This window comes from Saccostrea echinata, unplaced genomic scaffold (genome assembly GCF_033153115.1).
Source record: "Saccostrea echinata isolate AGI-Se365-2 ecotype Australia unplaced genomic scaffold, CSIRO_AGI_Sech_v1 ptg000055l, whole genome shotgun sequence".
NCBI lineage: Eukaryota > Metazoa > Mollusca > Bivalvia > Ostreida > Ostreidae > Saccostrea > Saccostrea echinata.
In genome coordinates, this window is record NW_026889804.1 from 307,979 (window position 1) to 380,067 (window position 72,089).

Below are 72,089 nucleotides of genomic sequence, written 5' to 3' on the forward strand. Positions count from 1 at the left end.
GGGACCTTGACCTGAGACATACATAAATCATATACAAAAATTAAAAACAAAACGACAACATAAGAACAGCCCATTATTGCACTTGACTTAAAACTTCATGCAGGACATTTTATATGTTAAATGAAAATGAAGAGTCTACATGAATATGTGGAGCAGCTGATTAACGAACATGACACTCACTCACATAGTAGATTATGCATAATAAAGAATAGTCTATTGTTGAGCAGCCTATTAATGAACCCAACATGACACTTGCACAGTAGATTATGCAAACATTTTTTGAAAAGAAATAGTCTGCAGTAGCCTATTACCACATCTGACATACATGTAACACTCACATAGTACATTATATATGAAAAATTAAAAAAAAATCTACAAGTGGAGCAGTCTATTACCACACCAGCCATAATATTCACAGAGTAGATTATACATGAACAAGAGGCCCATGGGCCACATTGCTCACCTGAGCACAATTGCTAGGCAAAAGCATAAATCAGTTCAGTATTGAAAAGATTAAGGGGGGGGGGGGGGGCTTGAATTTTAAACTACCTGATGATGCTTCCACGACAATATAACAAATGGCTCTGTTTTTACATGAGAAATTTTTTTTTAAAAAATTGCCACATATTCCTTTGTAAAAATTTGATCCCCCATTGTGGCTCCTCCCTATTCCAGGGGTCATCATTTGAACAAACTTGAATCTACACTACCTGCCCTTGTGAAAATAGACCAGGATATCCCAAGATTTCTTGAGATTTTCTCAAGATCTCTTGGTTAAAAATCCCAGGAAGTCTCAGGATTATCCTGGTTCCTAACCTCAGGAATTGTCAGGATGGTATTGGAACAAGGATTTCTCAGGATTTCACAGGACATCCTGGTAAAGCAAAATATCCTGAGATATCTTGAGAATTCCTGGGACCACAATTATCCTGACCTCAGGAATATTTCACTTGTTTCATGGCAGTACAAAAATCCTGAGATGTCTTGAGATTTCCTGGGATCACAATCCTGTCATCATCCTAGCCTCAGGAATTTGACTTTGAAGTGTAAAAATTCTGAGATATCTTGAGATATTCCCGAGATCAACAATCCCCTTACTATCCTGAACTCTGGAATTTTGTCACTTCTTTCAAAAACAGATTCAAGTTCTCAAAATACATTTTAAATATCGACAATGTCCCTCTGTACACAAAAAAAAGAGTTATTATTTAGGCAAATTATTCTTTAATCAATTTTTTTTTCTTTGGAACTTTAAAAGTCTTTCATGATGTAAAGGTGGTAACATTGACCCCAGGGATGCATTCTGTTATTAGACCCAACATCTACTTGTGTTAAAACACAACTTTACCTTCATTTAATGTTCTCTTTTCCTCGACAAGGCCCCTTTTTTGGTGAAAACACCAATAAACTGGAAGTCATCAGCTTCTCTTTACTGAAAAATATAAATGACAGGTAGTTGACATATTTCTTCTTTTTAAACAAAAAGACTAGTCAGCTTCTTCTTTAAAAGTGAATGAGAATGAAATTGTTAATAGGTTCTATCAGCATTTTTTTTCGAGTTTCTTAAAAATATCTTTTAAATTTGAACCATTAAAAAATATCAATAAAAATATACCAAGTTTATTCCATGGGCAAGAGGTCTTCTCATCATCGCATCTTCCAAAATGTTACTGCTTTTGCTATTTGTTTCTGTGGGGGAAAGATAGATCATAGAGTTTACCTATAATATTATCTGTTGCTCCTGAGTCCAAGTACAATATTATTACAAATTATGCATGCACTAACCAGGTCTGGTACAATCACTAGATTTAGCTACATAGCTTGAATTACCTACATAGCTTTATTTACCTACCTGAAGTAGCTTTATTTAGCTACTAAATCAAACTTATTTCATAAACTAGCATTTTTCCCAGAAAGTGCAGAAAATTGCACTTTGATGCAGTGATAATTTTCAACTTTTAACTCATCTGAAAACAATTCGTGAAAAATTCACTCTTGAAAATGTGTCTTTTTCTGCTCAATTGCAATCAAAGTTCTAAAAGTTTTAGGGCTTTAATTTGTGACCTAACCGTTACTTCTTGATTGAAATAACAAAGAAAACCAGTTCTTGTTAACATGAGCACAATGTGAAGTAATCATACTTATCCATGCCTCATTGCACACAACGTGGTGTATAGTTACTCAAACAATGGAAATACATCTTTTCCTTAAAAGTGTTCAAACGCAGCAATCTTAAAAGATGCTTTTTAAATAATAACTAAAATAAATATAAGTTATAAGACATTTACTTGCAATTTTTTGTCTTTTTAAAATAAAAAGCAAAATTGTGAAAAGTTGCCTTGAAATAGCTAAATAAATCTACCCGAGGTAGGTAAATAAAGCTACGGTAGGTAATTTTAGCTATGTAGCTAAATGTACTGGACCTGCTAACAGGCACTGGAAGTTAAGGACCCTCTCTACACTCCACCCTTATTTCAGGGTACTTTTGTGTAGTTAGACTGACCCATCATTTGATATAGAAATAGAATAAATTTTAACCTGCAGAGTATGACATAATTTAAAATAAATCCAAGTATTCTAAACAACATATTAGACCAAGATAGATTAGTTGAAAACTTTATTTGCATGTATTTTCAGCATTTGAGAAAGCAAAAGTGAATTTTATTTATAATTACTTCATTATCTTTGTAGATTTTTCCTGGGTAAAAAAGGGCATGCTCCCTATATTAAAAATGAATTAGTTAATTTCAAAACATCCTGCTTTACGCTATATAATTTTCTCAAAGTCCAAAAAAAAAAAAAACATTTTTCATCAGTGTATAGACGGTCCTTAATGTAAATATTGAGTATGTGCATGTATAAAAAATTTACATTAACTTCCAGTGCCCGTGCATGCACTTAATAATGCATATCATCACACCCTGCTTATTTAGCACATTTGTTTTATAAATGCCAAACTTCTGAAAGTGTTCAATTGGCAATTAACTCAAAATTTAAAAGAATACAATTTTCTTGTGAAATATTCGATATGATCATATTTGAACCACAATACCTATTATATTAAAGTTTAAATAAGTTTGAACTTACAACCAACGTCATGAAATATGAATATTCCCAGCTTCATTCCCTGAATCATTGTCCCTTTTGTGGGTATAAACATTCCAGGTTTTTTTCTCCAGGGATGCATTACTTCCTCACTGTCTGTTGTCTTCACTTTTTCATTACTTCAGCTTGGCATTCTTCAACAGCACACTTCATTTTCTATAGTTTGGTGTCTATTCAAAGTACAGTATCTCAAGCAAATCCAAATAAAATCTTGACCTCATCCAATTTGAAAAACGCGGATTATTGAAATGGGTCACGCTTTGTCATTGAACCGCTTGATTTCCCACACCATACACACTTTAAGATGAGTGCACAGTTGACCAGATAACGTTTGGTAACTTGTACGCGTTTTGATTCCATACGGGATTTAGGTACTTTTCGTTTTTAGTAGAAGAGTGCAGCTATAGCCTAAATGTTGTACTTATATTACTGTAACAGTATTGTACAAATTAATTTACGGTAAAAAAAACTTCTGAACTTGAAGTTTTTAATTATTTTGTTGTAATAAATAATTATTTTACATTATGGTGCCAATGTTTATATTTATGCAGCAAAACGTCTATTTGTCTGTTTATATCGCTGTATCTATATATAAACGTTATTATTTACATAGCTAAGACTTTGATTTTATTCCCACATTCAAAATAGGTCCAACAAAACAGCAATTTCAATGGTAACAAGTCCTCAGATGTTATTATTGAGGGATAAACCATAATATACACTGGCGGATTTAGAAGGGGGACCAGGGCGCCCGGATCCCCCTTTTGTGTCCAAAATAAATATACAAGATTTAATAAATAATTTTTTTTTGGTGTGGCTGTGGGCCCCTACCCCAACTCCAAACTGGTCAGCCCCCCCCCCCTTTTAAAATTTCTGGATCCGCCACTGATATAGTTTTAGGCCTATTTGTTTTATTGAATGGGCCTAGTGTATGCGCAAACTTAATAATGGGAATTGTGCTGATTATAATCCCCTAGTACCTCAAGTGCACTATTCAGTATTCATCAACACATTGAAAAAATATCATATATTGTGAATGTCTCATATATTATTATATGTTGAGTCTTGACTTCAGGGTATTCTAGGACTTAAAATTTAACAGTCCTCAGCTCAAGATATCCCAGGACTTATTTGATTCAGTTGGTTTTAGTTCAGAAAATGTCAAGAGTCCTGAGATTTCCTTATGTCAGGACTTGATCTCTTGTAAAAGTCCCGAAAAATCCTGGGAAAATCTTGTTCTGGTGAAGAGTTAACATGAAGTCCTGATATTTCCTGACAAAATCCTGTGCCTGATGTCAGGATATCTCAGAATTTGACAATTGTCAGGAGCAAAAATTTTGGATAGCAGGGCATGTCAGGATATCTCAGGAAAATCCCAGGATATCCTTACTTCTCCTGACCCTCCAGGATTTATTTCTGCAAGGGTGAGGATGCTTCCATATAAATATGACTCATCATGGCTTTGCTATTCTTGAGAAGAAAATTTTTGAAGATTTTACCTATATATTTCTATGTAAAACTTTGATTCTCCAATTGGGTCCCTCCCTACCCCCGGGGGTCATGATTTGAACATACTTGAATCTACACTACCTGAGGATGCTTCCATATAAATATGACTTATCATGGGTTTGCTATTCTTGAGAAGAAGATTTTTCCTATATGTTTCTATGTATAACTTTGATTCTCCATTGTGGCCCCGCCCTACCCCGGGGGTCATGATTTGAACAAACTTGAATCTACACTACCTGAGGATGTTTCCACATGAGATTCATCTTTCCTGGCCCTGTGGTTCTTGAGAAGATTTTTTAAAGTTGCTATTCATTTCACTAATTCTTAATTATCTCCTCTTGAAAGAGGGCGTGGCCCTTCATTTGATAAACCTGAACCCCCTTCACCAAAGGATACTTTGTGGCAAGTTTGGTTGAAATTGGTCCAGTGGTTCTTGAGATCAAGTCGAAAATGTGAAAAGTTTACAGACAGACAGAGAGACGGACGCCGGACAAAATGTGATCAGAAAAGCTCACTCGAGCCTTCAGCTCAGGTAAGCTAATAAAAGTCTATATGTGGAGTGTCTGTTACCACTTCAGATGTAACACTCAAACAAGAGATAATATGAAATTGACAAGAAAAGTAGTATATGTTAGTTCAGTTTCATCAAGTATTCTTGTCCTGCTTTTTTCATGTTTTTGGAAGAGATGGAAAGTCATTCTTTAGTAGAGCTGCAGTAGTTGAATCATTATCAGCATGAATGGTCTGGACCTCACATTCATATACACCTTACTTGTTAAAATTATCTGAAATATAAAATTTAACATTACTATCTGGAGTCCACATCAAAATATATTCCCCAAAATGTCTATATCCTACATATAGAATTTCAGTGAACATGTGCTATATATACATGTATAACTTGCAGAAGTTTACACCCCATAAATTGCCAATTTTCTACACTTATCAAATTTGGCATGACAAAATTCAAATGATGACTTTACCAGTATCACTTTTATACTAACAGCAAGACCCCTTGGTCTGCTATCCAGCATCAAAACTACATTCCAGCTGGTCCGGTTTAGTATTCTTCGTCTCTATCCATCCAACAAGATTCCTTGGCCTGGTTCCACAATAGAGGCCGACATCTATTTTTCTTCAATGTGGTGACACCATGTGGTGTTAAAGGTACTGAGAAAATTTACTACATGGGATGGTCCCATACCAGAATGTACCATCAAGTTAGCTGAAAAAAAAAAAATAGATCAAATAAATATATACAGGCATAAACAAAATTTAATTATGGTTGATTGGAAAATAAGTTTTTAACCGGAAAATCTTACACAGAAACTGGACTTATCAAGAGAAATGCCCATGCTGCCTGACCAATATTCTAACTATACAGCAGTAGTAAAATAAAGGATTGAATTTTATCAGACCAGCAAACAACATGCAAACAGTTTCAATATGTACCACCTTGTCAAACTTTTTTCCAGTGAAGAAAAACAAATCTGTCCCCAATCATCTTGGAAATAAAAATAAAAAATCTGTCCTTCACTGAAATGTTAATAAATAATCTGACACCCATAAAATCCCCCCTCCCCAAATCAAATGGCAGTTCCTTACATGCATTGAGTTTACTAAGGAGAAGTTTTATATTCATGCTGAATTACAATTATGACATAAGTTTGAAATGGAATATACATCATGTTAATATTTATTTGACTTACCAAGAGCTACTTTTGAGTTGATATCAAAGGCCTCTCTATCGTATTCCTTTCCCGTGGAAAAGGTGTTGGTAAATCCACAAACAGTACAGTTCCATCAGTCACCATCATTTAGGCCCAATGTATTGATACAATAAAGTACCGAGTCAACGTTTTTGAAGTTGTAAAAAATGCAAATGAATGCCTTCATCTTGTGGCTGTAAGCATAAAAACTGGACTGCCAAGTTCTTCAGCTCAACAACTCTTCGTCCTTCGTTCCATTTTGATGTCATTATATGATCTACATCAGCCGTGTCGTCTGCTTGGAATAGGGCCATCAGGGGTGTAAGTCGTTTGCGACATGTGTATATACGAAAATTCCATTTCATAAAAGAAGATTTATAATTGTTGTCCTGTTTGTTGACATGTTATATCTCTCATTCACTCTTATTAACTTGATCTACCTTTACTGCTGAGCTTTCCTGTAACTATTCCTGTAGTAAATATTCCCGTGAACTTTTCTCGGAGCACATTGTTTACAACTGCAGTCGGCCATATTGAAATAAGCGCATTTCCGTAATAAGCGGACCGAAAAATTCTTAATTTAGAATTCACATGTAATGTCACGTGATCGCTATCCATAGCTACGTTAAGTCATGGTTACAACTATTAAGAAATTTTACATGGTTTATAGCCAATGTTTGCGGGCTGGAAGAAAACAGTTCTTTTAGTCATAAATCAATGACATCAACAGAGTTAAAATGGTAGGTTTTTTGAACCAAATATCTTCTTGTTCATACCAATTATTATCAGTTGCCCGAAGACATAGCCATGCGTGATGCCAATCTGAGGAAGCAATTATTCACTTGACAAACCTGCAAGCCTCATGAGTCTTTTAACACTGATTGGTGATTGTATATTTGTTAAAAAGACCTGGTGAAATGCTTTTGGGTTTGGCATTAATGATTGAACGAAACAATCCATTAACATAGAAATGATAATAATCTAAAATTTGGATCCCTTTCCAAAACAAATTGAAATATTTCCACCAAATTTCCCGAGGTAGGCTGAATGACTGATCTCTATCATCACACTCAACAGGAATGTTGTAATAAGGAGGCGTGTCTTTATGCAACTCTTTGACAGGACTGATATAGATGTTAAGCATGTGCTCGTTCAGCTTGTTATCAGGATTAGCACAGATAGGAGTTGCTTCCTCGCCAAGTTTGTCAACTAGACCGCTGCTGTTTAGAGGTTTGTCTTCTGCCAACACGTCAACAGAAATGTTACAGTTTGGATGCAGCCTTTCCATATGGAAGCATTGACAATGTTGAAAGTATTGGGAATCTTTCAACATGTTCAAATCCACAATGTAGCAATGTGAATGTGATGGGACTTATTAACAATACTCAGAGAAGTAAACGTACAGTACCAACCAAACCCAACCTGACACAAAGCAGTCCCAGAGCAGTCCCGGGGACTGCTTTCTGGGACTGCTCTGGGACTGCTAAAGCAGTCCCAGAGCAGTCCCACAGCGGTCCCAGAGCAGTCCCAGCGGTCCCAGAAAGCAGTCCCAGCAGTCCCAGTGGGCGGGGTTAATCAATTTAATGGGCGGAGCTTACTCAGAAATGAGATTACCAATAAACAATGTAACTATAAAAGGCAGTTGAAATTGATGATGCATTTCTTTCTGAGCAGTGTCAACAAATGTTTACAATTCTCATGCGACAGTTATTTCTGAACTGTTGAAAAATAACACTAGGAGTATAGAAACAAATAATATTGAACAAAGAAGACGTTCACACCTACTAATAACCTGAATATTTAAAATCAGTTATGTGGTATATTAATTTTTCACCCAAATAAATCAATTTCTTAATTTACTGTGATTGATATTGGTTTCCATATTTATCTATTTTTTTAATAGAAATTAAACTTGAGTTATTTATTTTCTATCAGAACTAGCTTTAAATAAATCTTATAGAATAAGGCCGATTCCCGTACTATACTCTGAATGCATTTTTCTTAAGTACTGGAGCTTTTGAAAAATTCTTTGTTAAATTTTGCTGAGTATTATATTTCAGTTATGATTATTTTCACTGACTTGCCAATTTTATTATGATCGTTAGATTCTCTATGTAACAGAAAACAATAACACTCTTATTATATAAACGTTCGAGTGTATATCTGTAAATCACACGAATGGAACCCTCAGATTATGTTCAAAACAAATTAATCCCGAAATAAATTTATACACATTTATTGAAACAAAGATTTTTTGCAGTGCATAGATTAAAATTAGTGTCATTGTTGACCAGCGTGTTCAGTGATGTGTAACACTGATACCCAAAATAACATGCATTGACTTTCTGCTAATCATGCCCAAAGGCGATTGAAACCTCAGGTGTTGACACCATTTTATACATCTGTATTGCTTTTTATTATTTGGCCAGGAAAACACAAACAAAACAAATAAGAAATAAGTCACAATTTCCAATATTTTCAAGTGTTTATTTTTTAAAAAAATAAATTTACTCTTTTAATAAGTTGTTTATAAATCAAGAACAAATTCATAAATAAATCCCCCAATAATTGTTCACATTGTTTAAATGACTACAGAATGGTGGAATAATTTTACTTCATTGTCATTTAAAAAAATATTAGGTTTTATTTGAGGGCGGTTAAAAAATAGCCTGCTCTTTTTTAGCATGGTTTTAGCCTTTTCAATTTTAAAAAAAAATCCAGTACAGTATGTCCCTCTGAATATCTTACTGTAATGACAAGTTTGTTTGTTTTCTAAATAGTGCTAATGCAAAAATTGCGTACATAATTTGACAGCATTAATTAATTAAATAGGCCTAATTTAAAAAAAAAAAAAACACCTGTATTGAAGTTTTAATTAGCATTAATTAATTAAATAGGCCTAGATATTTTTTTTTCAGACACCTGTATTAAAGTTTAATTTAAGGAATAAAAGTCATCTCCTGACTTCCCTTTTTAACTACTTTCTTCCCTTTTTAACTACTTTCATTTTTTTAAATTAATTCTAGACTACAATTGTGTAAATTTACAGCCCCTGAAGACATTTAGTAATTACATGTAAATCTATCTCTACTTATTAAAAAAAATTCTAAGAAATCCTTGGGGTTTTTTTTAATTCTTTATCTTAAACACCTCTCTGCTGAAAGTAAACTAAACAACAACAGGGAGCCTGCAAATTCAGAATACACAAGGGGCGGAGCTATCCTTTTTCATGCATGAGTGAACAAAGCAGTCCCAGAAAGCAGTCCCAGGGACTACTGGGTCTGCTTTTTAGGGCAGTCCCAGAGCAGTCCCACAGCGGTCCCAGAGCAGTCCCAAAGCAGTCCCTGGGACTGCTTTCTGGGACTGCTTAGGTATCAGGTTGGGTCTGGTTGGTACTGTAGTCATGAACATCGGTCATTTAATAAACCTATTATACACGATGATTCTTTTGATTCTCTACTACCGTATGTAAATAAACAGTTAGGTCTCTATGACATTCGCACCAAACTTTTACTCTGTCCTTTTGAAAGTTCTATATGGTCTGTTTGAAAAGGTCATGGAAAGTCCATACTGGATTCTTCGAAACCAAAATACAGACTTGGAAATGTGATTATGGATATTGCAAACCATAGGCTTCTTAAACAGCCACATTTTACGGAAGATAATACGATATCTCTTTACCTGTAAATATTTTGTTATACCCGCACTTTCTAAAGAAAGTTCGGGTATATTGTTGTTACTCATGTCTGTCCGTCCATCTGTCCGTCCGTCCGTCTGTCACACTCTTCTTTCTCAAACTCCTCTTACATTTTACACAGTAGCCTGATCATCTTTTGGGAGATGGTTGGTGGTGTCATGTAGATGAGCAGTAAGGTTTCGGAATTTTCATTTTCACCCTGGGGGTCAAATGGGGGTCGAAAAATGACGTTTTTTATGCAAAAAGCCCCTGGTTCCCTGAACTCCTCTTACATTTTACACAGTAGCCTTATCATCTTTTGGTAGGTGGTTAGTGGTGTCCTGTAGATGTGCAGTAAGGTTTCGGAAATTTCATTTTCACCCTGGGGGTCAAATGGGGGTCGAAAAATGACATTCTTTATGCAAAAAGCCCCTGGTTCCCTGAATTCCTCTTAGATTTTACACAGTAGCCTTATCATCTTTTGGGAGATGGTTAGTGGTGTCCTGTAGATGTGCAGTAAGGTTTCGGAAATTTCATTTTCACCCTGGGGGTCAAATGGGGGTCGAAAAATGACATTCTTTATGCAAAAAGCCCCTGGTTCCCTGAATTCCTCTTAGATTTTACACAGTAGCCTAATCATCTTTTGGGAGATGGTTAGTGGTGTCCTGTAGATGTGCAGTAAGGTTTCGGAAATTTCATTTTCACCCTGGGGGTCAAATGAGGGTCGAAAAATAGTCCTTTTTTATATAAAAAGACCCAGCTTCCCAGAACTCCTCCAGCATTTTACACAACAGCCTAATCATCTTTTGGATTGATTATGATTGATTATTATTGTTTAATGCCTAGGCGGCAATATTTTAGCCATATTTCGGCAATCATTTTAAGTGTATATTCCCATTTATGAACTTTGACACAAATCTAAGAAAAGTGAGGTCAAGGTTAAAGGAAAGGTCAAGGTAAAAAAATATTGATGCAGTTGAATAGCTCTCATTAGTATGTATCAGCATATGAAGTTTGATTTAAATATCTTGAATGATTTTATAAAAATTGAACTAAATACTAATTTAGGAAAAGTGAGGTCAAGGTCAAAGGAAAGGTCAAGGTCAAAAAAATGTTGATTCAGTTGAATAGCTTACATCAGTATGTATCAACATATGAAGTTTTATTACACTTTCTTGATTGGTATCTTTAAAATTGAGCTAAATTCTAATTTAAGAAAAGTGAGATCAAGGTCAAAGGAAAGGTCAAGGTCAAATAATGTTGATGCAGTTGAATAACTTAGATCAGTACGTATTAATGTGAGAAGTTTAATTACACTATCTTGAATGGTATCTTTAAAACTGAGCTAAACACATTTAAGAAAAGTGAGGTCAAGGTCAAAGGAAAGGTCAAGGTCAAAAAATGTTGATGCAGTTACATAGCTCTCATCCATATCTATCAGCATATGAAGTTTGATAAAAATATATATGATAGTTTCTTTGAAACTGAACTTTAAACAGAGCTAAACGCAAAGCTTGACGGAAAGACAGACGGAAGGATGAAAGGACGGAAGACGGACATGACAAACACTATATGCAGTTATGCACCAGCCATATTCATGGCAGGGCACAAAAACAAGGTAAAAAATTTTGTTTGCATGCACCCTTTCTCAATACCACCTCTCCATGTTCCAAGATTGAAGTTTTAATGTCAAAAGGTTCTTAAGTTATGGTTTGGTGGTGTTATTCTCAATTTGACCTTGAATGAAGAATGGAGTCAAAGTCAAAATTTTAGTTCAGTGCATCTTTTGTAAATGTCTTTTTTCTATGTTACAAATTTGAAATCCTAATGTCAAAGGGTTCTCAGGTTACAGCCTGGACTATATTTTTATGTAGATATTGACCTTGACCTTATTGTAAGGTCAAGGTAAAAAAAAAAGTTTGGTGGCCTCAACCCCAATTCCATACCACCTCTCCATGTTTCAAGTTTGAAGTCTTAATGTCAAAGGGTTGTCTAGTTAAGGCTCGGACAAAATTTGATTGAAGAAGAAAACTGACAAAAACAATATGTAGACTTAAGTATAGTCTACTTTGTTGCATCAAACCTGTAGGAGGAGTAGTTTTGAAAGAATAAATTTGTTTCTACATTATGTAATGAAACTTTCACAGAAGATTCAACTTTTCTTGCCTAGTGGTTCTTGAGAAGGAATTTTTTTCTTATGCAGTAGAGCATCCTTATAGTGAAACAAGTCTATAATGAATAGACACTTACAGCAAAGCGATTTTCATTCCCTGTGACTTTAAAATGTATTGTAAACTTAATGGATATAAGCAATTACACTTATAACAAAGCAATATCGTCCGTCCCAGGCACTTTGTTATAAGCGTGTTTTACTGTACATTCCCATGTTTACAAAACTTTGATTCCCTATTGTGGCCGCACCCTTATGGAAGGGAATTACCGCCAAAAGTCAATTTATCTTGCTTTTATTCTTATTCTGCCTACTTCTTTATTCTTTGTTATTATTGTAACTATATGTCACTTTATTGTTTTCATATTCATCTTTATTACATTTCATTTTGAACTTTTTTCATTCTTCATTTTGTCCTTACTTCTATGTTGCTTTATTCTTGTAAATTCGTTCTTCTTTCTTTCAAATTGATACAGTTTCTTTAATAAATAATTATGATTATCTCTATTACAAATGTAAATTCAGTCACGCAAACCATGAAGCACACTCAACGAAGACGAATACAAGTAGTGTGAATTTAATGCGGCATTATAACGCTAGGTGGCAGGGTGTTCGCGGCGAGTGTTGGTAAAACTAGGTACGCAAACCCGGGCCAGAGTTATTCGAGATTTTTCAATTTTCTGCCTTAATACTTTATCAATCGAACCCAAATTTTCAAATGATGTATGTTATAGGTTCAGGAATGTACCCGGTGTCGTTCCTCCTAACGGCTGGCTAGATGGTAAGACTTCCCCCGGAGGACTAGCTATATAGTGAGACAGCTCCAGGGGAAGTCTCACTGCATAACCAGTCTTCCGTGGGGAAGTCTCACTATATAGTCAGTCTTCCCCCTTCATAGCGAAACTTTCCCCTTTAATTTAGTTTCCGAATATTTTTTTAATTGTAAAACAATGTTTATATACTAACGTTTTCAGTGTTTGGATGAAAGTTCTCCGTCCTATATGAATGAATGAATAAATAAATATATGAATAAATAATTAAAACATTTTAATAGTGATTTTTATAATTGAAACATTAATTTAACCATGCAGGTAAACATAAGCAAACTGCACGTTTCTACGGGTAATGGCCTCTTTACTGTTAAATTAATTGTGTCTAAATTTTCTTTTGATAAGAATCGTCTCGGAACAATACAATAATCTGTGCACTGTGAACAGTGCACGATAAATTTTTAATGCACACTTTAATATCGATTCATTTGAAACTATATACATCTTTTTTTATATATACAAGATCATTACCTAAATATGCAATATATACATCGTCGATGTAAATAAAATCCAAACCAAACACGGAAGGGGAAGTCTCACTATGGTCGTTTAGGGCGGAAGGCTCACTATATAGTCATAGCCCCCCTCCCGGAAGGGAAGTCTCACTATATAGCCAGGCTTCCGGTGGAAGACTCACTATGGAGGAAGTCTCACTATATGACACCGGTAGCAAGGGGAGGGGGGGGGGGGGCTGGCCACCAAACATTTTTCTTGTCATAACTTTTTACTACTTAAATTGTTCAATGAAAGTCTGGTTGCCCCCCCCCCCCTTTGTTGCAGTATAGTCAAATAAGGGTCATGTACGTAGTGATGTATGAGTAAAATTTGGTTCTGAAAGAAGTTGGACCCCCTTACCTCCCAAATGAAATTTTCGAGTTTCAAGAATTTTCTTCTTCTTTGGGTTTTTTTTTCATTGTTTGTTTGTTTGTCTTTTTTTTTTTTTTTTTTTTTTTTTTTTTTTTTTTGCTTGTCATGTTTTAGGTAAGACTTTTTTTTCTCTGGCTGCCCCTTTCAAAAACAATGCTACGTCTCTAAGTTTTATCTGTTTCGCTGTAAAAATTGCCAATATTTATATTCATGTATTTCTATTTTGAAAATCTCAATATTCTAGATTATTTTTTGCGATTTTTGATTTCCAGTTTGCTAAGATGGGTAGGCAATATCAAGCCGACATTTTTTCCAAAAGAGACATTGACAAAATATTTTTTTGAGTTATTCTGATGTCAAACACTGTGTGCTTACTAGAGATATTTATTTCTTTATTGAAAAGTGCTATTTCTATACAAAAAATTGATACATATTTTCATAAAAACCGGGGGAAGTTTCTAGTCTGCCCCGGTCTAAGCCTGGTTCCGGCCACGCCTACCTATGACGTTCCGCACTACTTTGCAGAGCATTATGGGTTGGCCGAAACAAGATTAGCCCTGGTCCCCAGAATCACGCGACTGCGCATGAACAGTTATTATCCTGAAATAAAGAAATGCCAGTTCAGTGGAAGAAAATATGCTATAGGGGTCCTGAAAAACAACTCAAGTTATAAGGGTATACTAGTATTTATCAAAATATTTAATTTTTTTTATATCAATAAAACTGAAATTCAATCATCCGACAAATAACTTGAATAGAGTTATATTTTTCAGATGACTGAAAATACACAATTATTTTGGAGTTTTCATCATTTATCCGGTTTTAATTACCCATATTTTCTTAAAACTTGTTATTAACAGCAACAAAAGCACCTTTGAAAGAAGAAATGCTTATAAATAATTAAAATATAATGTTTAAAATCAGAATAATTTATAAATTTATAAGCTTTTTGTCAAAAAACACGAAAAATGTCAGTTTGATACTGCCTTCCCATTATCTTCGAGAGAATCTATAAAAAAAAAAAAAAAAAAAAAAAAAAAAAAAAAAAAAAAAAAAAAAAAATTGAGCATTTCGGGGCAATTTTACCGCGTATACAAATAAACCTATAACTAACAGAACTTGAAAATTTGGGTTCGATTGATAAAGTATTAAGGCAGAAATTTGGAAAATCTCGATTAACCTCGGCCCGTGTTTGTGTACATAATTTTACCAACACTCTCCGCGAACACCCTGCCACCTAGCGTTATAATGCCGCATTAAATTCACACAACTTGTATTCGTCTTCGTTGAATGTGCTTCATGGTTTGCGTGACTGAATTTACACTTGTAATAAAGATAATCATAATTATTTACTAAAGAAACTGTATCAATTTGAAAGAAAGAAGAACGAATTTACAAGAATAAAGCAACATAGAAATAAGGACAAATTAAAGAATGAAAAAAATTCAAAATGAAATGTAATAAAGATGAATATGAAAACAATAAAGTGACATATAGTTACAATAATAACAAAGAATAAAGAAGTAGGCAGAATATGAATAAAAGCAAGATAAATAGACTTTTGGCGGTAATTCCCTTCCATACACCCTACCCCTGAAGGTCATGATTTGGACAAAGTTGAATCTACACTAAGTAATGAAGTTTCACATAATTTTAAACTTTTCTGGCCCAGTGGTTCTTCAGAAGAAGATATTTGAAATAACATTATCTCCCCTTAAAAGAGGGTTTGGCCCTTCATTTGAACAATTGTTTTACACAAGAAAGAATATTTTGCATGAGAAATAAAACTCTTTGTGTTTCTAAATATTTCATCACACCTCTAGTGTGTTTCTTCTTATTTTAACTAAGATAATGATGATTTCATTATGACTTCAATTTCGTACAGGCCTTTGTATGATAATTCTACCCTGAGGGGTATGTTTACCTGTCTTAAACAAGTCAGGTGATTGTTTACAGTGTTCAAGCATAATTGATCAAGTTCATTTCTGCCTACTGAAAATACTGATCTTGAGCAAATTAATAGGAGTTCCAAGTGAAATTTGTAACAAACCACATTAAAAGACTTCTGGCTGTGTCCTTTTGTAATTATAGATATAGATCAAAGACAAGACAGTGAGTAAACTTATTTTTTTTCTGGGAGGGATAACATTCTTGCTGCAGTGTTGCAACCACTATTGAAATAACGTTCACTATTGAAATAATTTTTTCAATAGTGGTTGAGAGTGCCTTTCAAAATCAAACACAGGTTGTAACCACTATTGAAACAACGTTCACTATTGAAATAATTATTTCAATAGTGGTTGAGAATGCATTTCAAAACTAAACTCAGGTTGTAACCATTATTGAAATAACGTTCACTATTGAAATAATTATTTCAATAGTGGGTGAACGTGCATTTCAAAACCAAACACAGATTGCAACCACTATTGAAATAACGTTCACTATTGAAACAATGATTTCAATAGAGGTTTTGAATGCATTTCAAAACCTAAACCAGGCTGCAACCACTATTGAAATAATGTTCACTATTGAAATAAAGATTTCAATAGTGATTGAAATAAAGATTATAGTGATTGAAATAAAGATTTCAGTAATGATTGAAATAATTATTTTAATAGTTGCTGGCAATGATTTCAGTACCAAAACCACATTGCAAGCCTTACTGAAATAACCCCACTTTTGAAAAAAAAAAAATATAAGCCAGGATAAATTGTTCATTACGTTGTCCAACATAATATATTATATGTATTGAGTTTAATATATTAATTTATGTATTCCTTTCTTTTCTATAAATTACCATTAATACACGGACATTTTTGGTTTAACTGACGTACCTTAAATTCAAACAAAGCATGCAAATGTTATATGCAATCTTCCGCTGAATCTGGCCGACTCGGCGAAAACAAACAGACAATCAATCAATACATGCAGGTTTTAAGTAATTTTGGTAAATATTGTTCATCTTTGCCACTGATTTTGAAGGAAAGGATCATAAACACACATAATTGAAGAATTTAGAATATCTACATTAAAAAGAAGAAGACTGACATCTATGTGCACAAACTTTCTGATGAAAATATGGCTATTATGATAAAAAGAATATGCAATAGAGGTAAATTCTCGCATATATTCATGGGCTTGTCTACACTACAAATATGGATAGTAAATCCAATGCCTACTCCTCAAGACATTAAAAAGCAAAACTTAAAGGGAAATTAATATAAGCATTACATTTTTTACAATAGTGGGTGTTATTTTAACAGTGATCACACAAATAAAACTGCTATTAAAATAATGACTACTGTTGAAATCATTATTTCATTAGTGATCGTTATTTCAATAGTGGTTGCATTAATACTACCGATATTGAAATATGTACTATTGAAATATTTTTTTTTCAATAGTCACTATTTCAATAGTGGTTGCTACAATGTACCCACTATTGAAATAATGATCACTACTGAAATAATTATTTTAATAGTTGATATTATTTCAACAGCGGTCTTATACGTGTAACCACTATTGAAATAACAACCTCTTATGTTATAACGCTTATACTTAGTTTTCCCGAATAGTTGATTTTAATGTATATATAAGCGAGAATTTACTCCTATTCTATATCCTATTGATTAAAGTAACCTTATTTTCATCAGAAAATTTGTACACATAGATGTCACATAGATTTCTTCTTTCTTTTTTTAAGTGTAGATATTCTAATTTCTAAAACTTTCTGTTTTTATAAACTTTTACTTTCCGCAATTAATAGCAATGATGAACCTTAAATAACAAAATTATTTAAGAATTACTAGATCACTTAAATCACAGATATCCGTATATCATTAGTATTTCTAGACAGAAATTAAAACTTAAAATTACAAATCATATTTTAAACTCAATAAATTAATTCATTATGTTGGGAAACATAATGAAGAATTTATCTTTATATTTTTTTTCAAGAGCAGGATTATTTCAATAAGGCTTGCAATGTGGTTTGGGTATTGAAATCATTGTCAGCAACTATTGAAATCATTATTTCAATCACAATTGAAATCTTTATTTCAATCACTTTTGAAATCATTGTTTCAATAGTGAACGTTATTTCAACAGTGGTTGCAACCTATGTTTGGTTTTGAAATGAACGTTCACCCACTATTGAAATAATTACCGGTATTTCAATTTAAAGTTATTTCAATAATGGTAACAACCTGAGTTTGGTTTTGAAATGAACTATCAACCACTATTGAAATAATTATTTCAATAGTGAACGTTATTTCAATAGTGGTTATAACCTGTGTTTGGTTTTGAAATGCACTCTCAACCACTATTGAAATAATTATTTCAATAGTGAACGTTATTTCAATAGTGGTTGCAACACTGCAGTATGAATTAGTGTAAAATCCTAAAAAGTCATCAATTAAAAAAAATGTCTTGTAATTCCACTTTAATTTTGACTCCAGTAGATGTTAGAGAGAGAAAGATTACTCCAGGTATATAGCCCCATGCAAAATATATATATATCTGTGATAGCAAATTCTCAGGAGACAATTTTTGAAAAGCAATTTTCCTTCATGCATTGTTTTCAGAAAACTCAAAGGTGAAAGTTTAAAATTTATACCCATGTCAACATAGTGCAACTTTTATCTATATTGATAAAAATGTACATTAAAGAAAGTATGATTAAATAGCTAAATTAAAGTGTTTTGAATAGCAAAACCAAGCTATACCAGTATAGCTAATTCAATTACAGAGCTAAATCAATTTTAGGAGATTGTGCAAGACCTGTTTTTATTCTTAGTCATTCTTAAAATATTTATATCCCCATTCCTGATTCAAGGGAGAGCTAGGCATATGACCAAAAAAGTCCATGATCTATTGATTTAATAAAGTCACATGTATGTTGTGGGAAAATCAGTAAATAATGATGACAAGTGGGAAACGACCGGATTAATATTCACAAATTTTAGGAGTTTTCAACATTTAAGACCTTGCAGACATAACTCCTTCCCCTTTTCCCCCTTCCCAGCCCCATGCTTGTTTATTTATACAAATTATTTATAACTTGTTTTGGTATAAAATAAATTGTGAATAATACAAAAATGTACACATACACAAAGTATAATGATGGGTCTCTGAATGATTTTCATTTTCTAATTCTTGGAGGATGGACTGACCCTAGGGGGTCCTGAATAAAATGTCAAGCAGATTATCACTAACACGCTTTTGACCCAGGTCATATTGTGATAATTTCCAGTTTCAGGATGAGGATGACTTCAAGGGGTCATAACCTTTATACCATTTAATGAATAATGACTCGAGGGAGAATATTATATATGGTTAAGGGGAGAGTTCTCAACCATTTTCAAGATACAATGTATATGATCATTTGAAGTTTTAGGGGTTGGGAATGACCTCTGGGGGGTCATGATCCCATATATCCTATTTAGTGTGTTATAATACAAAGATGACTTAGGGGCTTTTGCTCTAATAACAGCTTTTTTTTTTTTGTTTCCGGTTCCAAAGATCGAGTGGAATGACCCCAGGGACTTGCCTCATTGTATAATTTGTATAACTGTGGCATTCCAATGATCTTTGACCCTTTTCCACCTATAGGCCCCTAACCATTTTCATTTCCGATCATTTTACCCCGTTCTAGTCGCCCGTGTGGCGCAGTGGTTAGAACGTCTGCTCTAAAGTCGTGGAGTAAGGAGTTGATCCTTGAGTCGCGGGTTCGAATCCACTGTGGGACGTGGAGACCAGTTCTTCGGATGAGACTGTATAAACCGAGGTCCCTAGTTGATGGCACAAAAAAGATCCCTCAATGTTCAATGGCCCTAAGTGTCGACCATAGGTGATGGCCACAGGCACTTGTTTCGGTAATAAATTTTTAACCCATAGTATAATAATAACACAAGGTATCCAACTCCGAATTACACGGAGTACCCCCCTCCCCCAGAACCGCACTCATTTACACTTTCAGAGGAAATACACTGACAAACTGTTTATACCTATGTTTTCTCATCTTCGCTAGCCAAAGGTTTCTGATACGCTACTCTTCTCATAAACCCTTGGCATACGGTGCTGACAAAAGACGGGATTGCTTTCGTCACGTGATCATGATTCTAAACAGGTACGCACAGATTGCGTCATCGACAAAAATAAAAAGCGTATTAAATAAATAATGTTTTTTTAGAATAATTAACAAGAAGGTATTGAGTTATGTTGATTTGTTATTTAAACATGTTAAAATGCAAATCTACATCTTCAGTATTGATTCTTAATCACTTATTTTGCACGTAGCTTAAGATATTGGATGACACCATATAGCTATTCATAGAATGGCATGTTATCTTACGGATCGTTGTTTACTTGCGTTTTTCATTCCCGATATTCAAGGGTCAAGATATATCCCGAACGCAAATATCGTCATTTACAAAAAACAACTGCTGATTGGTCGAACGATGTCGATCAACTCCAATCACAACTTGAGAAAAAATTCCCAACTTTTTTTAACACTGTATGCCAAGGGCTTATGAGGAGAGTAGCGTATCAGAAACCCTTGGCTAGCGAAGATGATGTTTTCTACGATAATTTATCTACACAACCATATATGGCATGCTTGTCTTTATTTTCCTTAGTCTCCGTAAACAGCGTCAAAACTCTGCTCGCCGAGTGGAAAAGTCAAATTCAACCATGAAATGGTATGTGCTAATCCCGCACAGAGATTTTGATTGGCTAAAAATCTGTTTCTTAAATTACATCGGATAAACATCGTAATGTTTTCAGGGAAAATCAGACGTAAACAAGTTCTATTTACTCATGCAATATTTAAACACTGGAATTGTATTTTTTAACCCACTCATTTTTTAATTTTGTTCTCTGTGCGGGATTAGCACATACCATTTCATGGTTGAATTCGACTTTTCCACTCGGCGAGCAGAGTTTTGACGCTGTTTACGGAGACTAAAGAAAATAAAGACAAGCATGCAATATATGGTTGTGTAGATAAATTATCGTAGAAAACATAGGTATAAACATTTTGTCAGTGTATTTCCTCTGAAAGTGTAAATGAGTGCGGTTCTGGGGGAGGGGGGGGGGGGGGGTACTCCGTGTAATTCGGAGTTAGATACCTTGTGTTATTATTATACTATGGGTTAAAAATTTATTACCGAAACAAGTGCCTGTGGAGATGGCGTCTCTATATTAGCGAAAAATTCTCGAGAAGGACGTTAAACAACAAACAAACCCCGTTCTATACTAAACGTTTAAAATAATATATTCATAATGTACTTACCGCCTGTTATAGGTACTGTTAACTTGATAGAATAATAAATCCATTTAAAACACACACTAAATATTAATAATCCCAGTGGTAATGATGTACATACACCGTGTGCAAAACAATAATGATAACGGTAAAAGCAGTGCTTGCAGTGTGGCGTAATTCCACGCAAGAGGTCTAGAAATTTTCCAAAAAAGTGTACATTTGTAAAATTTATAATATAATTACATACATTTTTTTTTCATAAGTTTGTGTTAAATCTATTCGAAGTATGACAGGAAAACGGGTGAATCGTGGATGGGGGTTGATTTTCGACAAAGTTGATTGGGTCAAGATTTGGAAAGGGGTTCTCCGAGTCCTGCCCAAATACTGATAAAAATTTGCACAAGTTTTAATTTTCGCATCTATTTTTGTTTAAGTTCATCAAAAAAGCTATGCACTAAATTAATAATATTTGTTGTTTTGACAATAAATTCAAGAAGTTCCAATTATGGGTAGAAAATTAACCACCCCCGTTTATTACACAAATCTTTAAAAAATTCTCTCTTTATCAGAATTTACATTATTACATGGCCTGGCCGTAGGAACCGGGGGGGGGGCACGGGGGGGGGGCGTGCCCCCCCAATAATTTTGCCGATATACAGAATACTATAGAAAACATAGCTACTACATGCTTGTGCCCCCTCATTAATAACGTCTGATGACTTTTTTTTTTATTTAATTATTTTTTTGCTTGTCAAGGAATTTTGGAGTCGATAGTGCCCCCTCAACTGAAAATGTATGATTGTGCCCCCTCAAAGTGAAATTGCTTCCTACGGGCCTGTATTAGGTAATATCAGACTGGTAATGAAATATTTACATGCGCGGATCTAGAGGGGAGGGGGTTCCGGAACGTATATACGAAATCTATATACGAAAGCAACTAAAAGTGTCCTTGGATCCCCCCTCCCAGAAAACACGGACCCCTGTTAAGTTGGTACGATAAGTTATACATATGAAGCTTAAAAAGTGAGCAGCCAAACCCCCCTCTCCCCCCCCCCCCCCCACATCCGTCACTTGACAAGCCAAAAATTTTTTTTTTTCAAAACTCAAAATACTCAAATATCCTATTTCGTGGGGTGGGGCTGGGGTGGGTTCCAACTTCTTTCAGTACCCCAATTTATATGTACACTACTACATTACCTTTATTTGACTATAATGCAACAAAAGTGGGGAGGGGGGGTGGGGGAAAACAACCCTTTCAAGAACATTTTAAATAGTAAAAAAAGGGGGGCGGGAGATAACTCTTCAGAATGTGAAATTCGTCTATTGTGGCATTCGATGATCTTTGATCCCTTCTAAACTTTAAGCGAACCATTTGGATTTCGGTTTATTTTACCCCAATCTACATATTATTTGTATACTTAAACTTGTACTTACCGACTATCATAGGTCCTGTCAACTTCATGAAATATAATCCAATTAAAACACAAAATGAATTAATTCCTACTGATATACATGTAATGATTGCACCATCTAAAAATAATAATGGTAAAACTAGTACTAGTAGGGTGATGCAAGCCCAATGTGATGTAGAAATTTTCAAAAAGGTGTTCACGTACATGTACAGTACAAGAACAAATTTTAAATTATCATAACAAGCGATGTTTAAACATAACTTTGCCATCTAGGCCTATTTCCAAAAACAGGCAAATTGTGTGTGTGTGTGTGTGTGTGTGTGGGGGGGTGATAAAATTGATTGGGTTTGGCTTTTCAAGAAGGTTTTTCCCTAATCAAATACTAAAGAAAAGTTTCAACATTTTGATAAATTCATTCAAAACGCTTTATACTAAAGTAGTATTATTTGTTGTTGAGAAAATAAATTTAAAAAGTTCAATTATGGGCCAAAAATTAATATTCCCCCTTTTATCAAAACCTATTTTACATCATTTATTAAATTCTGTTATTTCAGACTGGTAATGCATTAAGTAGAGGCAATACCTATAAGAGGCTCATAGGTCACATGGTCACCTGAGCATTTTATGCTCGATTTTACGAAACATGTACTGTGTAAATTGTAGAATTATTTTGACTTTTTCCTTGGTAAGCCCAATATGAAGGAGTGTGCATTTAGAGGCAAACACATTAGTGCGGGTATTACTGTCTCATGACAGCATCTAGTTAAAATATGTAGAACAAATGTTGTCCAGAATTACAAATTCTTTCAAACGATATCTAGAAATGGGGCTGCACAGAGGGGCTGAAATTGTACACTTAATATCTAAAAAAAATATTGAAAATTTATAATATGTCAAAGAAACAAAGTTGTTCAAAATGACATGTAGCAGCTAATGAGGTCGTTAAAAGATGTCAAATGACGTCACTTCTCAGATATTGTAAGGAAGGAAATGGGAAATACGATTAGATAACGTTTCTAATATGTATAACTTTTAAAAAATCTCTTGAACAAAGTAAATGTAAACTTTTAGGAAAGGTTATATAGATATCCATAATGGATAGCTTTATGCCGTACTCAGGACCAGTTACATCGCACATATAGCTGTGTGTCACGTGACTGGTATAAAAATAGAATTGTTAAGCTGAATGTTGAAAATGATGCTAGTGCAAGGGCATGCGCAGGTTTTGGTCAAAATAATTGATACACATTGAAAGTGGTTTACATTGTCTAAGTGTAAAGTGCTTGGAGCTAGTTTGTGCTGTTTCAGAAGTACTCGTAATTTTGCCGGAAATGCGTACAATAGCTTAATATTCCCACTTCGCTGACGTCACTTCTGACACAAGATATGCTTCTCCGTACTCAACGGTATTGTTATCAAATGGTGATATTTTGCTTGCTTTAATAAATAATTAACAAAATAAATGTATGCAAGTTGTTATTTACGCATCATTATGTGGTAAAGTTGATTTTTGTCACTTCTCACTTTTTTAGTGAAGTCACAATGATACTTACCATTCGGTGCATCACAGACAAGATTTCTTTTACGGAAATTATTTAATTAGTTCCCGACATTTTGGATCACCCTCGTACTAACCTTCATTAATCGTTCCTACAGGTAGTGTTACTTAAAATCCGACGGAAGACCTACTCGCTGCTTTGCAACCAGCTTTTCCCTAGTTCTTTTTCTTTTTTTCGTACCGATATTGTGTAGAGGATTTCTCTAAAACCTCTCGATAGAATTTCATGAAATTTTCAGGATAGATAGTTAATTTAAAGGGCTTCATGCGCTTTTTTTTTTTTTTTTTTTTAATTTTTTTTTTCAACTTCACTTCCGGTCATGAATTACGTCCGATTTCCTGTTTTTAAAATGTAATTTTGTCCGGGTGTTTTTTTTTTTAAATAGTTTAATATTAAGTCATGAAACTTTCAGGGATGATAGATCACGACTTGGTTATATAACATCTGGGTCTCATTTGTTTTGCCGTCACTTCCGCGGTCCACCAGAATTAGATATAAAATATGCAATTTTTTTTTTATTTCTAAATCATTACAGTACCGACCGGACACAACCTAACACCAGAGCGAACCCAAAGCGCACCCCAGGTTCGCTTCCTGGGTTCGCTCGGGGTCCGCTGCGGGTTCGCTTTCAGAAAATTTGGGACCGCTCTGGGTGCGCTTCGGGTTCGCTCTGCGTTCGCTCGGGGTCAGCTCTGGGTCCGCTAGAGCGAACCCGGCGTTCGCTTTCCGGTTTCGCTTTACGCACTCATGCATGAAGCGGACCCCGCTTTAATCTTGCCGCCAGTAAGCCCCGCCCCTTGTATATTCCAAATACAGTAGTGAAATCGATCATTACTGTTTTTATGGCGATCGAAACATGTACATGTAAGTGACAATATGGAGAACGTTGATAAATTTTCAAGAATTTCACCGTACATTCGACGAAGAATTATCACTTTTATTTTTCTTAATTTACAAGCTAAGTATATCTCGAAAGAAAAAGAAGAAAAAGGGGTGTTAAATTTATATTCGATGTATCGGATGGAGTGAAATCCGATACATACATATACATACTGAAGCGGCATGTTAATAAACAAAATTCTAAATGTTTAAAAATAAATAAAAACAAGAAAGAAAACAAACAAAACAAGAATTCAATACCTGTAAACTCGCTCTCTCTCTCTCTCTCGTAAAGCTATTTTACTGATTTTCAGCATTCAGGTGACAGCAAATTACATGAACATGTACTCTTCATGCAACGTACCAAAGAACTGTGACGTTTCCAAATTTTTTTTTATATCCATATAAAGTATTTCGAAAATTACATGTAGTACATGTAAGAGGTTCGTGAACATGTAAACCTGTATAATTATATATATCGACGCAAAGGAAAGTGATAAGCATTTTTGCGGGTTTTTTTTATTGACTTGCAAGTAGTTACAAAAATTCAAAAACATACAATGTAAGGTCTACATGTAGGATAATAAAAATTGACAAAATAAACTTTCCCTATATACATGTATTTAAATCAAGCTATTTATTAAATTTTGGTAAAAGATTAATTATATATATATATATATATATATATATATATATATATATATATATATATATATATATATATATATATATATATATATATATATATATATATATCATAGTAGTTAAAAAAAGAGAGATTTTTTTCTCCAATTTACGTATTGACATAATGCACATTTATACTGTACAATGTACATTTAATTTTTTTTTCATGATCAATTATTTAGATCGATAATTTCGATGTTGATCTGGATAAATTAAAACGTGCATGTAAATTGAAATAATAAATAAAAAATAATTAAATTAAAGCACGTACATGTTCTTATACTGTATCTTGAGATAATAACATTCTATAATTTATCGAAGACCAGTTTTTTTTAAGTCTTTTTTTTAGTAACAATTGTTATAACCATTATTATCTTCTTTTTTCTATTATGAAATAAAGTACTTATTGTCTGATAAATTTACGCAATGAATATTTGAAATTAATGGATTTTAAAAATATAAAGAAAATAAATATGTAACTAAACATGTAACATGCTACCTGGACAAAAAAAAAATAAATAATGTATTAATAGATTTTAAAAATAAAAAATAATGAAAATAGATGTGTAAATATTGCATGTTGTCTGGAGAATTAAAATATATAAATGTAAAATCATGTTTAAAAATCATATTAATAATATTTTTACATTGTACATTCACACGCTTTGCTTGTACGATGTTTAGATTACAAACTGGCATGTTGACTGGTCGATGCGCTGATGGTCAACGCATTTTATCACTTATCTTGATTGACAGACCTGTTCGGCATGTTGATTGGTCGACGGGCTGATGAGTTAATCGCTAATCCTGATTGACAGCTCTGTTACGCAACACCGAACGCGTGTTCGCTTTCTGGGACCGCTACTGAATGTGGGGTTCGCTTTCAGCGTTCGCTCTGGGTCCGCTCTGGGTTCGCTGCGGGTTCGCTACGGGTGCGCTCCGGGTTCGTTCGGGGTCAGCACTAGCGGACCCCAAGCGAACCCAGAGAGCGAACCCGGGGTGCGCTCTGGGTCCGCTTTCTGTTAGGTTGTGTCTGGTCGGTACTGTACGTGTATTATACAGTCTACCAAAGTGTTTTAAGTCCTACAATTTCCAGCGGAAGTTGGTTTTTCAAACTGGAAGTTGTAAAAAAAAAGAGTATTTTGCATCGAAATGTTCAGGAATGATTCCTACACGCTCAATGTGGAATTTAAGATCATCTGGGCCCGGTTTTTCAAAAGGTGGTTAAATTTAACACAGTGGTTAGGTTAACAATGTGTTAAATCCTAATCAAGTGATTAGCTAACGCAGTGGTTAAATTGTGTTGATCAAAAGCAATTTAACGCAATGGTTAACTAACACTGTGTTAACTGAGTTAATCACTTGGTAATCACTTGGTTACCCATAATGCACTTCTACTTCCTATGTAAACATGGAGAGCACTGACTTCTGCTCTAAACCTAAGCGGGCTAGAAGCCAGAATTTCAGCATTATGGAGATTAGCACAATTCATAATGAAGTAAAACAAAATCCTATATTGGAAAGTAAACACTCCAACACTGTTACTAATCAGAAAAAGCAAGCGGTGTGGAAAAACATAACCGAAAAAGTCAATGCCGTGGGAACAGCTCACAGGACTGTTACTGAGGTGAAAGACAAATGGAGAAATATGTGTCGGGATGCTAAACAGAAGTTTGCTGAACACCACAGGGAGTCACAAAGGACTGGAGGAGGTCCACCACCTAACCCCCTCTCCCAGACAGTCTCAGACATTGTGGATCTTTACAAGGACTCCAGTTCCTTTGTAGGAATTCCTGGAGGAATTGAAACTTCTATCTGTGATAAAACAGGTGTAATATTATGACTTATATTATAAAATGTGTTTAGAAATAAAACAAGTTGTAAACTAGGCCCCTACCCAGTTCTATCTCATACCCCTACCTTGCAACTCACAATATTTTTAAAAACAATCTGTTTCTACACAGAGATTAAATATTAGGTCCAATAAATATTTTTCATGCAAAAAATCACTTTAATTCACACGTTTAGTTTTATTCTTTCAATATTTCTACCACATTATCATTTCTATGTGAAATAAAAAATGTCGTCTGCTTACAATAACAGTTAGACATTCGTGAGAGCTGAATATAGTAACTTGAAAGATCGTTCTTTATTATAATGTTGTTTCTTATGCTGTAAACCCTAAGAGTATTTATTGAAAAAAAGAATGTCTGTTTGATAAAAATCCAGCCATACATGTTTACATAAGGCTATATTAAGAACAGCCTTGACCCCTTCCGTACTTTTCAAACAAGAACCTGTTTTCGCATATGTTTAGTGCAGATAATGTCCTTCCGAATCGTAAACTAATAAAAAATTAAATAAGGATCAGTATTCAATGTAAAAACGTATTCTACAAGCTACACTTTACCTTCACGCCTCATTTTTAAAAGCTATTTTTTTAACAGCATGGTCAGAAGCGATTCCCGGGTTTTCCCCATGATGACGGAGCGTTTGATTGTGGCAAATAGAGTAGTAAATAAACATTAACATTATATTAGTCCAGTCAGCTTTCTAAAATAAATTTATAATATATAACGTTCGTCTAGTTATACGTAAACTATACTAAAGCATATCATAACTTGTTCGCGGGCTTTTTCTTTCGTAAAACGGAAAAGAGTGGTTTTGAGGATTCCATAAAGGGGATTCCCTTAAAGTATGAACTAAACGCACATTTAGATAACTTGTTCGTAAAATCATTTACCTATACATGTACAACAGGAAGGCAGACCAAAAGTTGATAACCGATAAGTTAAAAAACATAAATGAAGGGAAAAATGGATTACATATAATATATATGTATATATTTTAAAAAAAAATTATACACATTAATATAAAGCACTTCTGTGTAACCCCCCCCCCCCCTTCTCCAATATTAAATTTTCGAATTGATTTAATTTCTTTAACGCTTTTCTTTTCTTTTTTCCCAATCATATTCTAGTCTTTTATCAAATTATATGAAGAGAAAAGTTTGTATCATACACCTGTCTTAAATACCTTTTTTATGATAACTTAAAATATAGTTATATATATATATACAATGTAATTTTGTATTATCAAGTTTTATGTTATCTAGACATGGAAAATTCCACTTAACGTTCTTTTAAATTTTAAATAGATCTGACAAATGAGAGTCAGTTACAATCTCCTAAAACTGGATTGAATCCACCATGTGTTATTGAAGTAGAAGTCCCTGCAGTTTTCAGCAGCTGTACCAACAGTAATCCAGGTATGTGAAAAGAATTAAAAAAAAAAAAACAACTAATTTCAGAAATAATTTGTCATTCACTCATTTTAAGCAGATTATCATTTGTCTCGACTATATGCTATCTTTTAACACCATCATAATTATATTGCAATATTTTCTTAGCATCATCTGTCACCAGCTGCTCTCAAGTACCAAGATCGGGCAGCTGCTCTCAAGTACCAAGATCAGGGAGCCCAGCCATTGGCAGCAGCAATGCAAGTATGTGATATAACAAATATAAGTATTATTGTTTAATGGCATTCTGTCATCAACATGCAGGTGAATATTTTTTTACATTATCTTTCTGAATATATGTACTCATAGTAATTTTTACATTGTGATTTTTTTTTTTATAAAAAGCACTGCCAGAGATGAGTGACACTGTTCTTGAAGATAATAGAAGCACAAATAAGTCAAAGAAAGAGAAGTAAGCTGTTAGAATCAAAATTTATCCACTAATGTTTATTTATCATAATTGTTATTTGTTTACAACTGATTTCTTTTGAATTTTCAAAGGTACTGAGTATTGTCTTGAAACAATTAACATATGTGTACATGTTTAAACATTACATAAATGGACAAAAATATTAATTAATGGATTAAATTACAAAAAAAGAACAGAGCAAATATATGTAGACAATATCACAGTAGACATATAATCAATCACTAATTACTAATCACTAATGATCATTAATTATTATGAACAAAATCTTTTTAAAGGGCAACAACTCCACATTTTCTCTTCTAAATTCATTTAATGTACAATTTGAATTGTTGAATATATGCAAATCTGACATGCAATCACACTGAAAATTTCATTTCAAACATTCATGTATTTGTGTAATTTTAGATAATAACCATTTTTTAAGTTAAGTATATTTATCCAAAATATCAAAGAATTTTTTTTAAAACAAGATGAAGTGATCGAGCTGGAATATTAATTAAGATACATGTAAATATCAAAATTCTATCAACAAACATTTATGTCATTGACAACATGATTAGCAAAAAATCTGCCCATTCACTGTCGATCTGCACAAACAAATGACTCTCTCTCTCTCTTTGAATTTAAACGAACACTCCTGTAATATTTCATGTATTGTAGATGATGTTTTAATTTTATCAATTCTATAAAATATGAACTAAAAATGCACAATTTGAAAAGAAAATGAGACCAAAAGTTATTTATGATAATGGTCAGGAATTTTTAACAAAAAATGTGTATGTGATTTTAGGACCAAGCCTCAGAAAAAAAGTGCAGAGGATGTATATACTCTGCAGTGTGCTGTCCTTGAAAAAGAACTAGAAAAAAATAATCTACAGATTGAATTGCTTCAAATTCTGATAAAGAAAGCAAAGAAAGAGGATGAGGAGCTGCCACTTACATCAATGTTTTCTTTGTTATCATAAACTATGACATGTATATATAGTCTAGTCAATGAATCAAATATATGGGTCCATCATCATAAAAGTAAATGTCAAACCCTGTACTTTTTGTTATTTTGGAAATAAAAGCATTTCTATAGATAACATTAATACATAATTAAAAAAAAAAGTTCTTAGATTAAGATTAAGTATGCATGGATCATTACATTTAATTCATAAATATTTTAATCACAAGTTAATGATTGAAAAGAGTTTTGTCCCTTTCCTGTAGTAATTTTCTAATTGCCCCCCCCCCCCCCACCCCTCCCTTCACAAAATTAAGGGGACATTAAATCTCATATATCTGTTGGTCTGTCTGTCACAAAAACTTTAACCTTGGTCATAACTTTTGAATGAAAAGAGATAGAGCTTTCATATTTCACATGTTTATTACCTGTGACAAGACCTTTCCAAATTTACTTTGATTTATGACCTGTGACCTTGATCTTGAAGTTTGACCTACTTTTCAAAAAAAATTATCTTTGCTAAGTATTACTTTTGATTGAGAAAAGATAGGGCTTTCATATTTAACATGTTTATTACCTGTGACAAGACCTTTCCAAGCATGCCATGATTTTTGACCTTGACATCTATGACCTAATTTTCAAAAATTTTAACTTTGGTGATAAATTTTTATGATAGGGCATTTATATTTGACAAGTGCATTACCTGTTTCATTTAGTACATTTGACGTGCATTACCTGTTTCAAGACCTCTCCGATTGTATACTCTACTTTCTGATATATTTTGTGTAAGAACAGAAATTGTGTTGCAAGTAGTTATGTAACATGATAAATTGACTAGTATATGATGAAGCATCCATATTTTGTGACATGTAACCTTTGTGGCCTATGGACCTCTTGCTAAGGGGGTACATTAAGGATGTGATGAAACTTCTTTTTCTTTGTGAAGATTTGACCTCAGGGTGAGTTATTTAACCAATGGGGCACTTTTGAAATGTTGATGATCTATTTCATTGTTTTAATAGTTTAGCTGTTAAAAGTCTATTACACTGTATTGTGAGAATTATACATTGTTAATACTTTTATTTACTGTACAATTGTTGATTAAATTATAAAATATCATTATATGACATGTATGTTTTCTTTATCATAGCAATGCCTACATTGTAAGAGCAGGTAAATTGTTAAACAGTCTATGCTCTTGAGAAATAGTGTCGTGTAACGTAATCTCTAATACCCCTTCCATCTTGTTGTCCTTGGTAGGGAGGCTGGGGAGGCTGAATATCCTCTTGATCTGGCTCCTCCTCATCTTCTGGCTCACCAAGAGTAAGCGAGATGTTGTGCAAAACTGCACATGCAATTACAATTTTACAAACTCTGTGTGGTTTCATGCGTACCTGAAAATAATGCAATGAATAAATGTAATATGTATTATGGAGAGTCTCTTTTTTATTGAAAGTAATGTTTAACTGATCTGTTCTGAAAATTAATCTAAAGAAGATAAGGTTTAATATTTTACATGTGAATTGCCCATGAAAAACACTTTGATTTTTGGTGACCTTCATGACCAGTTTATCTTTGAAGTTTTACCTACTTCTTAAAAAAAATAAACTTTACTGATAACTTTTACAATAACAATTTGCCAATTGGCCCAATAATTAGAATCTTATAGCAAGGGGACCACAATTCTCTGAATTTGCTTGTTTTTCAGAAAAAGAAGGGGGGGGGGTGAAGGGAAGTTATAAAACTTGATAAATAAATTTAAAACTCTAAGAATTCTTTTTTAAGCATGCAGATTAAATTAATATTATTGTATACCTCTGAGTGTAATACATGAAACTTTCTTTTGAGGCGTCCAAAAGCTCTTTCAATTTGGCTGCGCGTTCGTCCATGGGCTCTGTTGAACCTCTCCTGTGCCTCATTCTGGGGGTTGAGGTAAGGGGTCAATAAAAAAGGGCGGCAGGCATAGCCACTATCTCCAAGGAGAATACCATGATCAAATCCTCCTTTATCTTCATCTTCCATGTAAGTCCTTATCTGTTTTTTTTTTAATTCAATTGAATATTTAATGCACAATGGAATTAAAATTAAAGAAAAAAAAATACCCTCTTGACCTAATTTAATCTGTTCATTAAATTCTCTATTAACCACATTAATCTTATTTTATTAAGCATGTTAAGAGTAAATAAATGCATGCATCTGACATGCAAGCATCACTTAAAACAGTTCAATAAGTAATACTTAGAAAACTTGCAAACCCTGTATAACAGCAGTTGATCATCAAAAATAACCCATACCAAACCATTCTCACAATTTGCTCATGAGCAGCTCACGTGAGGCCTAACCAGATTTCCTCACATGAGTTGCTCATGCGAGTCTCATGTGCAATTTAACATGCAAATTAGGTGAAATGCTCACATGAGCAAGATTCTGCACATGAGCATTTTTTGCTAATGTGAGGAATCATTTTGCTCACCTAGAATATTGCTCACATGAGGCTCATTAGTCTCATGAGACTCATTAGTCTCATGTGCAACAATTGCTCACTTGAACAAACAACAATAGAATAAAATTTAGGTTACAAATATAATATATACATGTAAAATATGATTCGTCAATAATATTGAACATTTTAAATATTCTTGAGCAACATGTAAATACATGCATAAATGTTCAGTGAACTTCATTTTTCAAACTTAAAATGAAATTAAAATTAAATTAAATGAACAACTAGTATATACTACATTGAACACATTTCTCTGTATTAATCTTAATTATACATGTATAATTAATTAATTATGTACAATACACATTATTGTATAAATTATCAAAAAGTTAGATTTCCAGTAGATTTACACTAGAACATCCACTGTAAATGTCCAGTCAACAGTTTTGGACTGCACTAGATGGATTAAAGTTGTCTCTGATATGTCAGACTATGTAGATTTTTTTCCAATTCCTGAATGCATGGCAATCATACTTGGGTATGAAATAAATATTCCAGTAGTCATAAGAATCATAATCATTTTCATCCTTTTCCTTGCATTTCCTTTAAATGAGTGCCAACTTCTCAACTCCATCTATATGTAAGGGGCTGGGGTTAATCTGCAGATCCTTCGATCAGCAACTTTTATCTGCAAAAAATTTGAATTTATAGTTATTATATTTTTCATGGTTCAATTGGTCATGAAAGGCCAGTCAATAAAAAAATCATATGCATCAATATTAAGCAACTTATTTTAATATAGATAAATTATAGATTACAGCACTGAGCTGTTATGTACACTTTGACCTAATCTAGCTTACCATATTTATAGTTCTTAAAAGAATCTATAGAGAATTTGCAATACATTAAGGATTTTATGTTTGATCCTATATTCAGAACTATAATTATATAAACATCTATTACATTATGCAATAATGTAAATTCATGTTCATATATTAAACTGTGATTACTGATAACATACTGCATTTCTATCTAAATTATAAGTATTAATTAATAATTAACAAAAAACATACTATGTTTTATAATTAGTAATCTGAAATGAGAGGGGGATTGTTAAGCCCATGCATGCACTTACCTTTTTCTCAGCATACTTTAGTACATGTACCAGCAAATCTTTGAAATTTTCCTAAATATATATCACTGTTCTTTTTCATTGTGGCTGCATGGTTATTCGTAATTGATCTTTAATACTTCCTCATCTCATGGACATAAGATACATTTGTAACTTTTAAAATGTTGACATCAAGTTCAATATGGTGATGACAAGTATTTCCCAAAGTATATTTCACTTCTTTACTGTAAATCTACCGGTATATACTTTCATGTCCCTCACAAACATTTTGGATTGAAATTTTGAACTGGTCTGAAAGCGCGCACAAATCCTGACTGGCTCCCCTAATTGGATACTGCCCTAGTTTTAAGCAGCTGTGGGGGACACAACAGGTTGTTTAGGTGGAGGAAAGCATTTGCAAATTGATGGGATGAAGATTAGAAGCTCAAGAAATTCAGAAATTCCTGCCTGGCCCCCAGTTATTTGTGATGCTGTCATCAGGTAGCATTAATAGTTAAGAATGCGGGTGGTTACGTTCCGACTACTTGTTCGACCCGCGGGGTTTCGACACGAATCCCTGTTCGACCCGAGTGGTTTCGTTCCAAAGCAATTAATTAACAATTAATTGCTTCCGAACGAAATTAATTAACACTTTCAACAGTTTTACATTTTATTTTTTCGTCTACATTTTTTTTATATCGACCACGTATAATGTTTAGACAGTGCATATGTAATCACGGTACTTTTGATGAAGTATTTGATTAATTTTTATGGAAAACTGTTCAAATATAATTCATTACTAAATCAAATTCATCAACATCCATGCTCCGCGATAGTAGAAAAAAATGTTAGGAAACCTTCTCACTGCATGTTGACTACACATTATACGGAAACAACTACCTATTGACACCAGGGACCTATATACTAACGTTAGTATATAGGTCCCTGTTGACACGTACATCTCTGAAGCCATACAACATACAGCTACCGAATATCCATTTGTTTACCGCACAGTGTATACCCCTGTACTCAGGTATTCACATGTAGGGATATACATTAGAGTAGGTCGAAACCACTTGGGTCGTAACCACACGGGTCGAACACGGAATCGGAACGTAACCACCCGACACCAATAGTTAACACATGGGCAATTGTAATGAAGGCTTGTAAAAGCTTGGACCACATAGACTGACAAAGTATTGTATTTCCTCACGTGAGCATTTGAAATGCTCACATGAGGAAATGAGACTTGTAATTCTTTGGCGGTTCTACCTGTAATACTGAATTTTGACTATGTCCAATTTCCTAACCTCTTGCTCACGTGAGAAAACTGAACTTAGAAAAATTACTACCAATGCTATATCTTTATATAAGGCTGTTCATACGTGAGCAAATGATTAGACTTTTGCTCATGAGCATCCAAGTGAGCATAATTTTGCACATGTGCATTTTGGTTAGTATTTTCCTCCCTAACAGAGACTAACAATCTGCACATGAGCAAAATCCAATTCTACCTAATTTGCATACAAGTCTTACTAGATTCTCATGTGAGTCTCATGAGCTGCTCATGAGCATTTGTTAGAATGTTTGGTACGGGAAATGCATATGACAAATTAAAATATGCTTCAATCATCTTTGTTTACTATTCTTATTTACCTGGGATGTTCTAAAGATGTGAGCATCATGCACGGATCCAGGCCATGAAGCATTCACATTGGTAAATCTTCCTGTAACAGATATGATGTTTTCTTTAATTTAAAAAACATACATATGCATTCACTATATATGAATGCATAGAATATTGTACAAAAAAAAAAACTGCCAACTGCTCACTGCTTACTGCCAACTGCCACACATATTTGAATAAATTTTCATATTTCTATTGATATGTATATCTATTGGTGGACCAATCCTGTAAAAAAAAATCCTGGATCCGCGCCTGGTTTTATGAAAATTCATAAAATATCAATATAAATATGAAAATTTATTCAAATATGTGTGGCAGTTGGCAGTAAGCAGTGAGCAGTTGGCAGTAAGCAGTGAGCAGTTGGCAGTAAGCAGTTGGCAGTAAGCAGTTGGCTGTCGTATATGGAATTCCATAGGTTTGAGCATGGTAATCATTACATTTTTTTCATAAAATCATTTAAATCAGGACTTCCACTTTTAATTCATTACATACGTGAACTATAATAATATTTTTTGATAATATAATTTGAGATGTAAGATACAGATACAATTGTGAATTTCTTTTTTAACAATTGTTAAATGGATTCATCTGTAATTATACACATTGCTCTATCACTTTAGCACTTTCTTTTTTTTTCAGTTCATTTAAAATTTAAAACTAAATTACATGAAATATAGTAACATTTTTTTGTATTCAATTCCTTTTATGTAAAAAAAAATATATATATATTTTCCATGAAAATAAATAGAAATATAATATTACACACTAACTATATCACTTAATTGAAAAGGTGCATGTACTATAAAACTTGGAGTAAAGTTATTCTGTTGTTTAGTGTTTATGAAGTTGTAACTTGAACTTAACTTGTCTTTTAAACAGCTGTTAAAGCACCTAGACGTAAAATTTTCTATTAGATCCACCCCTTCATTTTCACGAAGGGACATAAATCTTTCTCATCATAATATCATTGATAAAAAATGTCACAAATAGTGATCAAAATATTTATCAATCAATTTTATCTATTTTTTGTAGGTTTTACTCATGAAACTAACAATATCTGTCACAAAAATTAAGAATTATGTTTTAGAACACTGAAAACGTTTAATATTTTAAATGATGCAAGGAGTACAAGGTCAAGGCCTCTCGTTATTATTTACCTTCGTGATCGCAGACAGCTTGGATGTTGAGACTATGATACCCTTTCCTGTTGACATAGGCGTTCTCGTCAGTGGAGGGTGCTACAATTTTGACATGTGTGCCGTCTATACAACCTATGACATTGGGAAATCTGGCTTGTTGATAAAATGCAGTCTTTATCGTTGCCCTTGCACTCTGAGTAACTGGCCATTTGATAAATTGCCCTGCCTTGTCAGCAATTGCATTGGTGACATCTTTAACAGCCTTAGATACTGTACTCTTCTCAAATCCTACAGAGTATGTTAAAGGTAAGAAAGTGGAAGCGTTGATAAAGTCACCGAAACATTAAATTTTCCTTAGCTAGTCAGTGTTAGTGCCCGATTTACAGGAAAGTAGCATGAGTAGGCAAATTAGATATACTTGACGAACGAAGATGAAAACCACACAAAGATTGCAAGTTTTGTGTTCATTTATCATAATTTTAGAATTATTTAATATACTTGCCTATTGTGTCACCAATAACTTGCAGAAAACTGCCACTAGCATAAAAGCGTAGGGCCATTAGAATCTGTTGCTCGACAGACAGGGCATGGCTTCGTTTTGTGGCCCTTTCTAAGTCTTCTGACAACAACTCTACTATAAATGCAATCCCCCGTCGGCTAAAACGGTACCGTTTATGCAATTCCTCATCTGACCAGCCTTGTAAGGGGTCAGCAGCAGCTCTAAAGCATCTTTTTTTCCTCTGAGGTGGCTGAAGTGCCAGTCTAACGGCCATTTTGAATCACAGTGTTAGTATTTTAACCACTGTGTTAAATTTTAACACAGGTACTAAGGGTGGATTAAAGTTAACGCATTGTTAACACATGGTTAAACGTTAACAAACTTTTGAAAAACACTTAACCATGTGGTCAAATTTAACGCACCAGTTAACAACAGGTTAACACCAGGTTAGAGTTAACCACCTTTTGAAAAACCGGGCCCTGGAGTACTTCCTGTAATACCGGAAGTGAACGAAAAGAATCAGAAGTTGATTTAAATTAGCAGATTTCACACTTTTATAAGGTTTGAAGTATATTTTGAGAATTCAATTGCCTATTGCTTTCATTTATAGTTTTTCTCCTTTTATACCAATCAAACGATCTCACTCAAGATCTTGTCTCATCAGAAATGGGAAGGAAGACCTATTCGTTGCTCGCAACGAGATCTCATCAAGCTTCTTTTATGCTTCTTTAAAACTTTTTCCATTGATTAAAAATGTACATGTATTATCAAATTATTGTTTTCATACTCATTTATTACTTTGCGATAAGTAAAATGTTTAACTGACTCTTCTTGACTATCTTATTACATACTTATTTTAGGCCTTAATTGATAACAAATTTGAATCTCACAAGTATCTTATTTGCAACAAAAACATTCTTTTTATATTCTATATGAAAAATTCAAGCATATGTAAAAATACAATTAAAAGCATATATCTTCCCCGCAACTGTAGCGTAAAAATGCTTAGTGGCCAAAAATAAGAGATTCTGAACCTCTGCGCTGGGCTCCAAGGGAGGATTTTTCAAAAAAATATTTCGAATGGATTGTAAGAGGAAGTTGTATTGTCAGTTATTAAAATTACAACGATCTGCTTTTATTCTGTCTAATATACCCAGATACACCAAAGACATAACGAATTCATGAAAGAATTTTCCGGATTGCCATGTCCTTCAAACTTTGGCTCTGCTTAATAGGCAATTGCATAATCTATGTGTAAGAAGAAAAGGTAAAACTCAATAGAAGAAGTGTGAAGACATAGAAAAAAGAAGGAGGAAAGGAAAGAACAATCTTGCCTTAAGGACATAACGTAGATCAGAACTTTTAATTTCTTATTCCCTGTATAATTTAAGAGTTCCAATAATTGAGGGCTAGGGCCTTTGTGCGATTTGCCTGATAAAGCTGTACACCTCCTCGGAATCGAATTTATAGAAAATACCAGCTAAAACTATATTTGTTAGATATTCTTTAAAAGACTAAAAGAGCATCTGATGGTACTAATTGTATGAACTTAAATTAATTCATTTATCTTGGAAAATCATAAATAGAAAAGCTACATTGTGAAGTACATGTACATGTACATGTGCATTGCCTGTCGTTTTAAATAAAAAAAAATCTTTTGCATTTATTTTTTGTTCGCCTGACCACTGCATCGTGACCTGTCGCCACTGTTGGATCGATCCCGATGTTAATTCTTTTGTAGCACATTAAACATACATATTCTTGATGCAGAGTATGTGTTGATTGTTGATTCAGTGCCATTGGTTTATTATTTTATTTTTACGATCTTGTCCCGAGAGTACATTTCTTAACTTAAATTTAAACTCCTTTCTAAGCGGTATATTATATAAATTATACTTTCCAATATTATACATTCTAAACACCCTCAAAGTATTTAAGCTGTAAAGTACATTCTGAATATTCTGAAAATATGATATGCCAAAAAAAAAATTAAAATTGCAAAAAAAAAATCACTCGAATCGAAATGTATAGGACCCACAATATCCGGTTTTATCAGAAGGGGTAGGGGGTACTGATAAAATATTTCACCAGAAAAGATCTTTTAGAAATGAAATATGCTAGATAAAAAAGAATAATTAAAAAGAAATCTCATGTTCACACACACACACACAAAACACCAATGCATATGACGTCAAGATCCCGGGTTGGGGGGTGGGGTTATTTTTTTTATCATTAAAGGTAGCGACTGCAACGCTTAATGATACCGTAGTGTGTATTAAAAACCGTCGATTATGTAGATATGTGCTTGTTTCATTAAGGGTCAGTGTTGCTCTGTATTGGTGACGCTTAATGATATAATTCTATCATTAAGCGGCGATTTAGCATTAGCGCTTGAGAATGTTAAAAAATAATGCAATAATTTATAGCATTAAGCGTTGCAATTGCAACGCCTAGTGATAATTCATTTAGCGGCGTTTCTTCATTTAATTTAGCGGTTTACAAGGTAAAGGCATAAGGAAACATAGAGTAGGGAAAAAACAGTGTTAACCTTCTGTGTAGACGTCTATCCCCATACTGACGGTTTTCCTTGCTGATTAAGAAATATATTTGTGTCATTAAGCGGCGTTTTATCATAAACGGTTGCTACATTGCCTTCGCGGGGAAATCAGATTATGCAGACTACCAGAATCTAACTGAATATCACTAGATGTACACTAAAGGATAATTTGTAACGTTGTTTACTTTAGGCTACAGACTTGAAATTTGCAGCATAAATTTATACATAGAGAGCAGAATTGAACCCCAGATTAAGAAAAATCACTCCACTCTAGATCTACTGTAAAAATACGTACACGTAGAACTGCACTGTTAGGAAATCAAGATGTATACATTTAGTAAATGCACATACATTTACAAACTTTCTTTACGGTACGCACGTGTATCTCTGCAATGCTGACCTAACATGATTTTAATCTTGAGGACAAAATTATGGATAATGTATCGTTTTTATTTAAGAACACTAATTTACTAGAAATATTAACTGTTAAAAAGACCCCTTGTTTATTCATAAGATTTTTCTATGTGTACATGTAGCTCTCTAACCCCGAGGTGATGATACGCATGGTAAGAAATATACGACTTGGAAAAATCATTTAGATTCTTTGAACAGACCGCTACGGAGCATGTCACATGACCGCCTGGATCATGTGATTTGCGCATGGGCAGAACAATGGCAGATGTGCATTTAAATTAGAGAAGACTACTTTAAAAAATAATGAACACTTATACCTCATTTTATTTCTTTTAAGGAAGTAAATAGTTCGCGAAGTTTTTATCACCCCTCGTACACACATGGTTTTGTAAGTATTTATCGATGTCTATGCAGTTAAACTTTTGAAATGAACACAAATGTAATGTTGAAAAAAGTATTCCACTGCAAATCTTAATGTCACCTCATTCATTTACAAATTTCAAGATGAAATTTCAGCCGTGTAACCGTTCCGAATAGATTGCAATAAATGTTAAGAAAAGTTTTTTTACCCATAAAAAAGAAATAAACCACTTCTCGCAAAGAAATGCATGGATCTTTTTTCATACGAAATCATAGCCTGTCGCTGAAAATCAATTAACTTCCGTAACTATTTTGTTTTAAATTTCACGCACAAAATGCATATATCAGAAAGAATGAAACTTGTCTGAATATGTATAGTCCGTAGCCCACTTGGGTCTCTTCTATAGTAAGAGTGAAATCTTTTTAGCCGCTTGACAGAAATGGATAGAAATTTCTGACTATCTGCCAAAAGGATGTAATGTTACATAAAACATACTTGTAGTACATTTCATTGGACTTCATTTTTTTTTTTTTGTTAATCTGCAACCAACATGGGCACTTGATCTTGGCCAAGCCGATAAGTACTGATTTTACCCCATTTCATTGACCATGCAAGTAATACCAGTTAAAAAATACATTTTTTCCCATACAAGTCTGGAAATGTATACGGGGTGGAATGGGCTGATTTAAGGGCATAGATGGAAAGGAGAATGTCTGTGAAAAAAAAAATATTGAGAAATGTGTTTTTGAATGCGTAGTAAAAAAGGTGTAAATACAACTGTAGGTCATATTTCCCTTCTTTTGAAGGGGTAAGTGAAATATGCAGGATAGGGTACATGTCACTTGCGATGTTTTAGCAGGACCTGCACAGTATGAATTCTCCTCAGATTCATATTATGGGGCTTGAATAAAAAATTGCTATTTTCCAAGATTAATTTAATTCATTCTACTTAAAATTGAAATACATTTCACATATAAGAAAAGAAGAATGCATGGTAGCAAAATAATTGACCATATATAATAAAGGAAATGAATGCTATAAATGACATTCGAAGGAAATATTTTTTTTTATTTTTTCCAAGCTTCTAGCTGCAATCAACTTTCTCGAATCATTCTTGGGGGAGTATCGATAGCACTTTTATTGAGTTCAGCTCAAAGCAAAATTGGCAACTGAAGGAATTCTTGGGATGCATTTGACAGTCAATATCGCCACCCCATACAGTTTTTCGCTGGCGATAATATGTACCTGGCTACCCTTACTGTACATGTCGTTCATTTATACAAATTAACACCGACGACAAATTGATACCTTTTTCCCTTTATGAAGAATGGACGATGGAATGGTCCATGCATACATATCGGCACATAATGTCGTCGGTGATAATACAAAGTCAGTGCAGCGAACTTCTACATATTTTATCACCAAAAATATCGTTTTAAAGAATGTTTTACTGGGGTCGGAGAAAGAGAGATTCTTTTATTTTTTTAAGAATCTACCTCTCTTAATTTTGTTAATCATCCCCTTAAGAACAACCCGAATACACGTTTTACTCGCAATATGGCATTTTATTGCAGCTGCTTCCATGGAGTTAAAAATGACACTTGTGCTTGAAAAAAAAAAATTGATTTGTCATTTAGTGAACATGCAGTCTCATGAAATCTAAATATTTTATTCTCAATTTGAAAACGATTTTCGTGTATACTCACACGTATTGATGTACACGGAGAAATTTGGATTTATGCTCAACACAGTAGCTTATTGAAATATGCCTACTTAACAAGTCTGTATGCATTACACGTTAATAATATACGCATTTTATAGTGTGTAAGTGTTTGCAAGTTGGCTTGTATTTCAAGTTAAAACGTTATCCAACAGAATTATTGTTGAACACCACTAATTCTGAATCAGATGTAGGTAATTTCGGGAGGGTTCACGCTTCATTAAGAAGCTCCAATGGATCAATTCCCTCTCTGGGAGTGCAATCTTTGGATTTGAACTTTGAAACGACATTTCATATCAGCAAGTAGACCTATAGAGCATACGGATAACATAAAAGTTTCTGAACCCATCTTAAGCAGAAATAAAACAAGTTTGCATATGCAACAATATTTATAGATTATCCTGTTTACACTATACACACAAAGTGCATGTATTATGCTAACATGCATCACACCCCATTTGATGTATGTGAAAAAGCAGATAAAATGAAACGAAATTCAGTCTTATTTATATATGGTTGGGAAGTATCAAATACGGAGTCCCTCCCTGAACTCTCTGAATGTTAACAAAATAAATTGTATTGATAGATATAATTGATAATTGACGAAAGTGAGCACAGAAGTCATGAGTTGTTTTACAAATTGAGTCAAAGATTGCATTTTAAATAAATTAACAGTAGTTGTGTCACTCAAAATACCTACTTTTGGCCATATAATTATTATACCCCCCCCCCCTCCGCAGGGGGGGGGGGGTATTTAGTGATAGACGTGTCCGTCAGTCCGTCAGGCCGTCCGTCCGTCTAGCTGTACGTCCGTCCGTCCATTATGCTTTGGGATATCCATCTCTTTTCCGTAACTGCTCTTATACCACTGAATGAAATTTAATGAGACTTTCACATAATCTTTGTTACATCGTGCTATTGTGCACTTCGTATTTTACTTTTTGATCGGACACATATTTCGGGTTTCCCATAGCAAGACATGGACTTTGCCATTATAATTATATGGGAGGCGGGGGATCATTTTGTGAGCTAATAGAGAATGGTTCATAGTAATAAACTGTAAAATCTCCCTTAGCATAAAACTGCTTTAATTTTTTTTAAATGCTAAATTTAATTTTAGATATAAAACCGTCATATACGGAATTACACAATATATTTCTAAAAAAGTAATGATTTCATTGTGGAGAAAATGTGACGCTTATCTACAGTTCTAACTACAATTTTTGTATTTAAAAAAGGCTGTGGTCACACTTTTGTAAGGTAATTTTAATTTTAATTTTAATCTCTGAAGAGGAGAAAAACGCCCTAGACTGGGGAAATCCGGAATGTTTGACGGTTTTTGAACCCCAATGATCTCCCATGATTTGTGGTTCGATATGATTTTTATCCAACGAGTTGTGTGTTTTATCCCCGAGCCTTAGCAATTCTTTTTATCACATTTTTTTTTATTAACTATCAATATTTTACACTGTTTTAATATTATGAATCCACACTATTTACTTCATCATTTTCACGCAAAACCCATTGTCACGTTGCAGCAGTGGTATATGATAAAAATATCTAATGAGTGATATCCACGGGATAAAGGGGTAAACGTGTGATAATTTTTTTTTCCCCATTTCATACACAAGTAAACTTTAACAATTAATATACAAAATCGATAAACTGTAAACGTGTGTTTAATTTTGCCGATTTTACAGAGCCAGTAATTGGTCTTAACGTACCCTGATCAACCGCAAAACAAGGGCTGACAATTGTTACGATACAATTAGTGTGAGGAAAAATCTTAAGAAATGTGTTTCATAAAAACAAAACAAAATTTCTTTATGCATTATTGGATTATTTGATATTCTTCAGTTATATTAATGTGACGGTGATGGGGTGAGGGGGATGGGGGTGGGGGGTGGGTGGGGATTAGATTTTTCTGACCAAGAATTCAGAATATTTCTGATACAGAATTGAACAAGTATGGTATGCATTTTCTCAGTATCATGAAACTTAATTAGCAATTTGTACGGGAGGGAAGGGGAAAGGAGGTTGAAGAAGGCCGAATTAAAGCTATGTATCTACCTAGCCTGTTGACCAGGCACCCTTACAATCTGATTTCAGCTGCAAGCATAAGCGTAATCACGGGGGAAGGGCAGCTGAGGTTAATTTGTTTAAGATCTCAATGCAGTACACATTATAAGCATTTATCACGTAACTATCAAATAAGATGACCAAACTAGATTCAATACGGAGTGGGGTATACTATGTTATTTCATTAAATATTAAAGCCATGTGATTATGTAATAGCATTACAAAAATAATTTCAGTTTAAAAAGGTCTCTATTTGTGGACGTCTGTATTCTGTTGATTTCTTCATGGTACGTCTTAACATTGCTGCGTATATATATATATATATATATATATATATATATATAGAGAGAGAGAGAGAGAGAGAGAGAGAGAGAGAGAGAGAGAGGATCTCACGTGGTCTGTGGTTGGATATTATTTTTTTATCATTTTTTTCACACGTTTTATAATGTTTTATCTTTATAAAAATCAACTACATTTGATTTAATTAAATTCACGCAAAAACCATTGTGACGTCTTAACAGTGGATTTGAAAACGATATCCACGAGTTTATTAGAATTTTAATGCAATTTTCATATTTTTCTTCAAAGACCTACAAGTTAGAATAAAATACAGATTTATGAGATTAAAAGATAATAAACAATCATTGTCATCAAAGCAGTAGATGCCATGTGCATCATGTGCACATGCCATGTGCATCATTTTCTAAGCAATGCAAGTTCCTTGAAATCAAAATGGCTTACCTCTCTCTTGCTTTTTTTTATTTTGAAAACACGGGTAGATTCATGTTCTTATCTGTAGTCCATTTGCAGCTATTACTATATAACAACACCATTTTGAATCTTGTCAAGTTTGCATTGACTACCCCTGCAAACAATTTCAAGCATATCGAGTGTGTTTATAAAGTTATGGACAAATAATGTTAAGAACATGTTAAGAACAAAAATTATGTGCTTATAAGCAAGAAAAATGAAAGAATAAAAAATGAACTGCATGTAGATACAAATGGGCTAATTAAAGATTCCTAGTAACAAACTTACCTGATTCTTTTGTGCATGACTGCAATTAATCTGTATTAAATTGTATCTCAGAACATCTGTGGGAAACTAAAGGATATGACACCTACAATCAGTAAAACAATTAATAGAAAAAAAAATTAACACACTATATCCGTACTTATTTTCTATTAATTCCCGTAATTTTCTTTACACATATACATTGTACATCTCAATTATCTTCCTATTTTGCATTTGTTTATGGTAAAATAACAATTTCCACGGATAATATATTCAACTAAAAATGTAGGCCTAATACTGCATGCCTTAAAAAATAATAAAGATTAAAAAATGTTATTTTTTACATAGCAAACCAAGTTTTATCTAATGTCACCAAGATAATAAAATTCCAAAAATTACATTTACTCCTTAGTCCCTAAGGAAAAAAATTCAATGTATACCTGCAGTGATATAGTTCTCGTGATTATCCACCAATCTCATAATAGTGAATGAATTCTAATTTGACTTTTGATGCAGATTGATGCAGAAACAAGAAATGAAGACAAAAATAATTTTGCATATAAGACATTGAAGATAAAAAATTGTATCAAACATTTTTTTTTCCATTACATTTTCTCTGAAAGTGACATTTACATTAAAGACTTCAATTCTTGGAAGGGTTGTACTCCATGTAACATGGATTTGGAGTTAGAGAACTCATGTAAAATTTTATTATACTATTGGGGTAAGCTTTTATATTACAGAAACAAAAACATGACTTGTGTAGATGATATGAAAAACTGTCAAATTTTATATTTAACATAAACATGTATGTACGTGGGTTAATCCAAAAGTAATGTTATAACTGCTATAAAATTGATAATGATCGACCTAAAACAACAAAACTATAAATGATGGAAGCTATATTTATTTCAAATCAGGCCTGAAAATTTCAATTCAACATGATTTATACTTTTAAAAATATCAGATTATATACAGCATGCGATTATGCTAGTGCGATTATGACAACGTCATATAATGGATACACGCCGTCACACATCTTGTTGCTTTCCCTTCTTTTCTCCAACAAAAAAATCTTTGAGATTCAGGAACATGTTCACACATTTCATTTTCTCTAAGAAGTCTTGGTACCCATCGTGCACTCACTCTTTCACTCTTTTTATAATAAAGTCCTCTGTCACAATTCTTTGAACAGTACCATCATTTAAAGTTTCACACATCGCTCTAACCGTTACACGTCTGTCTTTGACAACGTCAGAAACCATTGAACGTTTCCGTCCAACCTCCCATCTTTCGGTCTGCCTGTCCTCTGCCGATCATTCAGTGGTGACCCTTCACCCTCCCGAAAACACTGAAACCATTTATAAACAAGTTTCCTATTTAAATTCTTTTCACTGTAGGTCTGATTAATCAACATAACTGCCTCTACTGGCGATTTCCAAATTTTGAAGCAAAAATGCATTTCAGCTTGTTGCGGCGATTTTTTTTTTTTCATTTCTGACATTTCCTTTCTTCAATGCATCAGAAAAAAAAACACAGTGTTCATAATCAAAAATGGCAATGACGCCATTTAATTCTCAACTGAAGACTAGAAAATGACATAAATTAAATGTCTTTTAAATTATTGGGCGATTTTGCGCGTTTTTAGGTTTTTTTTTTTTAATGTGTTTGTCTTTTCCCGTCTAATAAAATATAGTTCCAAACATGACCTTTAGTTGTGACGCGGCGACACCCCGTATGTTTTATGTTTTAAATATCTATAAAATTAATTCAATTTAACATTATAAAACTAATTTTTTTTTATTTTAATTAGATTTATGTAAGTGCATATTTTAGTATGTATTTGATAATATGACGCCAAATATAAAAGATATGGCCACTGTTACATTACTGTTGGATCAACCCTTGTGACGTCACAACAGTCTACCCTCGTAGAATCAATTTCTTACATGACTAGTATATACTCTGACGGCTGAATATTCAGTAAGCATATTAAAAAATGAAACTAAAAGCATTGCTCGTAAAGACATGAATAGCCTGTCGTCAATTTAAAGCCATATATGGCGTATCTGCGCTAAAAAATAAAAATACGAGATTGAGTGTAAATGAACATGATATTTGTTAATTACGTTCAAATTAAAATTTTCACCGATTTTGAACTTGAATAACCCGACGATTCTATAGTTAAATTGACTTTAAACTGTGTCTGATATTTACATGTAAATTTGGAGTCGGTAAATAAATCGGTTATTGTTTTAAATTTCTAATTTCTATGAAACGAGATTGATTTAAATTGTATAATATACAGGAAAGTCCATCTTTATATAAAGCAATAAAACAAATAGAAAGATCTTTTAAATTTTAGTTAGTCTGAACTTATCAAAAATACGCCATATATGACTTTAAGATATACTTTTCCATGATGTGTTTTTATGTCCAAATCAATGCTCAATACAATGTGTGGAGCTAACACCTGACAGTACAGCAAACAAACTCTATTTCTGAGAGACTCCTGAAGGATATCCTAAAACTTACTACTTTCTCTTTCTTAATGTTCAATAATATTGATACATGTACCAACTTTATTAGTTTAATAATTACTATTTGGTATTTAATGTGTCATATCTTGCTTAACAGTTATAGATTTAAAAAAAAATGTACAGCCTCCTTGCAGAGACCCATTTAAAAATACTTTTAATATACAAACACAACTTAAAGAAGAGGCAATTCGAAACGAGCGTTTTTAGGGATATCTGATAACTGACAAGAAATAACACTGGTATATGGCGTCTTTTGAAACTTTGCAATTCTGTATAATAAATTATTACATGTTCATTACAAGATTCAAACAAAGAGGTACTTTTTACCGGATCTTTATGGACATTCATTCTTCTATTGTCAAGGAAAGAGATCCGCGGTAAGCACCCATGTTAAGGACTTTTTTATCCTTTTCCATTAGTTTGAAAGATAGCAACAAACTATGAACAGTAATTAATATATAACTGTAATAAATGCATCCATCCACAGAAGAAATATGTCTATGCCGACATAAAAAACGAGCGATATACAGGACATTTTTCCCGGTTTGCGTGAGTGGAGTTAAATTTGAGTTATGTTATTAATCAAAAGATGCGATGCAATATATTAAAGCAGCACGTTGCACAACTTAAGGGTAATTACTTAGAAAAGTTATGTTTTAATGTTATTACAGTCGCATTTACTCTAAAAACAATGTGATTTGAACTTGGTGTTGGGGAGTAATGGCGGACACCATGAACACATGCCTCAGGAAGACCACCACGTGAAAAAATCAAAATTTCAAAAAAATGTGAACAATGACAAGAAAAAAAGCAAAACAAATGGCTGTAGCCATATTATTGATGAATCAAACTAGCATATTATGATTGCATTTTTTAAACTCTTGAATGCTGCAGCTTTCTAAGCAGATCGAAGATGTTCAATTTTCCATAATGTAAACAATAGCAGTACAATTATTCAATAATTTTTGTCTCTTAACGATAGGTAATAAGTGCATTAAAAATTTGAAAACTTTGAGCTAGGTTGTTGCTGTATTAAGTGCATTCTTAGTATGTCTTATTATGGACCAGAATATTTACAAGATGTCTGTACATCCCCCCTTAAACTGATAATTTCTTCTATAGAAAATCATTAAAATTTCTTCATGTGATATGAAATGTAGATACATAATACAGTTTAATCGAAAGTGATACATGTAAGCTTAAGCTCTGTTCTAGCAAAATTGCAAATTCAAGGTAATTTTAGATTAGTATTGTCTTCATGATATGCTTTCTCGATAGATTGTAGTTACATATGACTGCCGTCATGAGAAAAGGGCCCTTATCTTTTGACGTCATAATGCTCAGAAAACGACGTCAAAGTCGCGGTGTTGTAAACACGGAAGTAATTTTTGTCGACTGCGTTTCGTGAACAAGAAATAAAATTGGATTTCCAGGTGAAATAAAAAAAGTATTTGAAAATCGATGCTGAAATTTGTAATAAATAATGTTATTACTATTTAGTACATGTATTTATTCATAATTCTGTTTATTACGCAGCACAGTTAAGGCTGCAGTAAGGAGGAGGGGCCTAATTTTTACGGGAAATGCTTACTATGACATCACACAAAAATATAAGTTCTTCAAATTACCACAAAATGAAATGATTTGCTATTTTAAACTGTTGAATAGCTTTAAACTTCATCAATACTAACTAGTGCATGCATTATTGCCGTTGGTTAAATCCCACATAGCAATATATAAACAATCCACTGATCGCAATGCATTTGTCAATGTGACGTCATATCGTAAAAATTTGACGCAGTTTGTATGCAGTGAGAGGCGGATCAAGTTAAATTTATACAATGAAAAATGTATTTTGTAATTAAATAAAATATAAATTGTAGATATATAAGAGGCCATTAACTTGAATGCGATGTCTATTTTATGATTTTGTTCATATACTTCCCGTACATTCCCTAGACAAGCGACACTGTCGTATATTTGTATGCAGATTCATTGAAGGATAATAGAAGGGTCGTAATAAATCGATATATTGCAAGGGCATGCCCTCAATGAATTAAGACAAGCTTTTACACATAAACTCAAGAAGCATGAAGAAATTGGAAAAGTGCTGCAAACCTGTTGAAATCTTGCAATTGAATTAATTTTATCTATATTTAATGTACTTGACCAGCAAAATATTCAACATACGGTCTAACAAATGTAATATTAGATGCAATTAGATAGTAGAATCTATATAGGTTCGCAGCACTTTTCACAAACTACAAAGAGTGTTGAAAATAATTATATGTTAAACTTAGATTTTTAACTTGGTTATGCCCTTGCAATATTAGAATCTATAGATGACCTCAATACTTCAGATATATTTGCTAAAATCACGTGACTGCCACATCACGTGACAAGTCTAAATAAGAAACCTAATCGTCCTCAACATGTAGTTTTCAACCACATTGCATTTGTCCGATAATAGTAAATTCCTAAAAAGAAACGCCCATCCTTGTAAAGAATGTATTTTCTATCTAAAAAATTCGCCGATATTTCCATTTGGCACCTTAACTGTACTGCGTAATAAGCATTTTTCTTGATATCGCATAATTAATCTAATCGCGACATTGAACACATTGTTGGGTACAGCGATTTATAGCGATGTCTATATACTATGCACGACTAAAAATACTGTGTATTTGTTTTCTGAGCAATTTGCAAATGCTTAAATTTGATTCATATGAATTAGACTTATTATTAAAAGGTATTCTACATGCACGTAAATATTTTTTTCAGAGAGAGAGAGAGAGAGAGAGAGAGAAAGAAATAGAGATAAATGCACATATACGCGTACTTTATAAGTGCTTTATTTTAAAAATTCCTTCATTTTAAAATGGTTATTTAAATTTTAATCCATAGTTAATCATATTGATATGCACAATTAGACCAGAGAAGGGTGAAGCGTTGGATGTGTGTGTGTGTTGGGGGGGGGGGGGAGGGGGGGAAGGGAGATTATTGACAAACAAAAAAATATAAATAAATAAATCCACGAATGAAAAAGACAACCGGTAAAAGTTCAAACAAAAAAAGAGAACATCTTGTTTTTGATATAGATACTTGTAACATGGGAGATTCGAACCTTCATGTCCTGCAACAAATGAAAAGGGGGGATTGTATAAATGTTATGTAAATAATTCTCTACAAAATTAACAGCAAAAGAATATGCTTAGGGAAGAAAATGGAGAAAAGGGTGCCACGAAAATTTTGCTACAAAATATAATTTTGAAAAAAAAAAATGAAATGATCAAATAATGCATAAAAAATAGTACTCTCTGATACACAATTACTTTTGTATCAATTTTCTTAAATTATTTTCGATGAAAGCTGGCTTGAAATTAAATTGCGCTTGGTTTAGGAATTTTAATAAAATACATCTAATGTGGGCTTTTCCATGAGCATTATACTCAACGTTGAAGAAAATAACATTTATATCGAACGTGACATTATGCGTGAAATATGCGTATGAAACAGAAGAAAAAAGCAGATTAATCACTGATAGAGGAAAAAAACTACTAGTAACAAGTGGTTAAAAAATGAATGTCATATTATATTGTTATAAAAATGTTCTGATCATCAACGACATTAACACCAACTGTAAGACAACAATAAAAAAATCAACATTTTGAGAAAGATGGAAAATAAAAGCAATGGTGATGTTTCGAGCGACAAAAAACAAAACAAAAACGGAGGCTCATGCAAAGTTTTGATGACCGTGAAATATGAAGGGAAGCATTTTTTTAAACTGACTATTGAATCATGTATGTAATAAATTAGTCATGTTTCGCGTTTAAATCTTGGACGTCGAGTCTCATCACGATAACCCGGATATCTCGACATTTTCTGAAAGTTCCGTTGATGCCGGGATACTATTAGTTATCCAGGTCCAATCAAGGGTGTACGGGGATTTACCCCGGGTTTTATTCCATACATCATGAGACCGAAGTTTATAACTGTACCTGACTTTAAGGGAAGGATTAAACAAACACACATACCTTTCTGCTTTTAATAAAAAAATATATATTTCTCTTCCAGTCGAGTGGTGACAGGCAAAAAATACGAGTCATGTTCTTTAATCTCACCATTCCAAGAAAGTGGTATTCTTTGAAAAATGGATTGCCTATTTTACTTTTAGCTTCCACGTCACAAGCAGATACTAAGTCTCCTATGAAGAGATTCAACTTAGAGCGGCAGAGTTTCAAACATTCAAGGGAATATTGCTTAAACGCATCATACAAAAAATATAACGTGTATTGGACGTAATATTTAATTATTGCTTAAGACTTCTGAAAACCTTTGATGTCAAGTTAGCTGATGTCACGGATTAAGATGAATAGATGACCTTAATTGCGTAAAAATATATTTAAGTCTTGAAAGATATTCAGTTTCAATTTCAAATAGATTTCGTCAAAATTGTAACGCAACTATATTTTATTTTGCTTAAAAAAATCCAGCTCCATTAAGTGTACATATATTAAAAAGAGTCAAGAGCAGTACAGCCCTCTCTTTATCAAACTATACAATGTTATTTTTTACAGAACTTTCCGTAAATCTGAGTTGGAAACCAGACAATCGTTTACACATGCATTGTGAGTGATTAATATCTGACGAGATTTTATCAATTCCAAAAATCCAGGGAGGTAATTAATTCAGATCGAGCGCAATGTTACAAGGAATTAAATTTTTCTAGAATTGAAATGTCGAGCATTGATAAGCTTAAAATATGACACGTGTCTGCCGGCTATCTTTGCATGTCCAGCAGGCGATACTGAGTAGTTAGTATCTGGCAATATGATAGCGAATTGCCAAATCGTTTCGACATTGAATCATTTTTACAGAAACCAATTTTTATAAAGTTTTCTTTTTGAGATTACATTAGCGACCTTATAAGAAATATTGAACGATTGTTGTGTCCAAGTGATACAGTAGTAGCGTCGAAACCACAGGTGCAAAGCACCCCCATCCCCCCCCCCACCCCCCCAAAAAAGTATAGAAGCATTTATAGCAGCTTTTTTATTAAGCATGATTTACTTTGAAATTTTTAAAGAAGTTGAGAAACAGTTTCAATTTTCACGTACGAATTAACCTTTCTTAAACGACAATCCTTTGACATCATTATGTGTCTCTCTTTTATGTTACTAAGACAGGAGAAGAAATTGAATTGTATGATGAACAATGAAAATTTATTAAACATTTGTTTTTTCAAAGTATTTTTAAAAAGTTTGATTAAAAAAATCGCTCGGATGTACAGAACATATTTATTATTTATGATTTTTTATGAACAGAAGATGCTTTTTAAAAAAAAAATTAAACATTATGGCGTCCATTAGAATTCTTTGGTGATACAAAAAATACATAAAGTGTTACATGTATTATTCCCCTCCTATAACAACGTGTGTGTGTCTGTGTGTCGAGAGGGGGGGGGGGGACTGAGTGAATGCCTGCTTATATTAAACCAAAAATATTTTTTTATATATATCGGGATCGATGTGCTGATGTCCCGCGTTACGCGCGTTTCCCTTCCTTGGGTTGGATCTATCCTTTCTCTATTGGACACCTGTGAAGTTTTTTTTATGTTTTTAATTTACAAGTGTTTTATATATTGTGTAAATTTAGAGTATTAAATATAAAAAGAATATCTTGTGCTGAAATAGTGGAATTGTACAGATATTATTTTTTTTCAAATGAATATAAACCGTTCCTAGATCCTGTCATGGCCACCCCACCCCCTCCTTTACGATATCACTGAATCTGTCTCTAAAATAGTATGAACTACGCGGGTACGTTAAGGCAGTACACAGATCATATTTCGGCGAATTTAGACTTTTTTCGTAAAATTTAACATTGATAAATCGGAAAAGCCATAGATAAAACATTTACTATTATTATCCATTGTATAGACGTCATTGAGTCTTAGGCTAAAAGTAGCACCCCACTACGACGTCATCACATGACGTCTATAAATAGAAAAATTGCCTTAATGAAAAAGTGAAAAGTTCAACACTACCCCGTGGATAATTCATTTCTTTTTGTGAAAATGATTATGTAAAAACATCACTGGACAATGAAAAGTGCTGCTAGAATCCTACTCTCCAAACACAGAAAAAAATATTCCAAAGTTTCGCATGAAACCTTACCAAAATCTTTACATTTTATACGTACGATCAAGGAATTGTCATCAATTTATGTTAACCACACGATTCTAGCAGCACTTTCTAAGTACTATAGAATATAAGCTTTCGATACATACAAAAATTATGTTTCACAGTATGTGGCGTAGTGTTGAACTTTTGCATCTTTGTTGCTATAGAGCGACAGAAGAAAGGCTGATCGGGATTTCAAAGCACTGCCTGTGTTCATTACAAGAAAACATGATAAGAATATATAAGCGTACCTGATTCATAATCTTTAATTCCTTATGAATCACACATAACATCCACGGTATATGCTTTAAAACTCCAATTTCATATATTTGTTTACATGAATTCTCGTCACGTTTCATTTTCATTCGGCAAATATTTGATCAATAGTTATGACGTCATGGATTTGGTATTTAACCCCCGTGAAAATACTTAGCTATTTATACCATCCAAAAACGACAAGATTTAGTTTATATTATGTTTTTGAATGATTCCATTCATTTCTTGGACCTGAAATTAAACTTTAAATATAGATATTAAGAAATCATTATTTGTAAAGATCACGTCATACAGCTTACTATGACGTCATATTGTAAAGGCAAGTAGGATATCTCTGGGTGTAGCCTTAACATACCCGCGTATAAAGGCAACTTTCCTTAAGAATAATTACATACTAGAAGCTTGGAAGAAGAAATCATTTTTTTTTCAAGTTTATTTGTGTCAAAACGATTAAAGTTATTTAAATAATTTTAAGAATGTTTGGAAACTGAATTTGACGCACGCGACGTCATTACATTTTCAGTGAGTAACGTCAACGTTATTTTGAGGCGATTTACTAAAATGCTCATAAAATATTGAAAAAGTGAGATATTTTTAAAAGTTATGTATTTTTGCATTCAGAAAGAGTCAGGCTATCAAAATATACCAAAAAGTCAATTTGTGAAATTTTGACCTTAAGGGCCCTTTTCTCATGACGGCAGTCATATATTTATTCATAAAATTCATTGCTGGTGTACGTGCTGGTCTTATCATAGGTCACATCCAGGATGAGTATTTTTGGGTATATTAGAAATTTGATTTTTGTATATAATCAGACCTATCTTTCATGTATGAATTTTAATTTTTAAACAAGATAATTCATCATAGCAGTTAACTCTATATTCCCCTGCCTTGTCAAATTACTCCTTTAAAAATGATTGGCCAACAATGTGGAAGTCTTTGGGGGCTGTGTTATCCTTTCAGAAGTTTTCAAGAACTTTAATAATTTTATTTATCTAGGGAGCAAACATAGTCCCCCATATTTAATGTTTTAATTTTATATTAGATTAAAAAGGTTATATTTCCGTGTCTTAAATTCCCTTCTGAATACATTTTAAAAAAACTATAGACTTGATGCTCTCATGTAAACCTACATGTAATTCTGTTTTTCGACCTCTACATAATAAGTAGAATCGAGCTGCCCCATTCACTCTGAGATTCTAGCATATTGATGTATATCCATAACAAGAAACGTATTCCTTTTAACCGGCGCATTAATAATAATAATAATTCCAGGATTATTTTTTAATGATACGCGAAAGAAAGGTTTCGAAATGTCAATTTTACGTCTAGCAAGTAAGATTAAATTGGTTACAATATCTCCTGCAGGCAAATTAAGAGTGAAAATCATTAAGATCCCCCTTATCCCTTTCAAGTCACTTGTTTTAATGCGTCTTAGTTTCATATCACAAAAAAACATTAATGTGGTTCGCTGGTGGAATACATATATCATTACCAGTTTAGTTGTAATTTGGAATGAAAAAGGACAAAAGCACTGTACAAAATGACAATAGTCTTAATCAAAAGGAGGCGGCCGCTGTCGGCCATCGTATGATACTGGCGAACTGCGCTGACATATTGAATAACACACGGTAGAGAATAATTGTCTGTGCAGACTCCGTATGATGACACGTTAAACGTCCACAATTTACAATTCATGCTTTTATTTAACTTTATTTATTTTCTATTATTATATACCCTTTATATTTCATGGTAGATTGAAAACATATCGCTTATACAAAATAAAAAAATATGTTTAAATTCTCAATCTCATCTATCAAAGTGTACCAGCCAATTGGTTTTATTGCTTTATTATTTACTTAAATAACTCTTTAAAAATGCCTTGAAAAAAAAATCACGAGATTTGAGATTGAACTTCTCGGGCCCTTCCTTATAATCGAATTTCCAAGCTCGCAGAAAAAGTCCGAGAAGACTCGATTTAGTTCAATAGGTATTGAATCTCGGACCAGCAGGTTCAGGCCAGTAGAACACGGGGGGGGGGGGGATTTTCTGTGTATTCTATAGTAATTTTTCCTTTAGATGCAGATTGCCCCACACCCCACTTTTTGATGTTTTAAGGTCGAATACTAGCAAATTTCAGGATTCGGACAATAATTTCCCCCTTTTTTTGTCAGATTTTCGGAGAAGTTGCCCCCCCCCCCTTCCCACTTTTGAAACCGTTGCTACGGGCCCAAGGTTATAAAACAGTCGAACTATTTCCTTCTTTCGATCGAAACTGAATCTGGGATCCTTGTTTCTTCCTCAGTATCCCAATCCACATCATCACATCATTATACACAGGGCCATTAAAAGTGATAAATTCTTACATACATACAGGATAAGGTTTACCAAAAGTGTGGAAAAAAATATAATGAAATATGTGGAGATAACGAACAGTATTCGAGCTCAAAAGACCATTAAACGATACAAAATAGGAGCAGAGCAAACACGGACCTCTAAGACATCAGAGGTGTTATCAAGTGCCATGGAGGAGTGAGTATCCCCTACCGACCGGTCACACCCGCCATGTGCTCCTTGTAGTGATAGGGAAATAAAGGAAAATTCCGTCGGCAATTCAGTGTGTAAATAATGGCCTAACAATTAGCATGAAAAACGTCAGTCAGCATTTGACTTAATGATAGATTGTATTTGCTGACTAGGTCATTGTATCAATCATAGAACTTACGAAATTATGACTTTAAACGAGACTGCTGATATTCTTGTTTCATCAATTTGTTTGTCAATAATTTACCTCGTTTTAGAAATTGTTCATACGTAGAGCATTCTCTGGCGTATCAAATCATCTGTGAGATATAAATTCCATATGCAGGTGATAAGGGTATATTGTGGCATAGGTAAGGGAAGTTGACGATTGAAAAGTTTACCATAAAGCTTCATAGTTAGCATATCATTAACGTCTTTTTCTAATAAAATATCCAAATATGAACAGATGTGTCAGATTCTGTGGTATCTTTTATCTCAAGCTCAGTGGAAATAACCATTGTTAATTGAAAATACGTCGTCGATATATCTAAATGTCGAGCTGAAGACCACAGCCAGTGTTTTCTTTTCTCGTAAAAGATTCTGAACAAATTCAGCTTCATATGAATACAAAAATAGGTCTGCTAATAATGGGGCGCAATTGGTACCCATGGGAATTCCAATAGATTGTAAGAAGACCTGGTCTCCTAAAACCACATAGATATTGTCAATCAGAAATTCGAGCATCTTTTTTAATGTCACCTTCAGAGTTTGTTTTTTGACAAAGTAATTTTGCAAATGACCAATGACAAGGTAAGTAAATGTAGGAGTTCCATTTTTATTGAAAAAGCAGCTGTCAACGATGTCAGAAAGACTGGACTTTAATTTATCGTGGGGAATAGTTGTATATAAAGTTGAAAAGTCGTAAGTTTGTCAAATTTTCCAAAAGTTCCGTTGAATTTTTTAGTATCCACATCTGATTTACACCACTTCTCGAATATATTGTTGCACTGTACTCTTACAGTTTCTCGTTCACTACTTTTATATTTTAGTGAGGAGTAAAGAAAGAGGCTAAGTAGAACATTTACTGGAACCCGCTATGTATCTTAGTTTGTAAGGATTTTTATGAAGTTTCGAAGTCCAATATAGATATGGCAATTCAAATTCATTATGGTTGTTGGGCATATTAAAAATATTCAAAACTGACATATGATTTTGAAGAATTTCCTCCTTAGAAAGGGAGCTATGGGTATAAGTTGAATTACAACCTGAAGAATTAAATCCAAGTTCCTCTAAAATACAATTTATATAATGAGCCTTACAAACAAAGATAATTTTGTTACCTGCTTGGTCAGCAGGGACCAGTACGTACTGATCGTGTAATCTATCTAATTCTTTTTTCACTTCTGAATTATTGATTACAGAAGAATAGATGGTTTTCATACTGTCCCTCAATCGTTTGTTTATTGTGAGATTTTAACATATATCTGATACATTTAATCCATTCTGACAAATTGTCTTGGTCTTCTTTTTTATGTCTGAACCAACGCCTGGCGTAATCCTCTACAGAATCCATAATATGTATGAAATTACGACGCCAGTTAAAGGATCGGGGTTCCCTATATTTAGGACATTTTCAAATAAGTGATCTTGGGTCCTCATTATTGACTATTTTTACGTCACCAGTAATCACGTGTCCAGCAGGACTATACTTATAGGTTGTAGAAGAACATGAACACGAAGGAGGATTATGTTTCAGATATTCGATATCCAGACCCTGTAAAGTTTTCTTGTAATTAAAAAGTTTGGAAGCAATAGTCGATATATATTTGTAGGAAATATAAGGTGTAGTCTTCAACTTGAAATATGGTGGAATACAAGACTGGACCCTTTTGTGATTAAGAATATTACTTATATTAACCACGTCAATTCCTTTGTTGGTATATTTGGGTTTAAGGAAAAAACAAGTTGTTCTAGCAACATTTTCTTCTGTAAAACGTGGCGGTTTAAAAAAAACCCTGTGATTTGCAATATCCATAATTACAGATCCGAGCCTGTATTCCGGTGTCGAGAAATCAAAAAATGGTTTATTGTAAGACCGATGCCCATGACTACGTTTACGTCTCTGTGTATGGTTGAAAAGTCCCATCACACTGATATTGTAACACTGTGGACTGGAAAGATTCCCAACACTATCTATATTGTCATTGCATCCAAAGGGAAAGGCCGTCCCTATTTTTCTAATCCAAAATTCTTCTCGTTGTCTACAGAAAGGTGTACTTAGTGATGGACTGTTTGTATGATGGTAAATAATTTCTAGAATTCTAACTTTCGTTGACAAAATAGAATGATCAGGTAAATTAGAGTGCTTGTAGAGAAGCTGCTGGCCACAGTTGTTCAATAATGATTCTTATATATTAAAGGTAGAGAGAAAGAAAGAACCGCAACCCACCCTTAAAACACACACATTCGTGTATACCTATAGAGCTTGTAATTTAATTTTCTTCGTTTTATCTACTATATCAATAATAACTTTACCTTTCTTGTTTTTTTATTAATATTTAAATGTAATTTTACGAAGTCCACGAAGTGTCTCACCTGTCAATCATTCCAAAATCAAAGAAATATCTCCCTCGTGATCTGACACATTTCTATCGGTCAACTCTGTGTTGCATGTTGTATTATCAAACCTTTTGAAATCTTATGTCTTGACCATACCTTTATGTGTATTATGTGCTTCTATAAAATAAAAGAATTTTGAAACAACAATTCGTTATTTCTAAATCAAGTTTGAGAAAAACAGCAGATCAGATTGAAGATGACATCCGACCAGATTTATACACAATGGGAATCAGGGTAAAATAAACAGTGTACTGTATGTCGACTGGTTAGACAGTAGAATTTAACTAGATATCCCCGCAAGTCCCTGCCAAGCAAACAGGAAACAATATACAACGTACAGTAATATTTTGGTGATCATTTATTTTTACAAAACTTAAAATTTAATGCAAGCATATAACAAATTAAAGATTATGATTGTCAGCTAAAAGACAATTATTTCGATAACTATTGTGTTACAAAAAGAATTAAAACTGAATATAATATGTTAAAAAACTATTTTCCTTTATTTCCCTATTAGTTGTTACGCAAATATTGTCAATTATTTAGCACACAAAACTTAAATATCTGCTGCATTTTTATTGATACCCATTATGATATAAAGTTAAATTAAACTGAAGACGATATGTTAAAAATATATTTTATTAACTTAAATAATATGCAAAGATCGTCAATTATTTAGCATGCAAAAACCGCATCATATATCCGAAGTATATTTGAAAAAAAAAAAACAAACTATAAACTGTTTTTTGTTCCCATCTTTATCTTTTCGACGATATATTCGGTTTTAGTAACAAAATTTTGTTATGTCTTTTGGATTTTATTTTTTTTTTCATGGTTATTAAACAGCGAATAAAAGAGCGAGGAATAATTTAAATCAAAAAGTTTAATTCACACCGAACATCACATCGAGCTCCATTTTTTTAAAAATATATAATTAATAATATTTTTGATAAATAAATTTAAACATAATCTATATGAAGTCAAAATATTTCAATTTCAAGAAAAAATAACATTTTTTTCTGTCTACAGATGAGATAATTTCGTGTTGATCCGCCATGTTGCATATGACGTACTTTATCCAATGACGGAGCTTCGTTTTAGTCCGAGAGCAAAAATTCAACCTTCTTATATGTATTAAAAACATGCTTCAAACATGATACATGTATTTTCATAAACACGATATATAACAAATATATGTTAAAACATGATACTTATCAAAAATGAAATGTAACAAACATGATATGTAAGCAAAAAAATATTTAACTACCAGGATGTAACTGATCATGATATATTATGATCATGATACATTATGAGTTTAGCCTCGCTATATGTATTAAAGCATGCTTCAAACATGAAATTTAACAAACATAATAGGTAAGATATAATATTTTAAACGACATTGATCTAACTAGGCATGATATATTATGACTATGGTATATTATGAGCATGATCTAAAACAAACATGTATTTAAAACATGATATTCAGCAAACATGATTTATCTTAATAATAAAGATTAACAAGCAATATTTAATAAATATGACATGGTGACAAACATGATAAATGACAAACATGATGCATTACAAGTGAGTTTTATATAAAATATGGTATATAAACGACATAATATATAATAGTATTTGATAAAACATTTAGGGGAAATACAACGTTTCAAATGCATTTAGTGCCCTTGATATTATGATAAGGGAGATAACTCTTAATTGAATAAAGGTCAATTATTTTTATAATATTTTAAAAACAAGTTTAAAAGTTTTTTTGGGTAATATTGCTGCGCAAGCTAATGCCTATGCTAAATTAATGTGCTTAGATTCAACTTATAAAACATATTTCTTTTTTGGGAGACAATAAGCATTAAAACAACAGCTTACATGAGAGAACAGAATGATTTTGAACCTGAACACGTTATATGCCATTTGCTGAAGAAAAATCCATACCTATTAACAAGAATACATTTGGTCAGAGCAAAAATTCAACAGAATTAGAACCTACCAAGAAGCTTTAACACATAATTTTTTCTTGACAGGAGTCGATTGCGCTTAACTCTACACTGACAAAACAGAATGTGACAACCTTTCGTTTCTAACAGCACTTACAAGAATTATGAAACGCAAGCTTTTGATCTATACAAATATTATATTTTGAAGTATCTGGCTTAGTGTTGTTCTTTTGTATTATTTTGGTACGAATGACAGAGGAAAGACTGACCGGAATATGTAAATAGCTGGCTGTCTTCATTAGAAGATATAATCGATGAAAATAAATAAACATACCTGTTTACCAAACTTGAAATCAATATGAATCACACACGATATTCAAGGTATTTTCTTTTTATTACCCCTTTACGTATCTTTTTACATGCTGTCTTAGCCAAATTCTCGTTAAACATCATGATCAATTCCCAGGTTATTTGTTGAACAATTATGACGCCATCGGTCGGAATTTTTAATCCTAGTGACAGATACCCATAAGCATAAAAAATTAACATTTTTTTTTTTTTTTTTTTTTTTTTTTGCAAAAAGATGCACGTTTAGTCAATTTCAGGAGTTTAATTAAATCTCTAAACACCAATATTAAGAAAACTTGTGTTATAAAATTCACGTCATGTAGCCTACTATGATGTCATATTGTATCACTGATTTAGTCACGTCAGAATAACTGAGTGTTTCCTTAACACTCCTGCGAAGGTCCAGTTTCACAGTAGGTGCTGGCATATAAAAAAGATCCCTCACTACTCAATGGTCCAGTACATGTCTAAATTTACAGCCCTCCACCGGCAAGTGGTTGAGTCTCCATATGAGCGAAAATTTCTCTAGAAGGACGTTAAACAACAAAAACAAATAAACAAAAACAAATTTTATCACCCGAGAATATTTCATCAACCAGATTACCCAATCAAATTTTTAAAAGCTGAAATGTAATATAAGTCTCAATGCTAAGTAATATTGTGCTCACGTATTAGAAGTCATACCCTCGTGCAAGCAATCACAAGTCTTCTGAATCAAACTAACAGCAAGTGAAAAAAATGTTTTTGTTTGTTTGTTTGTTGTCCCTCTCGAGAATTTTTCACTCATATGGAGATGCCACCACTTGCCGGTGGAGAGCTGCAAATATTGACATGAAAAGTTGTAGTTTTACATGTTCGGAAAGCGAGAATTTACTTTCAGTAGAAAATTCACGATTGTTCTTTTAATTTTTTTTTTTAATTTTTCTTTTTTTTCCCATTATTTTTTAAAAATTTATTTAACACTAGTCTTGTTCTTTATTCACTTGATTCACATTTTTTTAAATGGACATATTCTCTAATTAGAAACCATATCGTCCTATGTGAACTGACACTTCTTTTCATCCGGATAAAACTGAAGACAACATGTCCAATTATATATGAAATTGTAAATTTGATCACGTATCTGGGTGAATTTATGACGTAACCAGATTATTTGCAGGTGTGCTGGTATACAGTATTTTTTTTTTTCAAAACCAAATGGAAAAATTATTATCGGAACTGATTCGATCTTATAATTGTGGGGGGGGGGGGGATTATATTCACCCCCCCCCCAAAAAAAAAATAACACTGGAAATGTAATTTTCATTTTGAAGTTGTGTTTGTTTTGGAGCGTAATGTAGACGGTTTTCTGCTGAAATTTCTATTTTTGCTCCAAGCTATCTTGTACAAATTCCACACCCTTTTATTACAGACACAACTGAGAAAGATTAGCAATCCCTGTAAACCGTTCAAAATTGCAACAAAGTACGAAAATATTGAAACATCTATAAAAGAGTCAATGATCTGTAAGATCCATGAAAGGCCAGTCAATGTAAACAACTTTATATAAACAGAAAATTGCACTCTATTTCCAGTTGTGCTTTCAATGTCAGGAGTAAAGTAAATTTTATGCGCCGTCAAAATATAAAAAAATATGTTCGTTAAGCAGACAAAAATTAACGGAACCAGAACAGTGACAATGAAAGCGGTTTTGTATGTCATTAGTGTTAAAGCTTTGTCATAACCTGTGTTTTTGCCATCGGAAAATATAAGGGAAATTATAATGTTTGAAGTAACAATAATCAAGGCGCTACCAAATGCATACAAGAAATACTTAGTAATTGTTCGTCTGATAAATATTGGAGAACTATCCCATCTCTGTTTGGCAGTGAAGACACGAAACATGTGAAAAGAACATATTTGCAGCCAGAAAAATACCAACAGCCATGAAAAGTGTGACAAAGCAGAAACTATTTTCAAACCAAAAGTATAAAACAAAGGACGGACGATCAAACAAATCTGTGCCAAAAATAAAAATAAAACTAGTATCATGTTGTTAATACCGGGGAGAGTTCTAATACTTGGGAATAAGCAGTACGTAATTAATGTTAGCAGAAGGGCTACAAGAGATACACATAAACAGATCAAAGTTAAAGTAGATAGAAACCTACTACCGAGTTTCAGAGTCTTCAGTTTTATCTTTGATAAGTCGCTTACACAAACGCGGACTCCAATATTATCTGCTTTAGAATGATAAACTGACAATCCAGAGAATGTATAATCAGTTTGAATATCTACCAATCCAAAATCACTGTTTTTGATTTGAATTTGAGGACAAGTCAACAGAGGGCTAATTAGATTGTTTCTGAATATGTTTGACCCACACTCTCTCTCTGCATGGAAGATAAAGCACTGTCTTTTTCTATTAAATCTCGTTGATATATAAGGCAACATATATGCTTTTTCACTAACAGACATTTCTAACTCTACAGCGGTAGTATTCGAAAGGGTCCAATTTTTAGACATTTTCATGAAATGCATTAGTCCTTTATCCAAAGCATCTCGGTTAACCCTTTCGTCTATAAAAATTTTTACATACAAGTAAAATTCCCCATGTCTAATATTCAAAGTACTGCAGCTCATAGAAATCATGAGAAGAAAATTTTCAAAAATATTGTTCAATTTAGGAGTTTGTGTTATTTGAAGTATTTTTTTCGTTATCAAGTGTTTCAATTTTAATAGCGTTCCCTTTACTGTTCCAATAATACCTGTTAGGATGGAAAATTTGACCTTTGTTGCCAGTGTGTAACGCAGGTTAGTAGTTGTTGCCAGAACCGGTACGCAGGTACCATTCCAGAGTTTTTTGCCAGGAAAACAAATAAGGTCCTTGCATATTTTCTGCAAATACAAAAGAAAACACAAATTGATATTGAATACCTAGTACCAATTGAAAATAATAAAAATAATGAATAAGCATTAAATTATTTAATTTAAATCGACCGTACCTGATCATTAATGAATATGTTGATAAATGAAGCCTCTTGTTCCAGTCATCAATTTTAAGTATGCATATTAATCATTAAATCAATTACAAATTCAATTAAATATTATATTGAGCTGTTCAGTCAAGTTTACAAATGATATCCGTGTTTCATCCGAAAGTTAATAATTTTTCTTTGTTAACCTTTGAATTTTTAGATTAACCTCATCCTACTCCCACAGTTGCGTTGATTAAAACCTATCATTGACTCGTATTTTGGCTGACGTGCTTATTTCATCCCCATTGTAAGGCCTCTGCTTTTATATTAAATTGACTACGTAATGTTCCGTCTACCATATCTATACATAGGGCTCACGGTGGTAGTGACTAGTCAGCAGGGGATGCTTAATCTTCCTAGGCACCTAATCCCACATTTGAAAGATTCAGAAGTCCGTTTTTATGTCCTACTCACGAATTTGTATTGTTTGTAGCATTTTATGAGATCGATTACTTATCTTCACCTTGTCATTCCTAATATTTGTCCTGCATGTGTGTGGATTAACTAGTTGCATCCCTGCTTTTCTTTGAAAGAAGATGTTTTAAGGTTTTTTTCGTATCTATTCATATTTATTCCAGAGTTATGTTGACATTCTTTTGTGGTTCTACCCTTATAACTAAAGCCACTATTTAAAAAAAAAAATACAAATACAATACTTTGAGATACTTTCTCAAGATTCGAAAAAAAAAATTATCCCACAGAACATTTCTGAAATGGAAGGAGGCTCGAAAAAGAATTGATATCTTGACTGAAAAATATTTGAGAAAATAAAAAAAAGGAACAAATTCGAAAATCGTATTGCCTGGAGTTGTGGGTTAGGTGGGGGCTAGTGTTCATTTTTTTAAATACCTTAACATCCTGAGATTTAAATTTGCTTTGAAAAAAGGAGGGGGGGGGGGCAACAGGCCAATCCATTAAATCTTTTAATGCCTTTAACCCATGATACTATTTGTCGATAAAGAAATTTCACTTTGTGTTAAGGACAATAACATTAGAGATTCGTTGTATGCATTGATTGGTATATATTTATTTGGAATTTAGGGAAAACCATTATTATTTTTGACAACTCTTATTGTAGATACGTCAGTGTGAAATCACCAGGGACTATTAATAATCACGAATGATGACATTCTTTATTAATGCAAAATTGATTAGCGGCGAATAACATTCGGGAGTGAGAGATGGGTGTAAAACTCACGGATGCTTTTTGCACTCGGATAAATTTACCTTTACAGAAATTTGGGTGCAAAAGATGTAAATATCAATTTCTTAGAATGTAACAAATCTTTCGATTTTCATCTATATTCAATATTGCCTCCTTACTTTTTTTTTCTTTTCCCCTATGAATCTATATAATTTTATAGCACTGGGTATGAAATGTGAAGAACAGTAATCAGGCTCAAAGTCCAACCGAATTGTGGGTAAAAGAAAGACAGGCCTCTTAAAACAGAGTTGAGGTCAGGTGCCATGAACATTATCACGAAATTCTAAAAATCCCAAAACTTTAAATGGCTTTTTATTTATTTACCATGATTTTCAGAATTTCTGGGGGAGGGGTGTGTGTGGCCATAACAAGCCATTTACAGACCTTTCCCAACTTCAACTTTCTGGAGTTATAGGTTGAAAGTTGGGGTATCAAAGTGATTAGATCTTATTCATAATTCTGATTTCAAAACATTAAGTTCTTGGGAGTTAGATTTCTATTCCGGCCCTTGCGAATTTGCACTTTCAACTCATTTTTTTTCTACATATGATCAACAAAAAGACAATTCTGAAACAAATAATAGAAAAAAAGGTGCTTACAAGACTGTCATCGTAGATTTGGTTCAGTAAACAGCTAGCAGATTTCTGCTGTAATGACAGGTCATCGTTTTTATCATATGCAGCTAGAGAAAATGGCGACCGAAAGCTAAAATCATGTATAATAGTACTGATAAAATTATCACTCGTGGTGTAGTTCCAAGAGACAAAATCACCACAGTTGGACATATTCACTCCATTGCACATTTGGCAGAAAACATTTTTGTACTCGGTGCAAGCATGAATGTTTTGAAATTGAAGACAAGCGCTGACTAGGCTTGAATCTGTTCCTGGCGTACAAGTCTGGATTATTTGAGATGGACTAACTTCCATTGGGTTGCATATTAAACAGAATTTATTTTTATAGACCGTTGGACCTGACCGTACCGGAGAAAATATCAAGGCATCAGCATGTTCACAAGCTATTAATACATCTTCATTATACGTTTTCCATGTCCCAGACACGTTACAAGATGATATGTCTACATCATATAAATCACTACATCTCTCTGTGTTATACGGGACATGAAATCTTATATCACATGAAAGCCTTCTAAAGGTGTCAATCACATGTTGGAATGATTGAAAATGGAGATAATTTACGTATGATTTGCAGCTTACTTTCAAGGACCATGAACGAACATCGGTGATACTGTTAGAGAGTTGATTATTATATTCTCCGTCTTGGATTTTTTCACACAGGTAACAGAAAAAGTTTACGTAGGTTTCCATGTTTTCACTTGTTGCTCGAACAGGAATTGAATGATAAAAATGGAAATCCTTTCTCCCTGCACAGAGATTTGCAAAAACATTTGTTCGAAGGCATCCATTTATTGCACGAAAGTCTTTAACTGTATCATTTCCCTTACTTCCAGGGTATCGATCACTGATGCATGTCCATTTTTGCTTTAAAGAAAAGTCGTCACAGCATTGGAACGTGCACCCCACATTGCAAGAACAATTTCTTTGTAGTGGCAATGTATAGTTCGGTAATAACCCTGGTGTGCAGGCACCTTTTCCTGACAAAGAGAAACCGACATAAATGAGATTGGTCACATTGAGAGAATAAGGAAAAATTGAGGGATTTGTAGTCGGTGCAGTAGCAAGCGAATCAGCATGATCTGGTAGGTCGGGAAATTCTACCCATGCTGGAAATTTAGTCTGCATTGAATGCAGGGTTGACTTCGTGCTCTCTGTATTAAATTTAGTTGTATCTACATCTGAATTGCCCAAATTCTTTTGTACATAAAATTTAACATGTTCCTCAAGATATCCGAATTCAATGTTAAATATGAAGTCATCCCCAAAGTATGTTTCGTCCGATTTAAAGACTGTAACATCGCCAAAGTACTCGGTATTATAATCACCGTGGTTGCAAACGAAACAAAAATAATTCTTGTGTGGAAATGAAGCTGGCAAAGCAGGCAGCTTCAAACAAGCATCCTCAAAGGCGCTTGGGTTTTCACACGAATTTATCAAAAACTGTTCTTCAAATTTAGGGGGATTGCAAATTTTGCAGAATATATTTTTAAACGTACCATAATGCATTTCATAGGCGCTTAGACATGCTTTTTCTATTTGCTTGTCATAATGAGTCCAAGTACCTGTTACATTGCATGCTTTAATTTTGGTAGTGTAACCTGTAGAACAACGCTTTATGTTATCCCCGAGGTCTGGATGCACATAATGAATACCACAGGATTCTGACTTGGCGTACGCAACAAGGTCCTCGGAAGAAGAACGCTGGTTGAAATCTGTTGGATATTCGCATTTGAAATTTAATTCCCATTCGATGTAATTTACCTCATTGTGACAGAAGGAACAGAATTTGTTTTTATATGATACCCAGGTTGTTGATTTTGCAACAGGTGGTTGTTGTAATTGATCACTCTCTCCTTCTTCCTTTGTGCAGTTTTTGGATAAACTGACGTCTGTGCCCACAGGGCAGTATGAAATGAGTAGGTCTGGACTTGCTATTCTGAACGGAACAACGTGTGTATCGACACATTCCAGAAGCCCATATTTAAAGAAAACGTCGGGGCAGCACGGCGTATCGGACCAATGGTAAAAACAGTCGTATTCAGCACAAGAACAATAAGGACACCTGTTTGGAGGGACGACATCGCTTCGAATCCCTAGTGAACCCAAAAGCGACTTATTGCAGATGATCTCAGTTCCACAAAGAAGAATGCTTTGCAAAAGTATGTGAGTTGCATTAAAATCAAAGTCTTCTTTGATCTTAACACCGCCCTGGGTTGGATAAGCAATCGCACCATTATTCACAATCATAAAAACTAAACTTAAGAGCCACTGCATGATATCTAACATCTCAAATGAGATACATGTATATTTCCTGGTATCTCAAAGAGCCAAAACTAAAATCTTTCTTGAGATAGTTCTAGCATGAAAGAGGTATTCCTCGCATCTACCAACATATCAAAAGAAGTTTTTTTTAGAGTTCTTTTTTTATTATCTCACGAAATCAGCGATTGTTTTCATTTATATAGGGTTGCATCGGTTATTTGTTTCACCTTCCTTCATGATCTCATTAGGAAATTGGCAATTAAGGTTTACAATAAGGTGCCAAAGCTACATTTTCCAAAAGATAATTGGATATTATATCCTGCGGATCATTTACAAGATTTGTGTTGTTTTTTTGTTTTTTTTCATATCTTTTAACAGCATCTATATCCGAAAGCCGATGTTTGGAAAAATGTGATTTCATACATTTTAAAAAAAAATCGATGGTTTATATCAAACTTTTTTTTTAAAGTGACCTAATATTTTTAACAGTTTGGTTACATATAGTGGGTTACACAAACCTTGGAAAAAAATCTTTCAAATTGCCAAAACGTGATTTTGTTTGTTTGTTGTTTAACGTCCCTCTCGAGAATGTTTCACTCATATGGAGACGCCACCACTTGCCGTTGGAGAACTGTAAATTTTGACCTATGCTCGGCACTTACGGCCATTGATCAGTGAGGGATCTTTTTCGTTCCAGCACCTACTGCGACACGGGACGTCGATTTATACGGTCTCATCCGAAGGACCGGTCTCCATGTCCCACAGTGGGATTTGAACCCGCGACGTAACTCCTTACTCCGCGACTCTAGAGCAGACGCTCTACCACTGCGCCACACGGGCTACAAACGTGACTTTTTACACAATTATTAACCAGACGTAAAAATTATCAAATAAGATATTCTGAGTATAGATGACACATGATGATTTCAAGGAACAATTCATTTTTTCCACAACAAGATTACATGTTTGCTTTAGAAACCATTACATTATTTTAACAAAAAAAATTACACTGTATGGCATATTTTGACGTAAATAATGATTTATCTGGTAGCATGTAATACGAAATATTAAAGGGGGACACTTAATGTTATTCTTTTATTATATTTAAAGAAGTATTTCATTGAAGTATAAAGTTTAAAAAAATCTGGGGGGTTTTTTGCATAATATTATGAGCTTTGTTATTAACGCAAAAATATTTTCAAAATTTGCGAAATTTTCATTTGTTCATCATTAATTAAGATTTTGTAAATTATGTATGGAATGAAAACCTAATTTATGATGATTTTTAACATTGATTACAGGCAAAGTACTATAATTCTACTCACGGATTAGGCACAATCATTTTAGTTTGAATATTAATCATCTCAGAAAGGTGTTTCTTTTCGCATTACATCACGTTCGGGGCTTTTCTTTGCTCTATTCTATAAATCTCTTTTATTCACTGTCTTCTAGCAGCTGATTGGTTGAAACCAAACAACATATTCCTGACAACAGGTAACTAAATATTACACAAGGGTTTTGACAAACCGCCGTCCAATCAGATTGTAGTAAGTGGAATTAATAAATGCAGCCATGCTTCCCTTTATATGCAAATCGTCTATTAATAGGCATTTAGCTTCAATGAAGAGCGAAAAGAACAAGGCTAATGAAATGGGTCCTAAAAGCATAGTTTATGCTGGTCAATGTTTGAGTTTTTTCCCATTTTAGCTAAAAATGACATTTGATAACGGCAGCCTTCAGTCTATAAATAAAAAAAAATTCTCCTTGCTAGTTTTTAAATCATTTGCAAAGTTTGTGAATGTAGTTCCAGCAAATAATTTGATAAAACAGTTTTATGAGTCTTATTTTTTTTTTAGGGAATAAACATATAAAGTCTGAAATGCTAATTTTAAAGAAATAATATACGACATAAGATTTTACACAATCAAAATTTCGGCACAAAGGCATTTATTTTTTTTTTCCACAAACAATATAAGATATACAATATTAAGATATATTTCCAGAAAACCTGAAATGTCATCTCTTTGGCTTCATTATAATGTCACAGAATAAACAGTGGAATGTGACATTTTTTTCTGAGGCATTACATGCAGAAGAATCGTCTTTTTAAGGGGAGGGGGGATTAGTGAGAGAAAAGTACAACTTACCTGAGAAAAAAGTACAACTTACCTGAACAATCTTTGACTAAGAAAAAAAGGGTTGTCTAAGCTCGAAAATCCTATTTCGTGGATGGTAGAAGGAAGATTTAAACTTTTTTACTTTCTCGAAAAACACAATTATTTGGGGAGGATTTGAATACACGAGGTTTGTTAGAAAAGTTCGCGGACAAGTTCTATTGTAAGCGCGCTATTTGCATGAAATCAGTAAAACTCTGCAGGTAAAAACTATACGTATTTTCAAATTAATATACAAGAATTTGGTGTTTTCCGACGATTTTTAAAAAAAAAAATATACAGCGAATTTATTAAGATAAAACATGCTTCACGGAGCATGTTACTTTTTCACACTTTTACATTTCAGAGACATAGTTTTGAAATTAAAAATTTCACTGTTGTTGTGCGTAAAGAATTATGATATTTCACCTCTCGCTAAGATATTTATGAAACGTCATTTGGCGAAATTTTAAATTTAATTGGAGGAGTTATGACTGTTTTATCACTAATTATAGATGATCAACGCCTAAAAACAATGCCAAAAAATGGTAACGTCATTGAACGTCTTGGAGCACCGAGCTATGTTTGCAGACAGGAAATGTCCGAAAAAGATTAAATGTGTTTAGATGGTGCTGGGGATGGCCTGCACGTATCTAGTAGCAAAGTGTTCAAGTGGTAACAACTTTGTAAGAATGGAAGGATAGACATTTTTGCTTATCATCTCCTCCTATACCCCAATATCCTGATTATCGCATGGACGTTGCGCCTATGTATTTTGCATTGTTTCTCATATCTGATCGCTGAACTGCGTAGACATTGTTTTAAAGATCTCATTAATATCCGGATACACCACAAAGACATCAGAAAATATATAACATGTCTTGATATACTTATTAAATTTTTAAGTCAGGAAAAGACATGAAAAGTCTATAAAAATGACTGTGAAAAAGCTTCACAGGTCTGGAATCAGGTTGTCGCGTCACCTAGCGTCACAAAACGTCAAGTGA

The 72,089-nt window shown here is 33.4% G+C and overlaps 3 protein-coding genes and 1 long non-coding RNA gene across 4 annotated transcripts; 2 read left to right on the forward strand and 2 right to left on the reverse strand.

Annotated features, from left to right (window-relative positions):
• The first annotated feature begins 26,960 nt into the window (after positions 1–26,960).
• Positions 26,961–27,507, forward strand: LOC133172862 (nuclear apoptosis-inducing factor 1-like). Its single transcript, XM_061307695.1, has one exon. The coding sequence runs from the start codon at positions 27,076–27,078 to the stop codon at positions 27,505–27,507; it is 432 nt and encodes a 143-aa protein (XP_061163679.1). The 5' UTR covers positions 26,961–27,075.
• A 1,606-nt stretch (positions 27,508–29,113) lies between these two features.
• Positions 29,114–30,263, forward strand: LOC133172853 (uncharacterized). The gene is made up of 3 exons (XR_009718965.1): positions 29,114–29,169; positions 29,311–29,377; positions 30,186–30,263. It is a non-coding gene; the product is annotated as an uncharacterized LOC133172853 (long non-coding RNA).
• Positions 30,264–31,503: 1,240 nt separating this feature from the next.
• Positions 31,504–37,494, reverse strand: LOC133172863 (putative nuclease HARBI1). The gene is made up of 5 exons (XM_061307696.1): positions 37,224–37,494; positions 36,740–37,009; positions 35,552–35,622; positions 32,157–32,375; positions 31,504–31,735 (listed from the first exon to the last, which is right to left on the reverse strand). The coding sequence occupies exons 1-5, from the start codon at positions 37,492–37,494 to the stop codon at positions 31,532–31,534; spliced, it is 1,035 nt and encodes a 344-aa protein (XP_061163680.1). The 3' UTR covers positions 31,504–31,531.
• Positions 37,495–63,110: 25,616 nt separating this feature from the next.
• On the reverse strand, positions 63,111–68,953 carry LOC133172864 (uncharacterized). The gene is made up of 5 exons (XM_061307698.1): positions 68,164–68,953; positions 67,008–67,134; positions 66,629–66,734; positions 64,556–64,685; positions 63,111–64,366 (listed from the first exon to the last, which is right to left on the reverse strand). Exons 1-5 carry the CDS (start codon positions 68,951–68,953, stop codon positions 63,111–63,113), a joined length of 2,409 nt encoding a protein of 802 aa, XP_061163682.1.
• Between the last annotated feature and the right edge of the window lie 3,136 nt (positions 68,954–72,089).

Bases quoted from the DNA above. Each gene is read 5' to 3' on its own strand.
- LOC133172862 (XM_061307695.1), top strand. From the start codon at position 27,076: ATGGAGAGCACTGACTTCTGCTCTAAACCTAAGCGGGCTAGAAGCCAG.
- LOC133172863 (XM_061307696.1), bottom strand. From the start codon at position 37,494: ATGGCCGTTAGACTGGCACTTCAGCCACCTCAGAGGAAAAAAAGATGC. The intron at 32,376-35,551 runs GTAAATAAGAAT...AAAAAAAAACAG, and splicing joins ACATCTTTAGAACATCCCAG to ATAAGGACTTACATGGAAGA. The intron at 31,736-32,156 runs GTATACAATAAT...CATTATTTTCAG, and splicing joins TTCATGTATTACACTCAGAG to GTACGCATGAAACCACACAG.
- LOC133172864 (XM_061307698.1), bottom strand. From the start codon at position 68,953: ATGTTAGATATCATGCAGTGGCTCTTAAGTTTAGTTTTTATGATTGTG. The intron at 64,686-66,628 runs GTAAGCACCTTT...TTGTATTTGCAG, and splicing joins AAATCTACGATGACAGTCTT to AAAATATGCAAGGACCTTAT. The intron at 64,367-64,555 runs GTATTATTGGAA...AAATTTTTATAG, and splicing joins CAAATTTTCCATCCTAACAG to ACGAAAGGGTTAACCGAGAT.